This window comes from Lutjanus erythropterus, chromosome 5, assembly GCF_056507025.1.
Source record: "Lutjanus erythropterus isolate fLutEry1 chromosome 5, fLutEry1.hap2, whole genome shotgun sequence".
Classification (NCBI taxonomy): Eukaryota; Metazoa; Chordata; class Actinopteri; order Lutjaniformes; family Lutjanidae; genus Lutjanus; species Lutjanus erythropterus.
This window is the reverse complement of record NC_139321.1, coordinates 38,292,504-38,364,592: the sequence shown is the minus strand read 5'-3', so window position 1 is coordinate 38,364,592 and position 72,089 is coordinate 38,292,504. Positions and strand designations below refer to the sequence as shown.

Genomic DNA, 72,089 nt, shown 5'->3' with positions numbered 1-72,089 from the left:
ATTGACACCTGCAATGTGTGTTGAACATGTGGGCAAATAGTTGCTTATTCAAACATCCAAAAGACACAGAGCAACATTAGCATTCATCTGGAGCTGTGTCTCCTGCCTCCTGACAAAGCCCAATATTCAGCTGTCTTTTAGCTCTGTTTTTGTTCTCCACCATCTCCAGGTTTGTGTTTTTCTTGCAGAAACACTTTTGAAATGTTGGTGTGGGATGATTTTTTTTTGTCTGCTGGTTGGGTGAACCTAATTTAAATGCAGATTTCCATAAATAATATCTACAAATGCACAGCTGTTTTTTTTTAAATGAAGTAATTTATTTTTACCTAAATCTAACCAAACTGACTCCAGATAAGCTCATACACACACAGATCTGGCACACATTAATGCCCACATAAAAACACAAATAATAGTGGCTGTGCTCTCTGCCTGCCAGCGCCAGTTTTGTTGGCTGGTTTTGATCTGCCATTGGGCCAGTTTTGTCACACAGACCTGGCAACCGTGATCTGCCTCTTCAGCAGCTATGTAAATGATGATCACCAGCTAGGCGCTAGATTTGCCTGCCCGTTAGTGCTGCAGCACACCGTAGGTTTATCAGAGCTTGTTTGCTGAGAACAGCTGCCTGCTGTGGCTACAAAAGAGGTTGATGAGCTCGGCGAGGGTGAACCAAAACATTTGAGTTGCGAGCCATAAAAGCAAAATAATGAGTTGAGAGATGGGGGAACTACAGAGTTGGGTTATAACTGGCTCCTCTGTAGGGTTAGCACTACAAACAGCCCCTGTCATGTTAGGCTACACACAATCATTCCATTTTTGATATAAAAAATATTGATGACATGACTATGACTGAAGAGAAGAGATCCCGGCTGGACTCAATAAGTGACCACCTAAAGGCTTTTCACACTGCTTTTAGCCCCAGGTTAAGCGAGCAGTTAGTCCCAGGCTAAGGGAGCCATTAGCCTAGGCTAAAAGAGTGTTCACACTGGCACAATCCTGGCACGTTCCAAAGTGGGCTAACCCTAGACTTTAGCCTTGGGCTGGCTGGCCCTGCTCCAGAGTAGGGTTAGCCCTGAGTTTGCGGGGTTATCCCCTGAAAATTGACTAAACCTAGGGCTAAAAGCTGCCAGACCTGATCAACTTGGACTGGGCCTGCCTTGACTCAGGGTGTCTTGTGTTAAAAGGCTGAAACACCCAACAACGTCAAAGGTCGACAACTGATGATGTGTCATACTGGCAGCTTCATATAGTGGTCACCTCCAAGAAAAACCCCATTACAGTGCTGAATCTTCAGAGATTGAAAACCCCAGTCCTATCAGTGAATCTCGCCTGCCAACATTAGCATGCTGAGGCGAGAGCAAATTAATTGTTAATATGTCCTGCAATGAAGTGGAAATTTTGATCTGTTGGTGATGTAAAGTCAGGGAATGCTAAAGTAGCTTGGAATCATCCTCTGGGCCATATTTCATGTAAATATATTCAATAGTTGCCGAGCTATTTCACACTAAAGTGTTGGAGAGACGATGGACTGGCCAGCATTACCATCCCCAGAGAATTGCTGCTGGCGTGGCGAATCTCAGTGGTTGAGTTCAATTTCAACATTTGAAGCCAAGGAACAACAGTCTCTCTGGCAACCCAATGCTGGTAATTTTCCCTCAATGTGATTTCCTTTTATCTTATTGCATCATTGTAGTGTTAGACAAACAAAATTGGTATATTTCGTCCCAAAGCTGCCACCTAGAATCTGATCCCTCAATTTCCAACTCTGTGGTGCAGCACCTTATGAAATCTGATATCCAGGAAGGTCTTGAGACTGCTGATTAACATCTGCCACAAAAGTTGAATAAGGTCAAATCTGTTAGGCGCTCCTGACAAAACAAATTTAAATACTGGCAAAAGCAAGACGGAGCAAGCAGATCGCCAAATTGAAGCCAAGAGAGCAGAGTCTGTGCCAGTTTTTTCACGTGTTCATGTGGAGTTGAACAGCTCCCATTTGTGAAATCATGTGGCACCCTCGTCTTAGCCCGCCTTGTCATTTTTTTAATCTTTCTCCCCCTGCTCTGTGCGTCAGTTAAACTCGGAGAGAGCCTTTGTTTCGTCGTCACTGTTCTCCATCTGTCCCCGGGCCCCGTTACACCCAAGACTTTGATCGGTCGACAAACGGTGTGTGTGCAGCAGAAGCAGCAGCAGAGCGGGGTTTTTGTCCTCAGATGAACTCTGCAGCAGCCGTGGATGAGGGCTGCTCACTGCTGACGGAGGGAAGAAACGGAGGGAGCGAGAGCAAGAGGCAGGGGAGGGCAAATATCAGACAAAGAGAAAAAGGGCGACAGAGACGGCGGACATGACAAAGAAGAGTAAGAAATCTAAAGGAGACCGAGAGGAAAAATGAAAAGAAAACAAGAAAAAATCCTGCAGTAACAGAATAAACAGCATGAGTGAGTGATATGAAGTGACAGAATCTGCCACAAAGAAGCAGAGCAACAGGAAAGCAGCAAACGCACAAAGAGAAAGACAGGAAAATGGGTTAAATATGGAAGAAAGGGGTCAAAGGGAGGACGACAAAGCCAAGAAAACATGCTAAATGGCTGGGGGTATGGAAAAGGAAATGACAGAGATCAGGAAAAAGAGATAAATCAAAATACAGAGATAGAGGGTGAGGGGAAAAAGAGACAGAGGGTGAAAAACAAAGACAGTGAACAGGGGAAAAAAGAGAGTGACAGGGAGAAACACAAAGGAGCCTGAAAGCAAGCAAAATAAATGAAACACAGCCAAGACGAGAGACGGAGCCAGGTAGCGAGAGGGAGTGAGGGAGAAAGAACAAACCTTTGCCAGGACTGTGAAATTTCCTCAACTCCCGGCGATAATAGCTCTGCATAATAAGCCGATTTAGCAGCTCAGTACCAATAAAACACCCAGGTGGTGCTCACTTTTCTCAGCTTGATGGGCAAACGCTGTGTTTCAAGTGAATCTGCTTCTCATTGTTCTGTTTGGGCTCCAGTCATAATGCTCACCTATGGTAAAACCAGGGAGGAAGGGGCTGCAGGGGGTGTCACAGGGTGTCAGTGATCATTCCTGCTTTGATAGAGATTAACATTGTGGTGCTGTGTTTATTGACACCGACTGACACGAGATAATTGCCAGATTCAATTTTTCTTTCTAATTTAAATGTTTCTAATGAAATGCAAAAAAAAAATACCATTTATATATATGATATTTTGTTGGTATCATATTTGATACATTGGGCATTTATACAAATTTCCTGGTCACAATCATTTTGATTTTAGAAATAATAACAAGTATGTTTAATTGCTTTTGGAAAATTCCAGTTGGTATGGTTCTGTCTTTTCTAAACAGGAACCTATTTATTTCACCTTGCTGTCTGCAAAAACAGCTCAGTCAATGTAACATAAAATAACGATAGCCCAAAACAAACTCTTATTAGCAAGTGCTTAGTTGCTAATAATTGCTTCCAGAATCCAAGTGAAGTGAGTTGAGTGAGTTGTACGTATAAAAAACACCTAAATATTTAAATTGCCATTCTAAATTCATCTGAAGATGACATTTCAGTCTTAAATTGTTTTTTAACAGTGTGTTTGTGATTGTGGTGGGAATTATGCAGATTGCATCATGAAATTCAATAGAATAATGATTGAGGATTCATAGATAAATTATCTCATATATGTGCTGTATCATATTTAAGACACATTTTCAACATGATTTTCTTATAAAATAAACAATACAAAAATACAAAATGTTAAATAATTATGGGTTGTTTATACATAATAAATATTCATGTTGAAATATTTGTAACAATTTAAGTGTTATTCTTACTGGGGGGGTTATTACATAGACCATACAAGTAGTGTTGTCACGATGCCAAAATTTTGGCTGTGATACCAATACCAAATTTAGTATCATAATACCTGATATCAAAACAATACTTGAGACCGAATTCATACCTGTTCAGTACTCAATACCCAGCAGATCAGAAAGGATGTTAACCCTGAATATACGGTATGCTGTATGAAACCATGAGAACCACAGAGTGTCCAGAATACATTTACCGTGAAATCTCAACTATTTCATTTTAATTTCATACATATGAGGGTAAATTGCAAATCTTTTTTGTAATGTGTCACATGTTAGTAAGTGATGTATGATAGACCGACTCTGCACAATGCCAATGTATTATTCTACAAATATTTCCAAAATGAAAAAAACACAATTCTACCAACAGCCCTTTCCCACTTAAACATTACTCTGTAAAATAAACACACAGCATCAAAAAATGCAATAAATTATTGATAACAATCATTCTTTCACCAAAGAAATGTAGTTGTAATGTAGTACTTTTTGGAATGCTTGCTAGCTGACAGAAATGCAGCAGCAATGTTGCTTTTCAGTCACGCCACACTGGATTTCATTTCCATCACCACTTGTAATGAACTTGAGTAGGGTCAAAGAGAGCCCGACTGACCTTCAAGTGGGCTTACAGAATGCAGCCAACCCACCACTATCCCTCACAGACTACAAGACTCATAGGTCTGTGCAGGTGAGCAGAGAGAGGCATTTTTAAGAGTGTCTCTGTGTGCTGAGCTCTCAGTTCTTTTGTAGCTTCTAACTGAATCTCTGTAGTTTGAAGTATAGTTCTTCTGCTTCCATGTTTGTACTTTCAGGTATCTGCTTTATTAGACTGTTTCATGTTTGTTTTCAGCCATAGGAGTCGTGTTGAGTTACTGCTGATGAAAACCAGCATTTCCTAATTTGCTGCTTCAAAATAAAAGGTTTTGAATATTAAAATGAGACAGGCTTTTATTTTAATAAATTTATAGGAAATGAAGTGTTTGTTTGTCATTTCACAGCCACTTAAATCAAGCTAAGCTCATCTTCAGTTAAAAGACACACCCTCAAGTGGGCAGCCTTGTTGTAATGGAAATACAAACCCCCACTGTGCTGGGCTGACATCAAACATCACACTGAGTTAAACCAGGCCAGTAAGGAGGTACATGAATCTACAAGCTGCCCATTTCCACTTAAACGTTAATCTGTAAGATAAACACATAGCAACAATAAAGTGTAAGTTCTTTTGGTATAGTTGCAAGCAACACACAGAGGCAGCAACACAAAGACGCCATGGAAATCATGTCACTTTCCCTTGGATCTTGTTATTTGCCAGTGATATCATTTTTACAATACAATACAATGAAATATGCTAGTTAGATTAAGTTACATTTTTAACTTAGAGTAGATTGTTGGTCTAGTTTGTTCACTTTGGATGGAGATAAAAGGCCAGTGGATTGGGTGGCAGGACACTGCTGGTTCACTGCTGCTCAAACATAAATCCCCGGAGGCTCTCTTTGGTGGATCATTGATGTACTTGTTAAGCCTCGCACAAAGGCAACATAACTGCTGAACCACAGGTTCACCTTTCCCATTTTTCACAGTAACACAAAACTGAAGGAGAGCCTGGTTTTGCTGTGATTTGGTGATTATTTTTTTATTTATTTTTTTTTAAGAAATCAATGGCAGATCTTTCTTGGCACACCAGGTCTGAAAAGAGAAAACAGACCACCTAGTCCATGTAACTGTCCCAGCTTTGTTTCTTTGCTTTTTCAAGCTCTTCAACTTATCTGTCATTCATTTCAGCTTTTTCATTTCACTTCTCTGTCCTGTCCATCTCCTTCCCTCACTCATCAACACTTAGCCCAGCCAATGAAACAAAACTCGCAACAAAATCTGACATTCTGAAACAATTTGTTTGGTGCAGTAATGCTGATGTAATGCAGCCACAGGTGTTTATGGAGTATTTTACAACTGCTTCAAATTCATCTCAGCCAATCATAATCAAGAACCAGAACTATTGGTTTTTATAATTGATTGCATACTTCACAGGCCTCTCTACTTATTTTACTTTGACTGATGTTACATTTGAAGGTATCTGCCTACAAATATCTCAGAATTAAGATGAGATTTTTGTGTTAGGTTAATGAAATAACAAGCTAACTTGTTAGCTGTTAGCTAGTGCAGTATTTATAGGGAACAGATGTGTGTTTAACATGACTGAGCTGAGGTCTAATTTATTCATTTCTCCTTCAGCCCTCACTACCAGATTCAAGGACGGATGTGTGGGTGGAGGAAAACAGTCACTTCTGTATTTCTGTGACTCTTTGAGACTCCTGTTCTCTGAGCTATACATCTTGTGCAGTCAATCAAGTATAGAGGTGTTCATGAAAAAGCTGGGTCTTCATTCTTCTCTTAAAGATTGATCAAACATGGTTTGGTAGCTCGTTCCACCATCGGGGAGCCACAGACTGGAAGAGTCTAGTTAGCGACTTTGGGCTGTTGCGGTGGTTGAATCAGGCATCTTTCATTGGCAGAGCGCAGTGAGTGGGAGGGAGCGTAGACCTGAAGGCGGGAACAGTTTTAGTTGTTTTGTAGGCATGTGACAGGGTTATGAATTTGATGCCGACAGCAACTGGGAGCTTTTGGAGCGATCTGAACAGCAGGATGACATGTGCTGTTTTTGGCTGACTGAAAATCAGACATGCCGCTGCATTCTGGATCATCTATAGAGGTTTGAACGTGCACACAGGGAGGCCTGCCAGTGTGGAGCTGCAGTAGTCAATGTGTGATATTATGAGAGCCTGAAACAGGAGTTGTGCTGCATGCTCAGATGGGTAGGGCCTAATCTTCTTGATGCTGTGCAGGGAACAACAGCACAACTGAGCAATCCACCACATGGACCACGTTTTGGGTAGACCATGTTAGGTGTGAGCCAGGTTGGATACTGATTTCTTGTTGTAATGAGCGACTGGCTGGGATGACGAGGAGCTGAGTCTTGGAGAGGTCATCCATGTCGCAATATCAGCAAGAACGATCCAATCAACCAATTTGATCAAATCCCACATGTGACAAATATAAAACAAATATAACTTGGACATGTCTATCTCATTAGTGCAAGTAAAGACTGCTGCACGGTCCCAGCAGATGAGTCCAGAGCTGAATTTCTCTCCCAGTGCACACGATGCCTTCAAGGAAAAACATAACATTGCCAGACCCTTTCAGTTCCAAATTTCATTATGACTCACGCAGTCATAAATTCCTATAGGATTAAGACAAAACTTGGAAAATCAGCATTGAGTAACTTTGTACTTTTGCACTGGAATAACAATCAGAATACTATTGGACCTGGCACGCTTGGTTACTCACAATTTTCCCTCTGTCATTGCCACAAGCTGAATGTGACTTAATTTTTAGTTCTCTGTTTCACTTGAGAACTTTTCATCTTTATCTTCAAACTTTTTGTATTGTGGCTGTTGGCAGTGTTGCTGTTTATCCTGTAACTGAATCTCATGTTTATTGTTTTGTACAACCTAATAATCAGGACACAGCTTGCTCTCTGTGACTGTACAACAAGATATTTAAAGGGATAGTTTGGACTATTTGATGTGGGGTTGTGTGCGGTAGTTATCAATCATCAGTGTATTATATTCAGTAGATGGCAGTTGGCACGCCCCCAGTTTGGAGAAGCAGAAAGGAGCACCAGCAGAGAAGCTAAGCAATGAACTGCTGTGGGTGGGGTCAGCTATAAAAGATACCCAGTGGCCAGTTAAGGGGACTTTAAAAGACAACTATGGTCACTGGTGAAAGGACGTTAAGAATTGGTTCAAAGGTGAAAGTTTTTTCATTGACTTTTAGACCAAATTTCATCAGGATTTGCAAAGGTGACATCATCGGTTCTGCAACTTTTTCTGTCAAAAGAGTCATTTTTGGTTGAAAAAGAAGAAAAAATCTGTCTAGAGCTGCAGCTATTAAATTCTGTATTTCCCTCTGAGACATTTTTTTTTCCATTTGGCATCCAGAGCTAGTCTAGGAAGACTTAAGACTAGCCATGAGCAAAATTTAGAGGAAAAGGCACCAGCCATCGACATAGTGTACAACCCACATTTTAGTAGACCAAATAAAACAGTTTTTAATTTGGTGTATGGACTACATATTATTACAGCTAAAGAATGTAATAATCACTGTAGACCTGCAACAATGATAAATGAAAATTAAAATGTTAAAAAAGAACCATTATTTATTTGTTTCATTTTTGGTCAAAGCTGCAGTGAGCCACCAGAGAGGGGTAAAAGAGCAGCAGGTTGCTGGTTCCTGTCTTAGATGTTCAGACTGAATATTAACCACTTTTCAACTACAAATCAATGTTGAAATCATGGGTTACTGGCTATTTTAGCTATTTTAGCCACCTTGAAAAAAAAATCAAGATCTGTATTAGAGTACACGATATTTAGAATATTTTCATCACTTTTCTTTGCTGTCAGACAGTCTTTTCTGACGGGAAACTGCCATTAAACAAGCCAAATATCATTCAAACTAGGGATGTTGGTGGCAACTAATTTCCCTGTCGATTAACGCAAAATTAATTGTGACTAGTTGACTGGTCTAACAGTAAGAAAACACTTTAGCACAATTTATTAACTGATAATGTTAAACACTGTCTGAAAATATATTGAGTATTAAGAGCCATTTGAAGCCGTTAATGATAGTGCGTCATCTTTTCCGAGACTGAAAAGGATCACAGAATGTGGGGCTTAACAACATTGTTTACCCGGAGCTGATGTTAGCTGCCACACAGTGTGGCAGCAACAGGTGCTCTGCTTGCAGGTTTATGTCCATGTCTGTGCTGAATGTGGTCCCACACTTCTCCAGTCAAGTGGTTATATACCAGTTTATTCTGTCACTGCCTGCATTCAACTTCATTTCCATTTTCTAGATAAAAACACTGCACTGGTTTTATGAGCTGTCATTTGTCTGACTTTGCTGATAGAAACATCCGGGGTGGTGTGGGCCATCGGGGCAAGAGAGACTGCCGTCTGATGGGGACTAGGGTGGGTGGCTGCATAACAGCTTAGGGGCAACAGTTAACTGGCATTGTGCATGAATAAAATATTGATAAATAGTTTAACTAACTAGAATTTGTGGTGCGTACTAGCAAAGGTGGCAACGTTTAATGGTGTAATCAACCAACCAAACTCCAGAGCCAAAATCAGTCATTTTACTTCGCAGAACATGACAGTTACTGGTATAAAAGTAAAGTGGTGAAAATATTCTAAATATAGAGGATACTTAAACTGATATAGATTTTTTTAAGAGGCTAAAAGGCCATTGCTGGGCCTGTTCACAGCAGTTCATTGCCTTCCATACCTGGTGCTCCTCTGTGCTGCTCCAGACTGGAGGTGTGCTGACCAGCATCGACTGTAGCTAATACACCTACCATCAAAAGTATCTCATATAATCCAACATAAAATAATCTGAGAGTTTTCAGCTCCCAGCTGCTTCTTGCAGACTCCACTCTCCCACATATCATCACTGCTGGGTGCAAACCTTGTAACTCCTACAGGGTTGAATGAGAGGATTATATGCTCCATGGTTTGGGAGAATTCTCTGACCTCTTGGGCTTATAAAAGTTTTACAAAAACACTGGGTGGCTTCAAAACTGGATTGTGTTCAAGTTGTAAACAAAGCTGTTTTGCTGAGTTCCTCAAAAGCTGACATTTTGGAGATACGAGGTTCGAATTTGAACATGACCATGATGGAAAGAGAGCATGGAGCTATGAAATACTGAGCTCTCTGGTTTACAGGCAGCTGCTTTTGTCTGCACCAGAATATCTCGGCCTGTGGAGCTACAGCCTTTTTATTGTGCGGAGGTCTAGTCCATTTATTGTCCTTGGCTTCAGCCGTATAATGATTAATGATGCCTAGCATGACGCTGCACCAACCTCCCCACGCTCCAAAAACCAGCAATTCAGTGCTTTCTCTCTCCATGGACAGACATTTTGACTTTAGATTTTACTGTCAGGTGTTTCACTTATCATGTTCAGTGAAAGTGGAACACCTGTGTGCGTGTCGGGCCACTGTGTTGAGCTTCAAAGAAGAAAACAGGTTTTCCGCTGAGAGTTGATGAAAGCTTTTCATCCACGCTCCTTGATGAGAGACTGCGGGGATTATGTAAACAGGCAACAAAGAGGAATACAGTATGTTTAATCTCTCATTCTCCAGCTTTGTTGGCCATGAGTTTGCTTCATTGTTGTTGAATGGAGGCTGCTTTTCATAGCAGCCTGTTTTTAAGCATGGGCTTTTTCCAAAATTTTAATTCAACTTCTGCTGCACTGCAAAAGATAGGACAGAGGGTATAGGGTTTGAAAAAAGAAACAAAGACTCTTCCTTTTGTAAAATGTGTATTCATAAAAGTGCATTCAGTCCTTTTGATACATCTAAGAGCTGTTTATGAAAGCGGGTCTCTCAGGCCATCTTTTAAATGCTGGGTTCCTGAAGGGCTCACGAATCCCCCCACTCTCACCTGCTGTACTCCACTGACACAGATCCAGACTAAATCAAACGCCCTGTGTTACTCTTGCCAGTAAAGAGTATAAAATTCAGCAGGCTGGCTGTCACAACAGCATCTGAAACCAACTTTGTGATTATGGCTTGTTGGCATTGTGGGAGTCCCAAAGTTTATAGGAGTTCTAACCAAGATTTATGGTGCCCCACAGCACAAAGTGATCATAATGCATCTGCAGAGGCATGATGGGTTTTTCGATCAATACCAATGACTAAATGACTACTTCAGAAGGGTCAGAGATTTCTGGCTTTCAAACTTACTTTGGAGGTTGTTGGGCCAAAAATAAGTTACAAGTGCAACTGTGGTTCTCTGAATTATGGCTGATGTCGAGATTGTCATTGATTGTTTGGAGGAGGGAGGGATGGAAAACAGGCTTACACAACCTCTCATGGATGAGAATAGATCTTTCCTAAGTCCCGCCCATTTTTGCCCCATGCTCCAATAACACTTTCTTGTTTCCTGTATTTAGATATGTTATATGTGTTAGATGCATCTATGTTGAAAATAAAACCACATTTTAAGGGAAGGTTCACCCCAAAATCAAAAATCTACATTTCCCCCCTGTAGTTCTTCTTATCCACCTACATTTTTTTTGGTGTGAGTTGCAGAGTTTTGGAGATATCGGCCATAGAGATGTCTGCCTTCTCTCCAGTATAATGGGTCTAAATGGCACTCAGCTTGTGGTGCTCACAGTGCCAAAAAAATACATCTTAAAAATTCAAAACCAGTATCTCTTTCCAAAAATAATGACCCGGTAACTCAAGATAGAAGAAGCAGTTGTGTTGTGAGCAGTTTCATGTAGGAACTACTTTCTTTCTGCAGTAGAATCTACCAGAACTACATAAGAATCTACCCCAGGACTGCTCACAAGAAGGTGTGGATTATCAGGAGTAACTGGGCCACTGGTTTTGACTTTTTCAGATTGTGATTTTTTGGCTCTTTGAGCCACAAGCTGAGTGTCATTAACATTATACTGGAGAGAAGGCAGACATCTCTACGGATGGTATCTCCAAAAACTCTGCAACTGCAAAAATGTAGATGGATAAACAGCACTACAGGCCAGGGGGGAAATATATATTATATTATTTTGGAGTGAACTATCCCTTTAAGTTAGCTAATGTTAACAAAATTGTTAGCTAACTAGTTACATCTGATGTTAGCAGAAAGCTAGCTAGTTAGCTAGGTCATCTACATCAGTTGTTGGCTAGTTAGCTTGTGTTTTGCTAACATTAGCTAACTTAAAATGTGAGTTATTTCATCTGTGGCTTTTCCAGATCCCCCAGCATCATCTTTTAACTGTCCTTAGAATCTGGTTGTCTTTTGAACATAGATGAGCTGTCTTCCGAGCATTTACCTCGGAAGACAGTGCTGGGATTGACATCACACCCAAGTTGATAGTGCTTCAGTCAGAAATCCATGATAGATGCCTCCAGGAAAACCACTGTTGTGCTTGCTCTTATTACTCTGTCACAGTAATTTGTACAAACAAACAATGCAGCAACATGTCTGCAGATAGACGTTGGACAGAACTGACTGAACTGACTCAAGTCAAGGAGTTTCTGACTGGGACCTCAGAAATGAGTGCAAATGGAAAATGTACAGGAAACAGGAAAGGTTTAAGTTAACTAAGGTTCCACTGGCCCAACTGTTATAGGAGCACAGGACAGAAAGGGGCGGGACTTAGGAAGGGTCAACTGAGGCCCAAAGAGTTAGCATGTAAGATTAGAACCAACTAGCCATTGCAAGATATGTTTGGTTTTTTTCAAGTCCGTTTTAATGCAGTGTCCTCATTCTGTGCAAAAATATTCAGCTGAGACTAATGTGAGTTAGCCAAATCAAGCACATATTTTCCTAAAGCTGTGACTTTTTTAGTGTCTCACATGCAGGGTTGTTGCTGGGACAGAATGCGGGGAATCAACCAATATGCAGCTACTGGAACAAAAAGATACAGAGGTCACATTACCTTCAAACATTCATGTTTGCATCACAGGACAGCCATGAAACTTTCCCATGAAGGATCAGAACAAAAGACCAGTAATGACGCAATGTTGTTATTCCACCCCTTCGACTGTTACAGAAGCTACATTCATTAATTGTTGCAGTTCTTTCAAGTGTGACTTCTGTCTGTACACTGCAGGTCACAGAAGCCGTGCCAGAAAGCTGTTGATGGTGCACTTCCCTGATCACTGAAAGAGGTTAGTAACAAATCATTTGACCTGAAAAATCTGGTTAGTAGAGACCTTTCATTAGATCTGTGATAATTTAAGTTAGACAGCCATGTCTGTCTAAAGTTTGCTAACGTCTAACATTTAGCCAAAGGTCATGCTAGACCAAAGAAGGCTGTGGCAGTATAATCCCCAAGTGTATACTGAATTCAGCAAGGTCTTTTTTTTCCAGTTTATTTTTTTTTATTTCTGAGAGAATGAATGTGCCATTCTATCTTTCAAAAGTTAAATCATTCCACTTTAAGAGCAGCTGCTGGGTACAAAATGTGTAAATGTAAAGCTTTGCCAAAATCTTTCTTGGATATAGCCTATCAAAGTTAGAAACAGCATGTCATTAATAAATGGGGGAAAGGAATGACAAACCTGTGCTCGATCCTAATATCTAAATCATGTGAAAACAACATAACATTTAGTATATGTAGCTGTGAATGTATTTAAAACCTTGTTCAAGGTCCGTGGACCTCCAACTACAACATGAATTTCCATTCAAAACACTGAAATTGCAGCCATTTCCTCCTCTGAATTGTCGAGTAATTGCTTTTAGTTTGGGGGGAAAAAAAATCACTGTTTTCAGCTCACAGTTTGAACAACGCTACTACACTGGAAACTGCAGTCAATCTAATTTGAAACCCGGTACGTTGAAGGGCTCTGCATGGCTGCGCTTGTGTCATTATAAAAATGGATGGACAGATTTAAATACCCCTTTGTAAAACTTCTTCATGACTCTGACACTTGGCTGCCTCCTCACCAAATCACTGCTGGCATTGATCTGCAGGAGTTGACTATTTATGCTTGTACGGATGCCAGTTTCCCAGAACAGCAATTAACATTTAGAGAATAAAAATGGTCTGTCAGGATGTACTCTTAAACAGTCTCACTCACGCACTTACTCTAAATACAGTGGGAGTTGTAGATTGTCAGATTTGCAAATATAAATTATAGCACTTTATCCACAGTTGATATGTCATAAAAACACAAAAAAATGATCACTGCACTACATAGAATTGAGTGTATGTTGCAATTGATCCTTCACTAAGCCCCTCCTCCTCATCTTTCTTGTAGTCTTTGAAAAATGTAAAACACAAGGGCAAACATTTTTTTTATTTTCTTTTAACAGCATATCTGGCTAACAAATGCTAGCTTACTACCTGCAGTAACATCAAAAAAACATCAACAAAATGTGTTTGCCTAATTCACCTTTCACTTTCTAAACAAACACACAGGCTGTGGCTTTCTGTCTGAGTGATGAAGTCCTCACCAATGAGTGAGCCAGCTCTAACCTTTCTCTGCCTAGAGACAACAACAAAAAATTCTGATTGGATAACTCTATTGTGCTGTTTTCAGGCCAGTAACCCTTTCTTTTCTGAAGTAAGGTGCTGGAAAATGAGGTTAGAATTAGAATTAGAGGAGAGTAGCCTAATAATTAAATTAAATTAAATCAAATATATATTTAAATGTGAAGGCCTAGAAGGCCCTCAGGGTTCCCTTCTGTTTATTCCCAAGGTTTACATTGGGATTTGTTAGGTCAGCTTCTCATTTCTAGCTGACAACCGTGGATTTTGTTGGCTAGAATTGATTCTTACAAGTAGATTTCATGTGTTTAAAGCGTAGCAAGCCTATAGAAGCTAATGCCAATGCTTAAAGTCCTTGAGTCAGCTGAGAAGTCTTTTTAATGTTTGCAGCTGACACATTTTAAAATGAGAACACTATAAAGGGGTCTGTACGGCTACATATATAACGCTAATGTTAAAAGACTGAGGCTAAAGCTACATCTCAGCAAACACTGGTTGGACAATGAAATAGGACACACGCCTATATGTATTCATTAGATGGCAAACATACAAGCTGAGCAGCTGATTTCACCTCAGAAAGTGCTAATGAGAAAAATCTTTTGCATAAGTTGCGTTTTTCCAGAGAGAAAAGTTGCAAGCAGGACACTGGGTCAGCCACAACTGTCGCCATTTTGTGTTGTATTTCTGTTCATATTTTCGTATTTTCATTGGCCAACCAATGTTTGCTGGGATGTAGCTTTAGCTGCAGCCTTTTAGCTTTAAGGCTATCATATACACACTTAAGTAACTTTACATATTGCAGATCCTTTTACAGGGTTCTCATTTTAAAATGTGTCAAATGGAAACATTAAAAAGTAGGCTGGAGACGGACTTCTCAGCTGACTCAAGGAGTCTAAGCATTAGCATTAGCTTACATTAGCTAGATAGACTAACTAAATCTGCTAGCATGAGTCATTTTAGCCCACAAAATCCACCGTGGGCAGCTAGAAATTAGAAGCTGCTTTTTAGTTACTTTTCTGTGAAATCAAAGACCCAGAATTTCAAAAAGTTTGATGTTAAATCAGCCATCATTATCAGTGTCAGCTGCAAATGTGCCGTGTGAGAATGAAAAGCTTGACAGGCATAGCAACAGTAACTAAGGAGGACGCGGCTGAGCGATGGGTTAATTGCTGTGTATAATCAGGGAAAATTATCAACCGTGATCTCACCACAGAAATGAGATTTGAGGATCACATGCTTTCTCTCGGAAATGTTGTGCTCATTCATACCATAGACACATGACTGATGCTTGTAAATTTGCACCTTTTTGGTTGGTTTTGGGCCCACTACACTTCCATTTTCCATTTTTTTTTTCTCACCAAAAAGCTGTAATACACAGCCGTGTCAGGCAGGCTGATGTATCACTGTCTTGTGACAACATCTGTGCTCTGTGATGATGAGCTATACTGAAACGCAGCATATGTGATCACAGAGAGAGAGTTGGAAACAAGACTCCAGGCGCACAGCTCTGCCAAACTGTAAAGATATCTTTTCAATGTTTGCATTCTTGTTAAGTTCCTTCTTCCAAAGGCAGGCTGGGAAAAAATGTTCCACACAAGGACGCACAGCATTTCTTGATTTGATAATTACCTTGTGAGTGTGGAGCCAAATGTACGCAGGTTTCCAGTACAACCAAAGAACATGGCAGCTGATTTCACTTCAGAAAGTGCTAATCAGAAAAATCCTTTGCTAGAGTGTTTTCCTGGAATTGAAATCTTGCACGCATATGGCTCTTGATGGCACATAGATGAAGGCCATTGGGTTTAAAGTTGCGCCTGGAACGAGTCGGCCACAACTGTCGCCATGTTATGTATATTGCGTGGGAGCTTGTTAGCACTGTATCCAAAACAAGGGCATGGGTGGAGAAGAACCAGATGTGGCCATTGGCAGATGGTTCCCGAGGAGATCCTCCAAGCTTGGACAGTACATACTACATGACATCAGGACCAGATGGTTTACTCATTAACACCCACCCTCTCAAAACATACAGAGAAGACTGCGCTCAAAGTCCCGAAATCTTATGCCTATCCACTTTCGCTGCTCTGGCACTTTTTCTCATGAAATGTTTGGTGATGGAAATTAAGCCTAATTAGTCAGTGTAACAACTTTGTCACATCCTCAGTCTTTGGGCCAAAAGCTGAGATGCTGCTCACTCAGTTAGATGCATGTCAAATGCATCTTAAGTTAGTTTCTGTAATGCTACAGATCCGTTTTTGGATGGACACAAAATGTGATTCATAATGACAACCAAAGAATCCATTTAGAGTGTCTAATATAAGAAGTATGTATTTTTTTCATAAAATATGTATTAAAACTCAACAAATCCTCAAACCATTGAGTCATCTCTGTTTTTGATCTGTCTTGCAGCTCCTGTTTGTTTCAGTTGAACTGAGTGAACTGGAAGAGAGGGGTGGCGGCGGCGGCGGCGGCGGTGGTGGTACTTGGCACACTTGTCTGTTCCACTTCAGCTTGATCCATGTGTTGTGATGCCTGCAGTGTCCTGGTTTGGCCCTTCACCATTAAATGACCAACAGTGAGGTAGGTTTTAACAGCATAGCCTGTGGTTTTGCAGCCCCAAAACAGGGGGGAGAACAATTCAGTGGGTAAAAAAGGCCTCTGGATTCAAAGGGAACAAGAGTCAGCTAAGACAGGAATGAAGTGGGTTGGGTAGTAATTTATTAGAAGTTATTGGGATTAAGAAGTCATATTGCAAAAAATAAGTAACTGTAATCACACAGATTACATTTGAAAAATGCAATTTTTATTTGTTATGATAACAATAATTCTCTTTTAACTTTTAAAAAGCGTATCTGATATATGGGCTTTCTCCAGGGGTGGAACTACCATATATGCAGATAATGTAGCTGCATTAGGGCTCGAGACCAACCAGGGCCCATGCACACAAACCTCCAATTATGAACTATATATAGGCCCTACGCTTCATACAACATCATAATGTTTCTGTCACTGCCACTTTTTTAACACACTGTTACCTAATGTGGCATGAATGGTATTTATACTGTTTATTTAGTCAAGACACATAGTTCATGGTGCCACATACTTACTGTCACTCACCACATAAATAACACAATAAGACATACTTGTATAAGTTTTACATATACAAGCTCATAGTTCATTGACTCATACATCGATGTCACATTTCTAAATTAAGTTTAAGTAAGGGTTAATGGGCAATTTCACGTTCAAAAATATACAAAGTGTGCCTGTGTGCAATTCTGGGTTATTGTAGTTATGGACATGCACAATACTACTGTGAGGGAAAATCAACAGAAAGTTAGCTAATGAAATGTCAAGACAGCAAGTGACAAATGAGCAACATACAAACACCAAAGTAAGTTTGAGAAGCCAGAATTGAAAGAAGCAGCAGAGAAAGAAAAAGCTGCTTCTTTCAGAAAGTTTAAGAAAAACAAGCTAGCAGTTGTTCCCATGGATGTATTAAGGAGGGTGCACCAATGATGTTAGTAGAACATATTCATTATTTTATTTGACAAATAATCAACCGAACCACGTTTTTTTTTTTATTTGCTAATGCCAACAAACGTGAAGATTGCTGTCAATGTGAAGGTGTGCAGTAGTTTACTGTATGGTCATCTGTTTTAAGGTGCACTGTCACCTGCTAGTTTGCTGTACTTTCATCTGTTTTAAGGTGCGCTGTCACCTGATAGTTTACTGTAATTTCATCTGTTTTAAGGTGCGCTGTCACCTGCTAGTTTACTGTACTTTCATCTGTTTTAAGGTGCGCTGTTACCTGCTAGTTTACTGTACTTTCATCTGTTTTAAGGTAAACTGTCACCTGCTAGTTTACTGTACTTTCATCTGTTTTAAGGTGCGCTGTCACCTGATAAAGTTTACTGTACTTTCATCTGTTTTAAAGTGCGCTGTCACCTGATAAAGTTTACTGTACTTTCATCTGTTTTAAGGTGCACTGTCACCTGCTAGTTTACTGTACTTTCATCTGTTTTAAGGTGCACTGTCACCTGATAAAGTTTACTGTACTTTCATCTGTTTTAAGGTGCGCTGTCACCTGCTAGTTTACTGTACTTTCATCTGATTTAAGGTGCGCTGTCACCTGCTAGTTTACTGTACTTTCATCTGTTTTAAGGTGCGCTGTCACCTGCTAGTTTACTGTACTTTCATCTGTTTTAAGGTGCGCTGTCACCTGCTAGTTTACTGTACTTTCATCTGTTTTAAGGTGCGCTGTCACCTGATAAAGTTTGCTGTACTTTCTTCTGTTTTAAGGTGCGCTGTCACCTGATAAAGTTTACTGTAATTTCATCTGTTTTAAGGTGCACTGTCACCTGCTAGTTTACTGTATTTTCATCTGTTTTAAGGTGCGCTGTCACCTGATAAAGTTTACTGTACTTTCGTCTGTTTTAAGGTGCGCTATCACTTGCTAGTTTACTGTACTTTCATCTGTTTTAAGGTGTGCTGTCACCTGATAAAGTTTACTGTACTTTCATCTGTTTTAAGGTGCGCTGTCACCTGCTAGTTTACTGTACTTTCATCTGTTTTGAGGTGCGCTGTCACCTGCTAGTTTACTATACTTTTATCTGATTTAAGGTGCTCTGTCACCTGTTAGTTTACTGTATTTTCATCTGTTTTAAGGTAAGTCGTCACATGTTAGTTTACTGTACTTTCATCTGTTTTAAGGTGCGCTGCCACCTGATAAAGTTTACTGTACTTTCATCTGTTTTAAGGTGCGCTGTCACCTGCTAGTTTACTGTATTTTAATCTGTTTTAAGGTAAGTCATCACGTGTTAGTTTACTGTATGGTTATCTGTTTTAAGGTGCACTGCCACCTGTTATACTTTACTGTAATTTCATCTGTTTTAAGGTGCGCTGTCACCTGCTAGTTTACTGTACTTTCATCTGTTTTAAGGTAAGTCATCACGTGTTAGTTTACTGTACTTTCATCTGTTTTAAGGTGTGCTGCCACCTCTTATACTTTACTGTACTTTCTTCTGTTTTAAGGTGCGGTGTCACCTGATAAAGTTTACTGTACTTTCATCTGTTTTAAGGTAAGTCATCACGTGTTAGTTTACTGTATGGTCATCTGTTTTAAGGTGCACTGTCACTTGCTAGTTTACTGTACTTTCATCTGTTTTAAGGTGCGCTGTCACCTGCTAGTTTACTGTACTTTCATCTGTTTTAAGGTGCGCTGCCACCTGATAAAGTTTACTGTACTTTCATCTGTTTTAAGGTGCGCTGTCACCTGCTAGTTTACTGTACTTTCATCTGTTTTAAGGTGCACTGTCACCTGCTTGTTTACTGTACTTTCATCTGTTTTAAGGTGCGCTGTCACCTGCTAGTTTACTGTACTTTCATCTGTTTTAAGGTGCGCTGCCACCTGATAAAGTTTACTGTACTTTCATCTGTTTTAAGGTGCGCTGCCACCTGATAAAGTTTACTGTACTTTCATCTGTTTTAAGGTGCGCTGTCACCTGCTAGTTTACCGTATTTTAATCTGTTTTAAGGTAAGTCATCACGTGTTAGTTTACTGTATGGTCATCTGTTTTAAGGTGCGCTGCCACCTGTTATACTTTACTGTACTTTCATCTGTTTTAAGGTGCGCTGTCACCTGATAAAGTTTACTGTACTTTCATCTGTTTTAAGGTAAACTGTCACCTGCTAGTTTACTGTATTTTAATCTGTTTTAAGGTAAGTCATCACGTGTTAGTTTACTGTATGGTCATCTGTTTTAAGGTGCGCTGCCACCTGTTATACTTTACTGTACTTTCATCTGTTTTAAGGTGCGCTGTCACCTGATAAAGTTTATTGTACTTTCATCTGTTTTAAGGTAAACTGTAGCCTGATAAAGTTTACTGTACTTTCATCTGTTTTAACATAAACTGTCACCTGCTAGTTTACTGTATTCTCATCTGTTTTAAGGTGCGCTGTCACCTGATAAAGTTTACTGTACTTTCATCTGTTTTAAGGTGCGCTGTTACCTGCTAGTTTACTGTACTTTCATCTGTTTTAAGGTGCGCTGCCACCTGTTATACTTTACTGTACTTTCATCTGTTTTAAGGTAAACTGTCACCTGCTAGTTTACTGTATTTTCATGTTTTAAGGTGCACTGTCAGCTGCTAGTTTACTGTATTTTCATGTTTTAAGGTGCGCTGTCACCTGATAATCTGTTTTAAGGTAAGTCATCACGTGTTAGTTTACTGTATGGTCATCTGTTTTAAGGTGCGCTGCCACCTGTTATACTTTACTGTACTTTCATCTGTTTTAAGGTGCGCTGTCACCTGATAAAGTTTATTGTACTTTCATCTGTTTTAAGGTAAACTGTAGCCTGATAAAGTTTACTGTACTTTCATCTGTTTTAACATAAACTGTCACCTGCTAGTTTACTGTATTCTCATCTGTTTTAAGGTGCGCTGTCACCTGATAAAGTTTACTGTACTTTCATCTGTTTTAAGGTGCGCTGTTACCTGCTAGTTTACTGTACTTTCATCTGTTTTAAGGTGCGCTGCCACCTGTTATACTTTACTGTACTTTCATCTGTTTTAAGGTAAACTGTCACCTGCTAGTTTACTGTATTTTCATGTTTTAAGGTGCGCTGTCACCTGATAATCTGTTTTAAGGTAAGTCATCACGTGTTAGTTTACTGTATGGTCTTCTGTTTTAAGGTGCGCTGCCACCTGTTATATTTTACTGTATTTTCATCTGTTTTAAGGTAAGTAATCGCCTGTTAAAGTTTACTGTACTTTCATCTGTTTTAAGGTGCGCTGTCACCTGCTAGTTTACTGTATCTTCATCTGTTTTCAGGTAATGTAATGTAATGTAATGTTTTTCCTGCATGTAAAGATATGCTGTCACCAGATGTTTTTTATACATGAGAGTGTGCACTGACAGTAATGATGCTATAAGCTGTTACGCTGCTTCATCACCAGAGTTTGTCAGGGAGGCTAGTTTATCAGCAACTTGGCCTTGACATTATGACTCCTCCTCTATATCATGGTGGTGCATTATGCTCTTGTTCGTCATTTTAAAGTTACATGCTTCTTTCACTCACGTTACGTTATATTGTCTGATTGTGATGGGCGGGGTCTGGTTTGATAATCTTGCATTAGGGCCCAGTGCTGACTCTACTAAAGTTCTCTACTTTGTGATGGACCTGACAGGAGAAAAAAGTACCCTCGGAAAAGATGCTTTCTATTTGCATCGACAAGGTTTTGAGAAAAAAGACTATTTCTGGAACTCACCTTTTTATGGCTGTGTCCATTTCTCAAGACACAATGTTTTCAATGTTTTTTAAGTAAGATGAGTATGAGTAAGATGAGTTTCTGGTGCAGGGAATCATTGAAAAAAGTGAATTCCTACACATACTTATCACCTCTGCATTGATTTATTTGATAAAAGGGCCAATTATCATGCAATTATGGGCTGTATTTAAGCATCATGCAACTTTGATCCAAGTGTCTTGATAAGGTCCATGTGACCAAAGCGTAATTTTGAAGTAACCCAAAAGCAGGTAAAGTTGATTAGATTACATTTATTAGTAACACAATGGTTTATGTGACTAATTAGAAAAATTGCCATATTTTGTATTCAGTAACTGGCTGTGTGTAAGAGTAATCTGACCCAACCCTGAGAATGGTGAGAAATATTTGAGAAAACAGTCACTGCTGACTTTGTCCATTTCTGGTTAGTCTCCATTCCCCTCTCAAGCACATATCTTGCTTTTGGCTATTTAATCAGCTATCTTGAAAAAATGCCCCAAAAATGTCAATGAAGCATCAGTGTTGACACAAGCTTTTCTGCCCGAGACAAATCAGTGAGTCAGCCTTGAATTTCTGAATATTTGGCCCTTCAACTAAGAAGATGAAACAGTGAAAAACTGCCTTCAGTATAAATTAAAATACCAGACCTTCATTTAAATGCTCACCTGCCTGCCATAATGAGAAGGCGTTTGATTACTACAATTATTTCATTGCAACCCTCTGTTCTGTGCATTTCGTTCCAGCCCTATTTACATGTAAAGAAATTTGCAAAAAGATTTGTTTTTCAGCAGTAAAGCAAATATGTTTATTAAGCACTTTAATATACATCAGAAAATTCCACTTCATATAATACAGGAATTCTTTTTAAATGAAAGTTGAATGTACATGGGAAGCTATTTACAATCCAATCACTGACGGTCAAATCAAAGATGACAGACAAAACACAGTCAAGACAAACAAGATAACTGCTTAATAAGACTATACAGTATGTTTTCCAACACTGTTTCTAGACCCAATCCTGCCTTGAATCCTTCTATTGACCCTTCATGGCATACGTCTGAGCTACTGTAGTACTGAAGAGCTGAGAGCTTTCACTAGGGCTTATAAGTGTTTGTGCATGCGATAAGGTTTCTACTCCCCCCGATCCCGGTTCTTGGCAAAAAATAGCTCACTGTTGACAATATGAAAAGCCTGCAAAAATATAACACAGTCTGTAAACGCTAACACAGCTCCACACAGTTCATGAGAAACAGATGTTTCAGTTCCCTCAGCGTCACAGTCGAGCACCTCCTCCCCTCCGTCTCCCGCGGGGTTAAGTCCTGTTGGACTGATATTCAGCTTCTCACAGGGAGAAGGTGGGACAGAGTTATGTTGTTTTAACTTTGGCTTAAACTCTGCATTTCAAACAATATCATTCACAGCTATGAGTTGTCTTAATGGCTGAACCCTTTTGAGCCGTTTTGTGTCATGCCCCTGAAAAAACCAGCAGGAATTACTGGAAATGAACCACATGACAAGAAGGAAACAAAGCTTGGATTTTGTTTCTTGCAATGCAGTAGGTTATACATGTAACTCTGCAGACAAATGCATTTCTTTAAATCACTGCTTTCACTTGAAACCGCTGCATTTAGCACCAAACTTTTGCTGACGGTACACAATGGGTTATTTAAATATTTTTTTTATGCACACATAAAATAATAACACACAAGCAACTGAAAAATCCCATAGGGACAAAATGAACCTTTTTTTTTTTTTTTACATTTTCAATGACCCTCTCTCTTTCTTAGATATTTGTAATAATACACAAACGCACAAAGCCAACAAAATTGGGATTCCAAAATAACTGCAGGCAACTTCTGAACACAGCACCATGGTAGAGCGTAATGCAACACAAAATGCAGCAAAAGTGGCTTTTTTCCAAAAATAAATATGCTTGTATATACTCATGAAATAAATTGCCATAGCTATTAACATATTACACACAACATAGGTTTAGCACACTGATCAAGATTAACACAGATTATTTGGGGTCTCTAGAAAGGCAGACTATCAATGCGCTTAAATTCATACCATGGCATCAGTTACTGTTTAGTCCTGTGGTTTGTGACAATGTACTCAGTGGTACATTGCTGTCAGTGTGAAAAAGAAGACAGAACAAACATAATATAAAATAATAAAAAAAAAGCATTGGTATGTTTCTCTCAAACAGTTACTTTGATAAAACATGGATGGGATACAAAGTGAATAGAACAAATGCATGTCTGTCATTTTACTCTTTAAAAGTGCATACACTGTTTATTAAATAGCATTACATTAAATTAAAATGATAGTTTGCATGAATACATGAAGAAGGCTGTAACAGATGTAGGCACATCGATGTATCAGTTCACGTAAGCCTTAGGCAGCAATTGACAATCGTCCCTAGGTATTATTTTGAGGTCTCCCACTGATGAGAAAAATTCTAGTACTTTTTTTTTTATGCAGATGAAAACAGTTGCTTTGGCACATTCCCTCCAATGTCTGCATGACGAATGGCATTTCAAGACATCTGAAACGGTATAGGAATGACTTGGGTTAATGTTTTGTTTGGGAGGAATAAGTCTGCTTATCCAGATAGAGGCATTCTTCATGCAAGTCTGATTAAATCCAACTAATGGTGGTTGTGTTGAGTGCAATCCAGTATCAACTGAAAGTCAGTTATTAGCCTGTATATTATTCAATGTAGATGAACGGACAAGCCAGAGTCTTTCCTACATGTTGTCACCCTGACCTTTATTTCAACTTTGAGACAAATGCTTGATGTATTTCAACAAGAGCACATACTGGAGGATTATTTTGAAAAGTATCTCTTACCAGCTATAATGGAGTCTCCTTTTTGTAGTTAAACCCAGGGTCTGATCCTTCAATCTGCAGTTTCAGGGCTTGTTTAAGGCTTAGCTCGGTTTCCCCTATGGGATAGTTCTCTAGAACATCCTGGTGGCCTCTGCTCTGTACGGTCCGAGGAACTGATACCCTACTCAGAAAAACCTGATTACCCTGTAGATGATAGTTGGGGTTGGTCATGATGCCATTCCTCTTCTTCTCAGAACAGCTCTGCTGCTGGATAAAGAATTGATCTTGGCTTTGCCCCCTTTCCTGCCGAATTGAACCACCAATCATGATCTTGCAATGGGGATCCTTCACTGCAATGTTCGCAACTGATTTGTTGAGGGCAATCCTCTTGTCGAATTGTGTCATCTCATACTCCAGAACCTGACCTTGGTTTGAGCCGCTGTTCTTGACCTTTTTCTTGTCTCCCAGTGCTCCTTTACTATTTGATGTCCCATTTCCGGTTTTACTTCCCTTTGTTGACTTGAGACTGGGTTTTAACTGAGACCAGTCAAAGTCATTGGATGGAGATGATGGCTGCTGACCAATGGACTTGGTAGTAGAGGAGGGGGACACAATAGACTGTCTGCTCCGGCTGCGAGGCAGTGAGTGCTGTTGGATTTGTTCTGTGAATGTCAGTCCATGAAAACTGTCGATTGGCACAGTCTGTGCTGTGGCTGTAGATGATGTGGTTCTCAAGGAGGAGTTCTTTGAACTCTTCAGGGAATTATTTGATAGGGAGGATTTCTGTCTATCCACTGTGGAGTCAGGAGATTCTGACGGTGAACTGAAAGCGTGGACAGGTCCATTGGGTAGACCGCGTCCAGACGACTGCATATCCCCTGCCCCGGTGCTGCCAGAGCTACTTGATTTAATGGTGAGGGACTGCATTTTACCAGTAACAGCTAATGGGTTTTTTTCTTCCATGGTGTGTACTGGGGAGGGATTGCAGCCATTTAAAGTTGTGGCTCCATACTTTTCCAGAAGTTTTATGATCATTGAATGGCCACCTTTTGCTGCCACTCTCATTGCTGTGCGTCCAAACTGATCAGCGTGGTTAGGGTCAGCACCGTTTTCAAGAAGTATTTGCACAACATCAATGTGACCCTCTTGTGCAGCGATGCCTAGTGCTGTTGCCCCCTGGTTGCATGTATGATCCACAAGTGTGCCATTCTCTATCAAAAACTGTACGACTTTTGTGTGTCCTTGCCATGCAGCAGACTGGAGGGCAGATCGCTTCTCATTGTCACAGGCATTCACATCAGCATGATAGTTAATCAGCAGCCGCACCATTTCAACATGCCCTTGCCAGCAGGACACGTGGAGGGCCGTTCTGCCCTCGGTGTCACAAGCTTCCACATTTGCTCCATTTTCAAGGAAATACTCTGTCATGGCCAGCTGATTTTCAAGTGCCAATATGTAGAGAGTTGGGCGTCCATCTGCATCTTTGTAATCTATATCAGCACCGTGGCTCAGCAGCAGTTCAACAATGTCCCTGTGGCCTTCTAGAGCAGCCACCCTGAGAGCATTTCTCCCATCATATCCCCTCTCATCAATGCATGACTTGTTTTCCAGAAGAATGTGCACACAGTCATAATGTCCCTCTTGTGCAGCTAATATGAGCGGTATTCTCCCATCATTATCAACCTCTGTACAACGAGCACCTTGCTCAATAAGGGCATCGCACACTTGGCGGTGGCCCTCAAATGAAGCCATGTGAAGCGGGGTCCAGCCTGCGTCGTCCCTGTGATTCTCGTCCAGACCTCTGTCCAGCAGAGTTCTGACTACCTCCACATTACCCTGAGCGGATGCAATGCTCAGCACAGTTCTTCCCTCACTGTCGATGCTATCAACAGCAGCCCCCCAGAAAAGTAAAGTGTTGACAACAGAGGCATGGCCCATTGATGCAGCAGCAAGGAGAGGAGTGCGACCATTGTTGTCTGTGTGATCCACATCGGCCCCACCTTCCAAAAGCAGATCAACTACATCGACATGTCCTTCATAGCCAGCCACGAGGAGGGGAGTCATGCAGTCTTTATCACAGTGGTCAACCTCTGCTCCCCTGTCAATCAAAAGGCTCACAACAGAAGCATGGCCTTTGCTTGCAGGAACACAGAGAGCAGCGACTGAGAGGGCAGTCCTCCCATCCACATCTTCATGATTAACTTCGGCCCCATGGTCCAAGAGGTGCTCAACGATCTCTCTGTGTCCCATGTATGCTGCAGCAATGAGAGCTGTTCTTCCTTCATTGTCTGCCTTGTTGACCTCAGCTCCATGCTGAAGAAGGTTTAACACTATGTCTTCATGGCCTCCCCAAGCAGCAGCTCTCAAAGCAGTTCTGCCATCAGCATCAGCACAGTCCACTTTGGCACCAGCATAAAGCAGAGCAGATACAACCTCTGAATGCCCACCCCAAGCTGCTGAGCGCAGGGCTGTCCATCCATCATGATCTGTGTGGTTTATGTTGGCCTCACAACCAATTAGGCAGTTGACCACTTTGGTATGGCCCTGTCTTGCAGCAAGAGTAAGTGCGGTTTGCCCATGGTTGTCTTCTAGCTCCATGTTTGCTCCTCTGGATATGAGCAAGTTGACCACATCAAGGTTTCCACTATATGCAGCATTGGCCAGCAGAGTTCTCCCACTGGAGTCGCACTGATTCACAGACGCCCCGTTGTCAAGTAATGTCCGTATTGAGTCCTCTCTTTCGAGGGCTTGTTGTACAATACATGATGCGTGGTCATCCTCGTTGTTTACGTGAGCTCCAGCTTTGACCAGAAGTTGCAGGACCTCCTGTTCTCTTGGTATAGAGGTGGTCAGAGAGTCTTTAGCGGGAGTTCCATTCCAAACCATCCAAAGAGCCAGATTAAATGGCTCAATCTGCAGATTGGAATTGACGAGGTGCAGTGCAAATTCCTGCACTTCGAGTGGTTTGAGCTGTTTTGCCCGGCAAGTATAACTCATTGCCAACATCCTGTGTCCCTCTGCTGCATTGCATAAGTACTTCTGGGTGCAATGCTTAACATCCAGTAGCCACTCTGCAAAACTGTAGTGAAAAAGGATTTTAGTACTCCCAAGGCCATCAACCAACAACTTGGAGAGAATGTCCATCTTTTTCTGAAATTCTTCCATAGTCAGTGTCATGTTTTTGGTCCAGACTGCATGGTACAGTTCCTTGACTGTGAGTGGCCTACAAGTGGCCAGGATTACATTAAGGATGGGCTGGACTTTGGCAAACTGTTTCCTGACAAATAGTCTCTGGCAGAGCCACAAGTAGAGGCCATTCAGGGTGCCGGGGATGTCGCGGATCTCGCGAAGCATAATAAAGTTCTCCACCACGCCATCCAGCACACGCTCCAAGTAGAGGAAGCAGCCACTGCTTTTGATGTGGAGTTGGTTGAGCATCTCGGCTGTCTCCTTGGTCAGGTGCTGCCTCAGGGCCTCCTCCTGGTCCAGCCTGTGGAGGATGTACTGTTGCACATCCTTGACGATGTAGGCCTTGCGCAGATCATCGAGGCTGATTTTGCGGAATCCTGAAAGAAAAGAAATAGACATTAGATAAGTCTGATGACAAATGGATAATACGTAGAGATCTGGAGGATTAAAAGAGGCATATTAAAGAGAACTCAGTCCGTATAAAGGATATGAAAAGATGTAAAGGATAAATCTAACAGTAAATGGCAGTGGCAGTCTACAAATCATTGTTGTTGATGATGAGTAGTGTTACTTTCCCCACAGTACCCCTTGAGTCATTATCTGAAGTCTGACCTTGAGATCATACCCAGCATTTATCCACTGATCTTGTACCTTTGGATAATTAGGTTAAGCCAGCCTTTAATTTCCTAAGGCATAGGATAATTAACAGTAAAGCCATGTTGTTAAAGAAGAACCTTTCAGTGGAATTGAGAGCATAACCCCTCTGGCTGCTGGAAGCAGACATGAGCAGCAGGAGTTCACGATCAGTTTATCCCATAAAGAACTAAGGGAAACAAAATCATGGCAATTAGCGCGCTGCATTGTGTCTGGTGCAGAGGCAATTTCAGCTATCATTTAGAGTCTGCCTGTGTGAGGATACAAAACAGCAATAATTTCAGGTATATGCAAATATACCTGTGCTGTTGCTTATATATGTACTGCAACATCCATATCTATAAATACTCATCGAAAGAAAAACAAAGCATCAGTCTTAGAAGAAAGCCTTATTAGTGACTATGTCTAAAAACCCTGAGGAAAAAAAAGATTTTGTTTAACACTGAAGTTGGTTTGATTAGCCATTTAACCCATCCACTGACTGTAGTAGTCATTAGCGCTTAATCACTTTCAGCAAATCTGTGGTAGGGGCAGAATATGTACAAGAATCAAAATGGAGGAGCACAAGGGAGACATAATTTTCATGCCTGTAGCACATCAGTGGTCTGTGAAACATCTCTCCAGTGCCTCACTTATTATCGTACTACATGCTCCCAGCACAGACCTTTGGAAATCCTTCTGAAAAAAAGAAATTATCACAGTGGGCCTTAATGAAGGATCTTTAATGGGAATTCCTCTCTGAGACGTGGAAAAATGGCTCCATAATGGCTTCAGCTAACGGGCATTAAGTGAACTTTCCTCCATGTTAAAACAATCTGTTCATGGCCTGTGTAGCCATCAGCCCTCGGGCAAGGAGTACATTTTTGCATGCTTATATTTACACTTCCCATGGTTCTCGAGGTTACTGGGACAGGAAAAAAAATGTCACCAGAGGCTCTCTCTATGTTATTGACATACTGTATTTTACAATGACTAACAGGCCTCCAACTCTGGGAAAAGCAGCTGCATTCTTTTCCCTCAAACGGTATATGCCAGGCTGTACAAGGACTCATTAACATTGACCTTTTTAAAGTAAGGTAATTAAAGTTTTAATTTTAAGCATCTCATTAGTGACTGAACATTTTATGTTCTGACAGGAAACTATTCGTAAAAAGGTTTTGTTGTAAAGAATCAACATTTAGTATCAGTGTTTTTATCTTCAACAGTTAACAGTGATTGCTTTGATTATATAACACAACTTTTCCCTGTACATAATAATATGAATCAGATTCTGTCACCAAGCCTGAGGCAGTGCTCTGTTCATCTGACTGCTATTGTGTGGGTAGAAAAGGCTGTGAAATCGTACTCCACACAGGGCCGGTGCTCACCACACCTGGAAGCCAGATAACAAACCTGATGAGTTTAACAAGAGTTCCCAAGCAGTTACTGACAGTTTGGACAGCAGATCCTGGTAAACAGAAGGAGCGACGGGTTTTCTCTATCATCTGTCTTAAGATAAGCATGCCTCCACCAACTGTGCCTCACAATAATCTTTTACTTTGTCCTTGAGGTGCTTGTTGTTTCAAATTGTGGCAAAACTTAGAAAATTAAGGCATTCACACCTCAGACAACCTATAGCCCTGTTCAGACCTGGTATTAACATGTGTCCTGAGTGATACGATCACCAGAGGACAGCTATAAATACAGGTCTGAATATACTAAGGACGCATTTGAGATCAGATCGCTCAGATAACATTCAGGGTTGGTCTGGGCCACATTTGAACAATTTTTTAGCAGTGTGAACCCAAATGTTTCCTGGTCTATACAGAAAGACCGCCTACTTAACTGACATCCTGCAAGTACATCATTTCACCAAAAAATAGAGCTGCAAAGACTGATCAAATAATTGATTATTAATGCAGATAACCAATTAATTGGTTTAAGTTATTTTTTAAAAAAGTTCTCTGATTCCAGTTTCTTAAATGACAAAACAAGACAGCTTGAGTTTTGGGAAACGCTGATCAAGATTTTCCACCATTTTATTAATCAAACAATGCATCAATTAATCAAAAAAAAAACAAAACAAAAAAAGATCAATCGACTATGAAAGTAATTGTTAATTGTAACCCTACAAAAAAAGTGGAAATTTCTAGAGTTGTTGTGTGAGGAGAAACTTCACAATCTTTGAAACAAAGTTTCTGACAAATTCTTTTTTGTGAATTCTTGTAAATTTAGCAAGTGTTCTACATTAATTAATTCATCTCTGTGTGTAAAAACAAGGTTAAAAACATCAGCGCATTTGCAAACGTATGTATTTGTATGTAGAGCTGGGAAATAAAATGGCTATGGCGAATTCTTAATCTGTTGTGCCTTCTTGTAAATTCACCATTAAATGTGAAACATCATGTTTTTTTCTTTCATTGTAAAATACATCATGTTGCTGAGAAGAGAAGACAGGACAGAAACTCTGCGGTGAGCCCAGGACATAGACTTTTTAATGCCTTTCTTCATCATCTGTCTGAAAACCTCAGATTTCCACAGTCAGAAAGTAAAAGTGTGTGTCTTGCACATAGTTCAGTTACAAAATCCCAGCACACCATGGAGCGTCTCTCCTGCAGGGCTGCTGACAGTGCAGGTAAAACATGATGCTAATCTAGGCTGATAGAGGAGTTTAGTGCAGCGCTCAACTAAAAAAAAAAGAGGAACAAATAAACGGCCAAGTAGACAGTAATGGACATCCAACTGACAAAACGGCTCCAGTGTTTATTTGCATACAGAGCAAGTAAGTGGGATCCGTTCACAAGTGGTCACTCAGGATGCCTCTGGGGACACACTGTAATGCCAGGTGTGAACTCGTGTACTCAGAGCTGTCCAACGTATATTAATAACTGAACTGAACAGAGCCTATGTTTAAAATCATCCTTTGATACATGGCAGAAAATAAGAAACAGAAAAGAACTAACTTTGATTCCAATAAATCCCACTTCGAGGTCGGACTTTGTAATAGGCACAAATTACCTACCATAAAATATTTTATGACAGAGTTTCTAACCACGAACAAGTAAAGGGTACATTTCTGGGAGTTGTGACTTTACTATAAGATTGAATATATGGACAGTAACATTAAGCTCTACAATCTAAACTAGAGTAAAACAAGACAAAAAAAAAAAACTAAATGTCTCAATTAAAGAAAACTGCACATGGCTATTCTGAATATTCCTGTCTACAGATATAATTTAATGAATGATGAGGAGGCAACTGTGCAAGCAGTTTGAATTAATAAAGCTGTAAAGTATCCCTCCCCTGCATTATACCATATAATTGCCCTGTCATTACAAAAACCCAATGACCCTAACCCACTTTCAGTCTGTCATTGTTTTCAGTGTGTGCATTTTCCACCCCCCCTCCCCTTCACTCTCTCCTCTTCCCCAGTACAACCTCCCACTCCGGTCCGTCCGGGAGAAGTCACTGACATTACAAGAGACAGATACGTGGTGAGCATGCATAGCAGCTATAGGCAAGTAAAACTCAAGCACTTCTACTGTTGAGTAGTAAAACCATTCAAGATTTTATGTATATATTTAAAACCTTTTATCCAAAAACCTGACCTATTACTCGTTTTGACAGGATCATGGGAAGAACTGCAAAATAATCATGGATTCTTTCAAATTTATATCAAAGGATACTGGTACACTTGAAGGTGCCTAATGACCCTAGTGCACATTCCTGTTCTCAGTGTTCTTACTAGTCCTCTGGCTCAAACTTCAAGCATTAAAGATCGAATTTCAGCCCATCATGCAATCTGAGGATTTCTCACTCCTCCTCCCCTTATTTTCTCCAGCCTTTTGTTTCATGTCAGGTTCTTTATGTTCCTTTGTTTAGTTTGAAGGCCAATCTGGCTCGTAGACATGCTTCCTTCCCCTTTTATTGGTATTCTTGATCTCTGCTTTTCAGGCTAATGCACAATCACAAGTGCCTAAGATGACACACGCACCTCGTGTCAAATTTGCACATAACGATTTATGTTGAAAAGACAGACATCTGCTGCCTGGTGTGATCTCCTGTGTGTGACTCTCTGATGTTCTGACGTCACCGACTGGTCCTCCTCCTTCTACTGGACCCAATCCTTCTTTGGACATTCTGGGTTTGCTCCAGTTGGGACAGGAAACCCACTAGCTGAGAGGGGGGAAGAGGCCAATGAAGGGGAAAACCAAGGACAATGCAAAAAAGACTTCAGGGGACCGAAAAGAAAAACTATTTTTCACCCAGCCGGCAGTGACTTCAGCAAAGTGTGACATTTAATATTTTGTTTTGATGTAGATTTCTTCTATTCACAGAGGGGCTAAACAAAACATTGAGTGTGCATTACAGCCCAATTCTGGAGATGTTACTCTATCATGAATATTTTCTCAGGGGAACAAAAGAAAAATGCTTCTGTGCTGTAGTTTATGATAAACAGTTTCTCCTACATTCCACGGTCGCTGACACACCAATTATGAAGATACAGTGACTAGGAGAGCTGGAGGAGGGAGGAGGAGACAGAAATTTGACTGCAGCCACCATGAAATAAAGCACTTGCCTGAATAAAAAAAGCTTTTTACAAAAATCTTTTTCTCCAAGCAAGAAACAAAAGAATAGACGAAGCAAGAACACCAAAAAAACAAAGACCACTACTTTCAGTTGGAGGGAGATGAGCTACAATTTCCACTTGAGTCAACGGCAGACATCACTTCATAAGGCTTGGATGTCAACTGTGAAGTCATGGCATTATTACTGCCCTGCTCCCGCAGATAAAGCACTGAAATCAACCACAGGGGGAAAGTGGTCCAACCTGTATTTGATGACTGTGGTGTAACAGGAACTACTATTAAGTACTACACAAGAATGCAAGAACTTTCATTGGCTACAAATGTTCAAATGCCTTCCAAGAACCATTTTGTGTCTTTCCAAAACCTAACAGTCATGAAGACCTTGGTTTTGCCCCCTTAATAAGTGGGCTACACAAACTGTAGCAGAGCATTGTGTGTGTGAGAGAGGATGGTTCAGGGTCTGAACAAAAGCGAGTGCTAAACAAGCAACAAATGACACATTCATCAGGGTGAGGGATGCAGCTCCCGAGTACAGGCCTCTGAGCCAGCTGCTGCTCGTTACAGAACTGGATACCAGCCACAGGAGACAGAGCCCCGTGTACAAAAGAGGGACTGTTTGCCTTCTAGATTAATTTTTCAGATGACAAACGAGGCAGAGCGCGTGTATGTGTGCGCGCATGTTGAGAAAGAAGAGGTCCAAGCTCATCAAGCGGGATTTCTGAATGGCAGCGTCTCCGATTCGGCACGTTCTTTTGCTAGACACCATCTTAGGTCATCTGATCCATAAAGAAAACAGAAACCCAAGCCTCGCTGCCCCTCTCCTCAGGCTCTCCAGTAAACCCGCGCTCGACAAACGTCTGTTCGACAGCTGCAACGTTCCCGGCTCCAAAAAAACACGAGAGCGCCAACCTCCTAAACACAAGTATGTGGATGAGAGTCAGCTCCAACGGTCTGCAAACAACAGTCCTTTGAAAAGAGTGCTGCTATTTAATCTTTGAAAAATACTGCTGCGTTCCTCATTTGATTATATACACTCTCTAATTTCTACTCTAACAGACGAACAGAGATAACATTTTCTACTTTATCTAGGATAAATGTGGCTTATTCACCAGTGAGAAAAGACAAAGCCAGGCACTGAGAAGCTTTGACTCTAATGGGGCACTAATTCAACTGTGCAAAGATAACTGTTGCAGGGGAAAATCATTTCAGATTAGCAGCTACATTTTATGTGCACTGTATATTTCCTGTCATACTAAACGACCACCAGGCGAGACTCTGAAATGATTACACTTTAACAATTAATTCATGTTCCGCTAGAGGCAAAGTACATGAGCACACTCCTGCCCAAACACGCCTCTTGCTGAATTTCAAACGGGATGTGAAAGGGTTTTCCAGTCAAACCTGTTGTGGTGCGACTGAACGGTGCTGACAAGGTGAGAGGTGGAGCAAACAGGAACACAGTTTAACACAGTCAAGCCCTTTTCAAACACCTCTGTCTTCAGCTATCTGTTAAACTGACGGCATTTGCTCATTCAGACGTGATTTTTACATTGATGTTCCTCACGGCTCAGTTCAGACATGACAGGAGAGAGACAGAACAGACATGAGTTGAAACTGTGCTGATAGCTGGGAAGAGTGTTTTATGTTCTCTCACCAGATGCATCACTGATAGATTTTAATTATTTTATTTTGCCGTTGAGGCCTTAATTAATGACCACTGTGAGCACAAGGGACGCTCTCCCACGCCTCTAACAGTGAAACTGCTGATACGTTTCAACATCACTTTAATCATATAATGTTTCTGGTAGCAAGTTCTGCCTGGTTTATAGTATCTGAAAGCACACAAGCACTTAATGACAGGATGATTGGGACTCTTGTTCATTCATGCAGTTGGCATGAATGAACATTAGAAATACATGGAGAGGCTTTCAGTATGATTATTATTGTAAAAGGGTTGTTGTTAGTTTAGTTAGTCGCACCACAAGAGGAAAAATTGTTTTGATAGATTGATCTGATTTGATAAGATCACTCTCCTCAAGATACTGGTATTGATGATAACCATGATATTAAAAAAAATGAAATTCATCATGCTATATATCATGTTAATAATTAGGGCTGCACAATTAATCACAATTTTATTGAACTCACAATATGGCCAAGTGCAATATCCAAATCACAGAACCAAATCTCATTAAAGAAAAAAAAAGTATGAGAACAAATTTATAATGAAATACTGAAATGCTGCATAGATGCCCTGGCATAAAAATGTTGTTTCCAGATAAAAGAAAACATGTTTGTTTGGTACAGACCCCAACAAAGATCACATTGTCACATTTTAATAGCTGTTTTTCCTCAGTAAAAATTAAACTTGTAATGCAAAAATTCTCACTGATCATATCACATGTTGCAACTTAGGTCAAAATAATCGCAATATGACTTTTTTTTACCATATCATGCAGGCCTATTAATAATACACATAGGATAATATTGTTAAATAATTTACTTTTGTACAATTACACACTTATGGTTACAGATTCTCTCCACCTCCCCAAACCCATATTTTGAGTATAATTAATTTGCCAAAAAAGACGCATAACACTCAATAAACAAAGTTAAAGATGATTTGATTGATTTCTTTTCAAATTTTCTGTAAATACTTGATAATATTGTTATCATGAATTCTTTTGACCATGATAATCGTGGAGGGAAAATCAAACATTGTGACAAATCTGATTGTGTGCATAAGAGATCAATCAATCAAAAGAAAATTAATCACCAACTACTTTGATAATCAATTAATCGTTTCAGTTATTTTTCAGGCAAAAGTGTCACACATTTGCTGGTTCCAGCTTCTTGAATGGGAGGATTTGTCTTTATAATTTGTGATGGTGAATAAGTCTTTGGGTTTTGGACTGTTAAATGGACAAAAACAACAATTTGTCAACATCACTTTGAGCTCAGGGAAATTGTGATGAGCTTTTTCCTTATTTTTTAACATTTTATATAGTAAATGAAAAATGATTACTTGTCATAATAATCCACAGTAATCTAGAAATAAAAAAAAAAAGTTAGTTGCTGCCTTATTTACAATAATCTTAGAGGGTGACAGAAGATGTTCATGTAATCTCTCCCCGCATGTTTTACCTCTGCAGTGTTCAAGTTAATCCAACAGCATTCACTTCAGACTTGTGGTATCTTGAAACAGATACAGAAATGTTACCAAGTCAAGACCTTGTGAGATTGCTGTTGTGACTGTTTTTACGTAAATGTGACCAGGGTGTTGGTTCAGACGTGCGACTGATATGTTAAACTGCCGTCAGATTAACATACAGGGGGTGCAGGCCTGATCATGTTTTTACAGCGTGGCTCAGCTTTAGAGGAGCAACCTGATAAAGCTATCAAACCACCTGCACAAAGAATAATATGTCAGTCATATGAGCATCTATGCAGAAAACACCCGAACAAGATTTTTATTCCAACAGCTGAAGAAGAAACTTGCTTATAGACCTGATTTTGAATGACAGGAGCTCATTAAGACAGTGACAACGGACTGAGTCATAAGGCTGTGCACCTGGTCACAAGTGTATTCCTTCACTCACTGCATCCCATAATGGATATCTACTCTAAGAGAGTTGTCACTATACATCATGGAGCTTCTTGCAGCTGCACAGATGGCTGGAAATTTCATCCAAGTGAAAAAATTCCAAAAGAGAGCTGAAATAACAGAGTGTTACGCCAGAAATACACAGATCAAACAGCACAACAGTGCATAAATAGTATGAACTTCATTCAAACTGTCCATTTACCAATTTCTGTAATCTGGGGAAAGTATGACTTCTACAGACAATAATCCCTCTTTTTTATGCCACATGGTCATTTTTGCCCTAAACTTTACAGTTTTATATCTAAATAGGTCCCATGATCATATGTACCATGAAGCCCGAAAAAAATGCCTACTTATCAACGTAAAATAATCAATTTCTTACTGATGATAAAAGTTTTTAGTCTCTGTGGTATCAGTCAAGGTTGTTGAAAGTGATGTGCGATATGAGTGATATTTGTTGGGGTCTGTAGCAAACAAATGTTTTCTTACATCTTGAGATTGATGGGTCAGTACATCTATGCAGCATTGCAGTACTTCATTATAATGCTAATTGTGTCTCATATTTTTCTGTCATCAAATAGTTGTGAGGTTCTGTGGTTTGGAAATTGCACTTGGATATACTGAATTTTGATAATACTGTGATTAACTGTGCAGCCCTAGTTTAGAACAATACCATATCCATTAGTTATACAGGGTTCAACATTTTGGGCAAGTGGGTCAAAAAGCTACTTGCCCTTTTTTATTAGTAGTTATCAAAAATATATATATATATAAACTTAAGTTAACTGTCATGATTAAGGGCTGCAACATCTGTACAATGTCAGAAAATTGTGAAAAATGTTCATCTCAGTTTCTCAAAGTCCAAGCTAATGTCTTTTAAGTTCTTGTTTTGACAGTCCAAAACCCAAAAGATATGCAGTTTAATATGTTAATAAACAGGGTAAATCTTGAAAAAATGCTGAAAACAGCCATTTTGCACAAAAAAATTAAGAGTAGCTGGATTTACTAGTCCAACATTGCATTGTACTTGCCCTGGGTGAGCAGACAACACTCATTGTTGAGCCGTTATAATACAGAAAGCACCAAAGCTATTTAAAAAATATCTTGTCTTCATTTAGGGTCTTAGTTCCGTCTCGTCTCTATTATCCTGCCTGAAATTTGGCTTGCAGCACAGCAACTTAATTTTTTGCCATGGTATTTAAAGAACGATTGAGTAACTTTTTAAACTAGTAATAGACTGTACGTTTCTAATATCCTGACAACTTTAGTGGTAGTAAACTCTGGTCTAGCAGGCGACTGCTGGGAGTCCTCTGCCCCAAACAGGATCAAATTTCCTCAATCTCTGCCCGTGTTTTTTGTTCATCATTACACTGGCTGACCTCCCAGTGACCTCATTTAGCCCTACCAGCACATGTTTCCATTCACCTGCACAAGAAACGACTCAGTCTAGCATGTCAGTCGTGTTTTATTGGCCATCAAGTCAAACAAGCCATTATCTGCTATCAACATGCAGTGCCAGGAAGGTCTGGAACTATTTTAGAGAGATTTCTCAGGGAAATATCCAGACAACAGTTCCAGCATAAGGAAAGCTGTGGCAGCTTGCTGTGGAATCAGGGACTTGCAAAGTCATCCTTGGCATGCAGGTCAAGAGGCAGTGCGGTTTAAAAATCCCCCTTCTTTACTTTAGAGGCCTTTAGCCCTGCAGCAAAACCAGCCAAAGACATGCCAGGAATTCCACTGTATTTATTCCAACTAAAGTTAAATTAAGACTTAATTTAGATACCCTTCAATTACAGCAAAAACTGACAAGTCGTGCTCTGTACTAGAGTCTTGAGAAAATAAAAAATCTCACATCTATAAAAATTTGGCAGGGGCATGCCACATACCAAAGGGCATCACCTCAGGAGGAAAGAGGGCAGTCGGTTCGTCCGCCATGTTCAGAATCATGTTACTGCAGTGCAGCACTCAAGGTGTTATAGATACAGACATGGTAGACCTGTAATTTGCCCGGCTGTCAGACTGCATGGTGGTAAATTACAGTATTCAGCGAGGATTATGGTCTTCAGCTCATCCAAAGTGAGGCTCAACATGCAGCCTCACAGACGACAACTCATACATGAATATGGACATAAATCAGCTTGTCTGTGTAAGCCAATTTCAAGAAAGGGGGAGGTAAGCTAATTAAATATGTCATCCTTGCTCCTGTAACCCAGGCATCGAGGCACAGGGACAATCAATACCGAAAACTCTAAGAAGAGAGGACAGAGAGGGCTTTTATTATGTTTTGGCAGGGTGAGACATTTGTTGAATGTGCGTTTTGGTTTAGTCTTGTGCAATTTAGTCTCAGGCCAAAGCGTGCTGGAATTGGTTTTAAAGTTCTTTTTAGTATTAAATAAAGACATTTTCATTTTCAGCTCAAAGAGTGCCTCAGACCTCCTTCCCCTTTGAGGACAGAAAATCGTTCCTGGCATCTAATCTCTCATAAAACTTGCTATTTTATTTCATAGTTAAGGTTCAGATTCATCTGTTTCATTTGCACGACTACACATCCAATCGTCTAAAAGATGCCACAAAATGTCATTTATTGGGGAGTCGCTAAGCAGAGCCATCTTTGTCTGTCTTTGGGGAGCATTCCACGGCCCAGAAGAAATAAACCATCCTCTCTGCTTTACGACTGTGTTTGTGTTGTCAGTCGGCCAGGAGATCTCGCGGTCCCTCCAGTGAGGTCTTGCATTTGACCAAATAGAAAGTATACAAAAATAAAACGCAACCAGGGAGATTTTAAGAGTTTTGTTGACCTTTTTTCTTATAGAGGAGTGGCCGTGCCCTGTGTCAGATTCACGTGCAGGCCTCTGGACAAAGGGCTGCTCAGAGAGGTGGAGGAGGGCGCATACTTTAAACAGTGCTGCTCTTTTCATTTGTGATCATTGGTGGTAAATCAGTTCTGTCTCTCGGTGGGTTGGGGTAAAGAAAGCTCCATTCACGGCGGCGCAGAGTGGAGGTGGAAGATGTGGTTGAAGGCCTTGCCAGGGTGGGCTACCCTCTCTCCAAAGAGACGCAAATACAGGAAACAAAAACAGAGACCCACCCCAGAGTCACATACTTTGAAGGTAGCTGTGGAATTTGTAATGACTTATCTATACTGTGGGCAATGGAAGATGATTACTTTTGGGTAAAAAAACAAAAAAACAAAAAGTCAGAACATGAGCAAATGTGTCATTTTAGGAAGGAAATGAGTAAACCCCCTGTCAAAATGCCTCACAGGATGAGTGTCTTCTTAAAGTGGCCACATGCTCCTGTAACATTCCTCAGACTGAGCCAGGAATATAACCGTCTTAATTACAGCTGTGATTCATAACTAAGAGGGGCTTTTATGTGCGGTTTTCTGTGTGTGTATATGTGTGGCTATCTTCCAAGTTTTTTGCTGGCACAACCCGCAACGCCTGCCAAGTGCCCCCTGTGACCAACTGGAAGAACTAAGAGCAAAATTGGGAAAATGAAAATGAAAATAATTATGTATTTTATGATAGTGGAAATCAATCTAATTGAAGTTGCTGTAACACTGCAGAGCAGGAATGTGGTTGTTTAAGAGGAGCTATTATCTTTCAGGGCTCCAGTAGCACACTGATACTATATTATTAGAACTACTGGCACTGCAGTTGACAAATCCATGCCTTCTCCATCTTTCCTCATCCCTCGCTCATGTTGGCTTTTTCTGAAAATCCTAAGTACAGCTTGCACGAGGTTTTGTTTTGTGTTTCCTTTTAAACTGGGCTGTATCATTGTCATCTGCCTCCTGCATTCGCGGATTAGTCACGACATGCTTCCATACGGGAGGAGAGATTTGAGTGGCAATATCTCAGATCTCATTACACGTGAATTTTACCTCTATAAGGCTGCGTTCTGATATGATGGGAGATAAAGAATCTTTTATCTCCTGTTTTTATGGTAGTTATTTAGCTAACCATATAGTCTATCTGACAAATCTTGAGTTTTATGCAACAGAGATGACAGGAAATGAGAGAGAGAGATGAGGAATGGCAATCCCTGCCAGAGTGTTAGCTCTTTGACTGTTGATATTTTGAGGTTTGCTTCTTAAAGATCCAATGTAGAAGTTTTTTGGGGGATCTATAGGTAGATACGTTTTCATCAGTGTATAATCACCTGAAAATAAGGATTGTTGTGTTTTCATTACCTTCAAATGGGCTCAGGTCCTCTTCCACAGAGGCTGCCATATCACACCGCCATGTTTCTACAGTAGCCAGAGCAGACAAACCACACTGGCTCTCTGCTAGATGTCATTAAATCCTACACATTGGTCCTTTAAACATAAAAGGTATTTTACTGATCAATTAAAAGCAAATCTGTTCAGTGAGAGAATCTAAAGCATGGGTCTTCAACGGGGGTCTGCAAACCTTAGGGGTTGGGTGGGGGTGGGTTCTCAGATTTACTGAAAGGGGGCCTCCACATTATTGCTTGATAATTTTTTTTATTAAATAAAGTATGTCTGAAATACACATCAATGTGAGTCAAACACATTAGCAAACATAAATCTGCCTTTTCATAAAAAAACAAGACATTGAATTTACACATGACAAAAGACTACCCATGAATCCTTGTGCAATCATGTGAGCTAGCTAATGTACTTTATCACTGTGAGACACCTGTCCATAGTGGCTAAATAGTTAGCTCCATATTATTGAAACATAATGATCAATTAGCAGTATTATCCTAAGTTTACAAGTGTATGTTTTTTTTTCCAAGACTGTTCCGCCTTGTCCCGCCCTACTGTGCTGTGATTGGCTAGTGCTACTGAGCTATGATTGGCTAGTTCTTGTAGACTCAATGACATATCTGTGTAATTACCAGAGAGGCTTTCTAATGTTGTGCAAGGATCTATTTTAACCATAAACCATGATCTTTTCCTAAATCTACCCCAGCAGTTTTCTTGCCTAACCCTACCCAAACTGTGACTGGAAACTGAAAATACAAAGTCAAGTCTAAAGAAAAGTTAAGTGACATTTAGCTTTGGTCTTCTGGGTGTCCTATGTCCTGTTTTAGATCCATTCATCTACCACAACCTCTTGCTAAACTTCTCCCAACTGTACACTCATGCTCACAGCCAATCAGACCACAGTAGTAGTAGCTGATCACAGCACAGTAGGTTGGACTGGTGGAACAGTCCAACCTACCAGTAAAAGTGCAGAGGATGAGGCTAATGCAGCTAACATTAGGCATTCTACAACTGTTGCTAACTTAGCGGCTACAGGGAGTTGCAAATGTAAGAAAACCTGAAAATATGCAATACAATGTATGTAATAGTTGTCCCTGCCTTGTCTTTCTGTCATCTAAAGGGTTAGAGTCATGGCCTAAAAAAGGGTGAAGATGAGCGGATTCAATACTCAATTAAGAGTCAACAAAATGTTGTCAATCCCCAAATCCCTAAGCTAGATCTATATATTTGTAGCAGATCTGTGACAGTGATGCAGTCAGAGTATTATAGCTGTGACCTTACATGACTTAAAAGCTGGATGACACAATGTAGTTATATCTACATCTGTCAACAAGCATCAATTAAAGAGCAAAAATATCAAACTTACACACAGGTGTACTTACTGGAGGAAAAGAAATAAAGAGGTATCCTTTTGCTAGTATTAATATCAGAGTTGAGGTTTGCTAGTGTGTGGACTTCCTTATCAGTCATGAGCTACAATCTGTGCAGCAACCAATGTCTATTTTCTGTGCTTCAACAAGCTCCCACCCATCTCTTATTAAAGAATAATTCATGAATATCTGCTGAAACTCACATCACTTTCTAGAGGTACCCTCATGTGCTCCATGCAGTGCTCCCTGCTGTCCCTAAGAGAGCAGCTTCACATGCTTACTTCTTGAGAAACAGTGACTTTGACAAGCGTGCACCATAAACAATATTGGGCAGATGGTAGCCATTACAGTTCAGTGATGCCTCCACACGATAAAAAGATCACACACTAGGCTGGATCAAATGCTGTGAGGGGATCGGGACTAAAATTAGTCTTTAATTATTTTAATTAGGCCACAAGCAAAGTGAGTATTTTTTAAATCAATGCAAAAAACAGAATGATAGTTTCTAAAAAGCTTAAAACAAAAACATTTATATTTTATAATAGGTTGAAGAGGGATTATTTGCTATTGAAAGAGTTATAAACAAGCATTTCAGTGTTAGCAGAAAAAGTTCTCTGCAATTTTGAGAAATCATCATCTTTATCGGTTGTGTACGATTAAGAAAATGATGAGAGTCTGCGGTGTGAGCTTTTCAAAGAAAATAATACATGTCTGAGAGGCTGTTTCTATTTAAAAGACCAACCCCCTGTCTCCCACCTCCACCCCGCCCTCTCTTTCCCCTTTCCCTTGCTCTCTCCCTTCTGCCGGAGGCCTTGTTAAATTGGCACAGATTCTGCCCGACTCCCAACCAAAATCGCTGCCTAAGTGTTTCCACTCCGCTACCCCTATCATGGCCTTACAGTAGCAAAGCACACAGAGGGGGTATGAACAGCAGAGGCAAGCTTCTCTCCATAGGTCTGCTGTCACCGGGGACACAAAGAAGCAGCACTGACTTCAGTTTTCAGTGTGACTCTGCGCTTATTTATGTCTCAGACTGATTTTTTTTTCAGTCTATTTGAAAGATAATACACAAAGACCAAGGCTTAATCAAAACTGAGTGATCATATAATGTGATTCAGCCAGAGGGATACTCTGCAAAATTCTTGTACTCCTCCTCACACAAACAGAACAGTCTTTGTTTGTGAGGCTTTAGCCGAGCGGATGCGAGCGAGTCATTCTGCTGCAGAAGTCAGAATGCCTCTTTCTTCCTGCTCGGTCTCAGAGGTGTTGAAAACTTCCCAAAGCACATTCCTCCCTGAGACAGACACAAGGAATAACAGTTGAGCAAGGAAAGAGGAATTCAGAGTTTTGCTCCTGGGGAAAAAGCCATCTCTTCTAGGAAAAAAAACAGAAACACCCCAGCTGATGCAGATCGAATGTGTCAGACTGTAGTGAATTAAACACATATCAAAGACAACTGAAACTCTTCATTTTTTTCTCTTCAAAGGGATCCTAAATTCTTTCAGGAATCTTAAAAGCATCGGCGCTGCCTTCTTGTCCGGCAACTTCTCTGCAAAATGACCTTCTGGTTAAAGGTCGTTCCTAAAACTTTATCGACACTATATTCACACAACCACAAAGTTCCCATCACCGCAGACCAGAGTATACTGGGAAACCCACACAACCTCCACCCCAGACGAAATAGGCCATTCGTATAAAATAGGAGTTGGCTTTGCACAGAGCATGAAAGTGGAGTCTTTTGGCAGGTCACTGCCATCTCTGACTTGTAAACAATATGGAGGGTATTTTTAGGGGACACTTGGCCTGAATTTGATACTCTGAAGTCCTTTGGTCTATTTTAGATCCAGTGCTGCATGAATAAGAAGCATTCACACTGCTGTTTTCATAATAAGGCGCACAGGCTAATGGAGGACAAGGTAAGTGGGTGAATGTGTTTGTGTCTACATCCGTGGATGTGTGAGGAAAAAAAAGCCAGTCTAGCAGAAGAATTTCCAGTGTTGAACTAAAAGCGGAAGACTGAATCTAGACAAAACAAAGACGCCGCTAAAAGCAAAGGAGAAAGGCCAGGGCTTATTGTAGGTCTGTGGGTGCATCTCAATGCACAAACTCAATAGGATTCAACGAAACGCTGAAATAAGGAAAGCATTAAATCCAGAACAGTGTGTTCACATAAATACAGCGACACAGGCAATGCTAAAAAAAAAAAGGGAAAACAAAATCACATATGTCCTTCACTCCTCTCAGAAGGGGGCATCACATCTGATGTGTGAGTTTGGCTGTGTTCCACTGTTCAAAAGGAGTCTCGTTTTCTAAAACCGATTGCTGGGCAATTGGAATAAAAGCTTTACAAAAAGCTTGGCCATCATCAAAGAGGCAGTAAAAAGGGAACAAGATGAGAGCCAGTCCCAAAAAAAAAGAATGAAAAGAAAAAAAAGAAGATAACTGCTGTTTATCAGATTGTTCCAAGATGAAATTCCCTTCAAACCATATCAAAAACAAAAAGAACAGACAGCTCATCAGCCAGCAACATAAGAGGAGAAAAGGCAAATAGGCAATCACAGCACTCTGAGATACTCTGAAGGAAGTTACAGATAGAAATTTCCCATTAGCATTTACATCCATGGCGTTGATGGCTATATATTCCCCTGGTGACTCCACTGTCAACTTTATGGGCAACTGCAAATAAAATCAGACAATTTAAATCTGTGGTTCGAGACAGAGACAGCACACACAAACACACACACACACACACACACAGGCAGGATAAACCAGGAAATACGATTTAATGCAAATTGCTGCTGAAAGGAAATCAAATATAAAACTTCTTCTCCATCTGTGTTGTCTGTGGGCTCAAAGTTTTGGAAAATGCTGTGAGGATGCTTTATACTACACTGTGATACCAATCCAGAATCTGATCTACCACGGGCACCTACGTAGACGCTTTGATGTTAGAGGAAAGCGTGGGTGGCCATGTCTTTGTGATTATGAAGTGGGCAGCTTGCATCACAGTTGGTTTGTTGAATTAGATGCATGACGCCCACAACAGACTCAAAGTGAGTTCTGGTGTCCTGAAACCCGCCTCCCCATCCCCTCTCGCTGCCACTGTCAACACCGATCAGATCTAAACTACACTTACACCACTCTGACGCCTACACTTAAGATTTCACTTAATCCCCAACACTGCACCCAATCATTTACAACCTACTTTCAAACTACATAGTTGAGTTAAGGTTTTAACAACACATGACAATCATTCTAATGAGAGACAAGTGCTCTAATAATGGTAACGCTGAAGTGCATCATGAAATTATACCCAATCAATACAAAAATGACACGTTTTAAAAGAGAACTTGAGTCTGACAAATCCTGCTAGTGACCTTGTCGACCCATGTGGCTTTTTCTCGACTGTACTGAGGGAGTTTGAACTGACTGAACAACGCTGCCATCCTTATTTTGATAATGGAGATAGTGTTTGTGTGTTTAAGCGGAAGACAGAAATCCTTGCATTGAAAACCTTAATGATTTGATCATCTACAGTCCTGTCTGATGAGTTCACGTCTGATTGTTTTTGGAAATCATGGAAGTTGTGTCCTCCCAGCTAAAGATGAAAAAGACTATCTAGATTGTTACCACTGCTAGCTTCAAAAGCTGGCATCTGTGATGGTATGGCAGTGTCCATGGCTTCATTGGTAACTGTCACATCTGTGAAGGACCCATTAATGCTGAAAGGTACACACAGGTTTTGGAGCGAGGTATGCTGCCATCCAGACTTTTTCAGAGACGTCCCTGCTTATTTCAGCAAGACAATGCCAAGACAAATTGTGCACGTGTTCCAACAGTGTGGCTTTGTAGTTAAAGACTGACTAGACTAGACTGACCTGCCTGCAGTCCAGACCTGTCTCCTGTTGAAAATGTGCGGTGCAGTAATAAGTGCAAAACAACAGAGACCCCAGAAGAATTTCACTTTCAGAACTTCATCAATTACTGTACTCAGGTCCCGAGTGCTTAACCAAGTGTTGTCTAAAAAATGCACAATAAATAGGCTGCTAAATTGTCAGCTGATATTGGCATATCACAGCTACAATGGTGCATATTAGCCGATAAACAGTGACTATAACAATATCTGATTTGACAGATTATGTCACAGGATTTCATTTGAATTCTTGGGCAAAATGCTCTGTATTCTCGTGAAGTTTTTGGATGTGCTTTACTAGAACAACTAACTCAACATTTAAAGAGTCAGAACTGATCTTGGCTTTTGTTGTCATCGTCATCGTTTTGTCGTCACTGAGAGTGATGTCAGTTAGATTTGGTTCGGTCTGAGCTGTGGAATATTAAATCATCCATCTTTGCTCACTACATCGTCACCTTTCTTATCTTCTGATGTGCACAAACTACACATTACATGAACTACTTTCTAAAATGCAAAAATGTGAAAGTATTGGTTATCTTATCTGTATTGGTCTGTTTGCACTGGACGATGAAAACCACTGTGACATAACATGAGATAGACGCAATTGAGTGAGCTAGTAGCAGTTGGCTAACTTAATATGTCCTTACTTACGAGATATTCTAGCCTCAAAACATTGGGAAAAAACACAGCTAAGCAAGACAGCAACTTGTTATGTGTTACAGTATCAGTATTGGCAGATATCTATATTCAGGTATCAAACTGGATCCGAACTGAGGAAAGTGGATGGTATACGCTGGTACATTATTGGCATTCTTTTCCTTTAAACAGCATTTGTTGAGAGCCAGCCATCTTGTCTAAAACGTGTCTACGCTCCCTGCCACCTCACTTCTAACATACCTGGAGAACATCAGGGCATCCTTCAGAACACAAAGCCAGAGACTGAACTCACCACCCACTGAAAGCTAAATGCTGGTAGTGAATTTCTGCTGGTTTTGCCTGTAGCAACATTTCCATTTGAATTTGTGTATTCTAGTATCATCTTAAAATGTCCCTACTGTCCACAATACTCCCTGACAGAGAGACAAATCAGCACAATTAACAAGATTGTACCTGTGTCATACAGGTCCCTGATTGGCTGCTTACTGTGTTGCTCTACACAACACAGCAGCTTCTAAACTTCTAGAAACTTGCATCATTCCTACACGATGACACACAACATGAGTAACGCCGCTTAAAAGACAAAATAAAGGCCAAGGCAAGATTTCTGTCTCTACGCTGCATTGTCACTGTGTCTGATTTTAGGTGTGAAATAAGTGAAAATATGCATAATGACCAGTTAGTCCAGGATTTTAATGTAGTATTGCAAACAAAGATTCTGTCTACATCAATTCTGCTGCGAAAGAATAAAAACATGTAGCTTGTTCAACCTTGAACCTGACTTCATGCATCTATCTCCTGAGTGGGGAGTAGCATATAAACGATCGCTTAGACTGCTGGGATATTACGTAATGGTTTAAGAGGCTAGCCGAGGGCTCGAGAAGCTCCCACATTCAGTGGTTTTGGAAAGGTAGAGAGGGTACACACAGCAGTGCGAGTCTGCGGAGGAGACTTCCTCCTACACAGTCAGGCTCTTGATTAATGTTATGCCAGCTCATCACCACAGAGTAGGCTGCTGGACTGACAGGGAGATAATAGCAGCTGGTATGGTACAGTGTCATAGGACATCAAGGAAGCACTGCAGCTTTTACAGAGGTCTATGATGGTGACCCTAATCTCTTTGGGCATGCCAGGATGTTAAAAAGCCTTTTGCATCTATACTATTCTAACACCCGGGATAGGCTTTGTTTGTAGCCGTATTTTCAGGTGAAATCTATCACATTTGTACAGAAAAATAGCCGACAATGAGCAGAAACAAGCATGAAGCAGCTCTGACAGATGCAAATATTGTCTCATCAATCAAACTGTCTTGTTAGATCAGCTCAGTTCTTCGGCGATTACGGTATCGCCATTATTTTGACAATGATGTCACTTATGAAACCTTAAATCAGTGCAGTTCATTCAAAAGAAAAGCTGGACGGGTTACCTGTGAACAGTTTAGTTATGGCCTTGTTCTGTCGGCGTGCGGAGCAGATGAGAAGCAGCCAGGGAGGCAGGAACTCGTGATGACTGGCCAGGAGCTCAGCGATGGTCCTTGGGGAGCCCGGGGAGGACCTCTGCTCACCCTCGCCCAGCTGACAGCCTTCATCAATAGAGTCCACCAGCAGGAAGAGAGACTGCTGAGGAGGCTTAACACTCAGGAGAGGAAGGAGGACACATCTGCGGGTAGAAAGAAGAGAGAGGCAGAAATGTTACGTTTTCATCTTTTTGATAGTGTTTGAGTAATAAAGCACAGGAAAACACTTCTGAGGAACAGCATTTGTTTGAAGGCAGAATATAATCATATTGGTTGATTCCCATTTGGGTAGTAAAAGATGATTTTTTTCAGAGTAAAACTTTAATGGCGAGCACTAAACTGCTGTTAAAGTACAGTATAATTTCTCAACAACACTGGCAAACAGGGATTTGCTTCCTTGTAGGAAGCACACTCAATTATACTGTAAGATGTTATTTTTTCCACAAGCATATACTTTACATTATATACTCAGCTGCAATCTAAGTGCATTACAGATGTTACTTTTTGTCCACCCTGTTGTCTTTGTCCAGAAGACTTCCCTCTACCAACAATAAAGACAGGAGACACTAATGGCAAAACTGCATGTTAACAGTTTGTACTACAATAAACCATGGGGAATATGGATTGAAATTCACCTTTTATGCCCATTTGGACAATTTCTAGGAATAGTTTTATTTGGTTTTGTTGTGATGTCAGATTTGTCTACAAGCAGAACATAATTCATACTGAAAATTCTGCAATATATATTGACACTTATGATTATTTTCACTGTTGATTGTTATTTTCTTGACTGATCGGTTGTTTGTTTGGCCCATAAAATGTCAGAAAATAGTGAAAAATGTTGATCTAAAGCCCAATGTGACGTCCTCAAATGTCCTGTTTTGTCCACATCTCAAAGATATTCAGCTTACTCTCAGAGAGGAGGAAAGACACCACACAATGTTCATATTTGAGAAACTGAACTCCAGAGAATCTTGGCATTTTTTCTTTAAAAGAATCACCTCGATCGTAGTTCATATATCTGTGTTATATGCAGCCTTTCCTTAAGTAGTTCTTTCAGCCTTCAATTTTCTTGTTTTTAAAAACTGACTAAAATATACAGGCTTTTACGGTTTAGAAGATGTAAAAAGAAATGGAAATTAAGAATGTGTGTAAGATCATTTATAATTAGTGGTAAAGAATCAATCAATGTTATATTCAGCAATATGATTTTTAACGCTCACCATTCTCATGTCCAATGCACTGTCTATTGTCTTTTAATGAAAGCTAAAGTCTTCTTGAACTTTATTCATGCAAAGTTTTTATAACATATTATTATTTTCTACATGTAAACAAATATCATGAAAAGGTCTGGTTTACATGTAATTAGTTTATTCTTGTTATTATGTATCAAAATCAGCTGGAATTCAACCCCACACACCTTTTTAGATAATGTCTGAATGAGTGTTGATTCAGCGTCAGTCATAATTAAAAATTAGGATTCAGTGTAGGTTCAATACTTCTGTCTGACAACATTTCATTGTTGATTCAATCATTTTTTTTCTTTCTGAGATGCAACATGACACACAGTCACGGCAAACAAGAGTGTGATTTTCTTGAGGCGCATCATCCTCTGTTCTTCGGTCTCAATTGGTCGAGAGTGTAGGCGTTTAAATATGTCTCCATCCAGCCCAAATTGCATCCATTAAGAGGCCCACTGTGGATGATTTGAGCTCAGAGAAACATCCAGAGCAGATACAGTCATTTATAATTCAGTGGGCCTTTTTGTTCAACAAAAAACTTTGCCCAAGAGCTAAATGTTCAGCCTTGAGATTAAATCAAAGACGTGGAGAGAAATGTGTTCAGCAACTATCATGACAACTAAACATGCAAGACAAACTTCAGCAAATCCCCCTGCAACATAAATACCGATGTTTGAATATGAGCACCCATTAAAATCAGCCCTGTGGCATCGTGTGATAAAACAAACATGATGTATAGCATTCTGTAAACTAGCATCACTTTAACACTCTGCAGAACACAAAAACCTAACATTTTAATGGTACATTACCCTTTTGTCAACGCCAGATTTCAAGCCAGACATAGAATCTACTTGCTCCAGTGCTAATGTGTAACTTTAAACATAAAAGCTGACTGTAGCAGGATAGCCAACAATTGCATTTTTTGTTCCGTGGAGTTGTGTTTATTTTGGCAGGACTCTGTTCCACTGTGACTGCCACCAACAGTTTGAAGCCAACCATAAGACGTCCGTTTGGGAAAATGTCATTTCCCAAGACTCATAAAATTACTTCCAGCTCAACTGGCCGTGATAAAGGATCTAAGGGTTTCATATTAGTGACATTTTAATCTGGGTCTAGGTTAATTAAACATTTAAAAAGGGGGTTGAACAAATCAATTAATGGACATGAAAACTTGATTCGGGAGAAGAGAAGGCTTCAGGGTGCGTGAGGCTTTTTTCATGGGTAGCTGTCACGCAGATAAAAATCGATCACCTTGCACATGATGGGACTCTTCAACTACCACTACTCCTTAATGGAGCTGACATTGGTTGTAAGCTTTGTCATAAAACGCTAAAATACTGTTTTAATGAGACTTCCTCTGGATGCTCAACAGCCTGTCACTAAGCCTGTAGCTCCACAGCCATTCCCTTTTAAGCATCTAACATTTTAGCCCAAGTTCATTATCCTTAAACACATGGAAGCAGAGATGGCTCAGGTTAAGGTTTATTCTTTCAGTCTGAAGTACCACAACATATAGAAGAGGCCAGTTTACAATGATTTCTCAATAGAAACTTGAGATGGGTGCAGGTTATCATCACAATTTTCCTTTTTAACTAAATTTCCCAAAATGAAGTCGTGTGATCACATTGGTTTTAAATTAAAGTTAAGATGAAATGAAAAATACCCATTTAACCCTTTTAGATCCGTTCCTGGCCTTAGTGTGCACCTACTCATGTGGCAAAAATTCAGTTTCTTTGTTTTAAAAATCCATCATGTTTTCTTACTGTAAAACAAAATATGATGTTTGCTCACGTAAGCTTCAACCAATACTATCAGGACTCGGCATGTAACGATAAAACAAACTCAGGCTACAACAATACCCCCATAAAAAGGTCCACAATATGATATTTACCATGATATTAAAAAACAAAGGACATTGACAACTTAAAAAAGTCTTAAATCTAAATCTGATGTTTTTGTTCATATTAAAATTAGTTTTTCCTTGTAACGTAATGTGTTTTTGCTTTACTGCTTTAATAAAATGAAGCAAAAACAGTCAGCCATTACTCAAACGTGCAAAAACTGGCATGAATTTTCTTTGGCAATGAATGGTCAAACAACTACAAAACAATAAGCAGTCAGTAACCATACTTTTGTCAAATAAAATCAAATAATAACCATGTAATATCATGGTAGATATTGTCACAGTCTGGTTTGGTATTGAGACTTTTTTTTTTTATTTTGATAGTCGATGAAAGTTTTCAACTTTAAGTGGCACAAGTTTTTTTTCTGAACACTCACTGGCGTGAGTTTGAACGTTCAAACCTGATTCCTCCCAATGTTATGTCCTGCCTGCTTATCCTGTTTACTTAAAAAAACAACACAATATGGCAGCTAGAAACTCTCGTAATACTGTTTGATCTGTACTTTAATGCTGTTTATTGGTTGCAATACATTGGACCTGATTGCAACCATGTAAAAACAGTTCTAAGTCTTGCAAAATTACATTAGATTGGAAAGGTTTGTGCCACTCATATATAGAGATGGAGAACAACAGATCCTCAAAAGTGAAGTCAAAACATTTTGATCACTGGCTGCAATATAGATGATAAATCCCACCCCTCCATTTTAGTAGATAGGACAAGCTGAACTATTTTGACTAAACATCAAATAAATCTTTCCCAAAGATGGTTTCTGTCATTTTAGGTAGTTCTTATCACACTGATGTTTGTTCAAGTATTAATTTTTCTGATCAGTTTGATTTTATTTACTTATTTGATGCTATAAAATGGTCATGAACTCAAAAGCACGGCACCAGCCCCAATCGCAACTGTGCAGACTCCGGCTCCAAATGATGACACCAGAACAAGATGGCGGCACTGGTATCTCGGATATTCTGGCTTAATTTTTGGACAGTGGGAGGAAGTGGAGACGCATCATTCGTCTCTATTTATGTCAGTGGTTTGTGCTGCCGGTTTGTTTAAGACTCTTACATAAGTGCATGTTACAAGACCCGTTTCCAAATGTACAGTTCACTATGAGGTCTTCTGAAACCACACTTAACTGTCACTAATGCCTCCTAATTTATAGAATACCGCAGACAGGGCTGCAAATTATAATCTTAAATCAACTATTTGAAACATTTTTTCCAAAATGGTAACTGGGATAACATTAGAGCTGCAATGGAAGATTATTTTCAATTATTAAGCTGTCGGTTATGTTTTCTATTAACTGGTTATTTTTCGTGGTCTGAAAATGCTGAAAAAGTCTAATCAAAAGTTTCCATAGCCCAAGGCAATGAAACAGTCCACAATATTAACTTTGTATTGAGAGAAGCAACACATTATCATATTAAGAAGTTGATTCTTGATGTAGCCCCAGATGAAAACCTTCAAAATGCAGTTTCCTCCCACGTGGGCACTAGACAGTTAAACCTGTTTTGGCAAAGCTTCTACAAACTTTAGCTACTATTCAAAACTTTTTCCAAGCACTTTGAACCTTGAACAGAGAATAAATCAATGCCAACGGTCTCCAACCTTTCCTCTTTGTCGTGGTGTTGCTCAGCCTTTCAGAAACACAGTCAATCACTCCTTCTGATAGCTGCAGCCCACAGAGAACCTGCAGTGCCATCTGGGAGCCTTGCCAAAAGGAATGTCCATCCACAGGGGTGACTGCGTGCGAGTGTGTGTGAATGGTTGTGTCTGAGGCCATGTTGCCTACTGAGACAATCAAATCCACAGTGACAGCAAGTGGGCAAAACAAAGAGTCATTCTTCTCTCACAATTCAGTTACTTTTGGCCTGTCAAAGAGTCAAAAGGCGAGGGCTGCAGACAAAGAAAACTCCATGGGACGCTGGGGATGGAGAGAAAATAAGCTCAGGAAAAGCTGATTTAGTTTGCCAGACAAACCTGCAGCATACCTGAGCCAGAAAATTAAAAGTAAATCAGCCCACACACCATGGTCTTGGACATTTGTCTCAACTATTTTGGTTCTCGCTCAAGTCCTCAACATATGCCTAAGTTGATGCCAATTGCTATTTAAGACTAGAAAAAAGGGGAAGAAGGGGGATGTGAAATGCATCTAATGCACTCGCCATCTGTCGCGTTGTGTTTGCAACAGCAGCGGCCGCCGCTCCCACCACCATGTGCAAAGTGATGCTTTCAGTGTTACATTTAGTGAAGATGTCTGGGCCGACAGGGCAGCACTGGGCACCGAGCCAACGCCTTACAAATTTACACAGCTCATTTTATAGAGCGGGCGCAGAGCCTGCGATCCATGCCACATACCCAAACACCACCACACTCACACACATAAACACCGACCGAGATGCAGCAAAAGCTCAAGAAAACAGAAGGTGAAATATACTCTCCATGTCCGGCCCTGACACGGCTCTATTAATGGAACAAAGGCCAACTGGTGAGTCGAGCCCTTAGCTTCAGACATATCACCGTACAGAGCGATACTGACAAAGCTTTCCACCATGATCAGTAGAAAACCAGAGAGGCCTTTTCATTAGAAGAACCCCCGTCTCTTCATTTAGTATCGAGTCAATTTGGACCAAGCCTGCTCAGCGTCTTTGCAAAGTCATGAGAGCTTAGTGCCACGGAGCTGAACGACAACAGCTGACTCATACACCGGCTCATCCAAAGTGAAGGAGACAACTATCTTGCAGATTCTTCCCTCGCACTTTCAAATGCAATTCTTACATTATGCATAACGTTAGTGCAATCATCTTGTTCAAAGTAATCAGACTGATGAGGACAATAAGAGCGACTGGTGGTGAGAACAAATGTTCTGAACAGCCAGGCTCAGACACTTTAGCTGTTTTCTTCCTGTTATGTTGGCCATATGCTCCTGTTTCCTCCTCAATCTGTTATCATCTCCCTACAGTTTCATCTGATTGGACATAAACTCAAAATCTAAGGCTTCATTACGGTTTTTGCTCAATGGGCATGCATTGCATAAAGCTTGTTTTTAAAGCTTTCAACAAATCAAGGGTTTGTTGCAGAGTGGTTACAGTGGAGCAGAGCGGCAGTTATGTAAGCTGCGGACAGACGTATTTACATTAATTTGTGCTGAGAGCCTTTCATTAGACAGATAACCCTCTGAGGATGTCAACCTTGCAGCAGTGAATTACTTATTTTTCAAAAATACAGAAATGGCCATTATAATAATTTGTTCAAAACGACTGAGTGGAGAATTGGGCAACATTTTATAAAATCCTTTTTAAGCTCGAACATCTGCATCGTGTCTTGACACAAATGATCTTAAAACCATGCTGACATTTTTAAGTGCACAACATCTCCCCTGACATTAAGCTGCTCTGCCCACATGTCTCAGTGAGCCGTTGGTTGGGTTATTAGAGCCGGTAGCAGTTTGGAACTTGTGTTGCTCCAATTCTGATTAATGTCAAATTTAACATTTAATTTCTCTGTTTTTAGCCTCACTAGTGGTGATGCCTGACTCTAGAGGGGGCAGTATCTGCCTCTCGGTCTATCAGTCATTCAATTGGCCGAACGCGTTGATCAAATATATCAACAACTACTGGATGGATTGCGATGAAATTTTGTACAGACACCAATGGTCCCTGGTGGCTTAAACTCAATGACTTTGGTGATCTCTTTATTGTTAATCTAGCACCAACATCATGTCAAAATCTGTCCAGATTTATCTAGAACTGCAACAATGAATTGATTAGTTGTCAACTATTAAATAAATAGCTAACTGTTGTGATAATCGATTAATCAGTCTGACAGTTTTCTTTAAGTAGAAATTCACTTATTCTTCCTTTTTAAATGTGAAGATTTTCTGGTTTCGTTACTCCTCTGTGACAGTAAAGTAGTAAATATCTATGGGTTGTGGACAAAACAAGACATCTGAGGATGTCATATTGGGCTGTGGGCTCTTTTTGACCATTTTCTGACATTTTATGAACCATAAAACTAACCAATTCATAAAGGCTAATCATTAGATTAATTGGCAAATGAGATCATTGCTAGTTGCAGCCTAAAGACTAATGATATTCCCACCAGTTCCAGCTTTAGGTAGGTGATCTACCTGGAAAGCTCTAGTTTTAATTCATACTTACTAAATTAATTACAGCTTCTGTAATTCAATGTTGACAAAAACTAATGTACCGATAACAGATGGTATAAAGCAGTGGTTCCCAGACTTTTTTAGGCATGCCCCCCAAAAAAACACCCAACATTTTTTTTTCAATAATTAACAATAATTGGGGAAGCAAGTGATAAACAATTATTTAAGTAGAATTTTAGTGAAATAAATGTGAGCATGATAGCATCAGCAAACTGTATATTTTCCCACTGGCCATCCCTGGCCCTCTATAGTGGCTCTAAGCTCCCCATGGGGGGCTGCCCCCTAGTTTGGGAACCACTGCTTTAAGAATTCAAATGTGAAAGGATGTTTTATCAAGTCCCAGCCCTATAAACATGGGGAACTGTATTTGATTGAGACAGTGCATATTAACAACAGTTCTGAAAACATGCCAGAGTTAGCCAGAAAAGCAAATTTTCATCTGTAGTCAACACTGATCTTTATTAAGGCTGGGGTTTAAAGTATCAAAACCTTTTGAGTCCCAAACAAACAAAAACAAATACCAACATACCAGATCACATACCAAAAGTTCTCATAGAATGCTTTGTCAGGTTCTTAGCCATGTTTCCTTATTCTTTGTAAATATATTTCCTCATTGAAGACAATTTTACTCATTTATTAAGTTCTCGTATAGCTGCTTTTGCAGGAGATTTTAAAATTATACATTTGATAAATCTGGCTTTTTTGTTACTTAAGCAAAATATGATTCTTTTTTTCCATTGAGATTCTATTATAGATATCCAATAACAACCAGACATGCATAAATGACAGTGTCAAAATGCCCTTGTATTGTCCTTGTAATAAAATCAGATTTTCCAGAAAAACAAAAAAAGGTACCAAAAGTCAGGTTTCACACTGGTTCCAGTATCACTGAATAAAATGATCCCCAGCCCCACTCTGTAAAACCTCTAACACTCATGCATGACCTCAGTCAGTGATGTAAGATCAGGTGTTGTCCACAGACAGTAAACAGATGACCTCATATGATACAGTACTACATCAGCAAAAAACTCCAATCACTATTGAAAGGTCCTGTAAGTATCTAGAAAGTGCTTGTTTCTGCCTTTACTTAAACATGCAGGACAATGTGAGAATTTGATCCCGGCTTAATGGATCTGCACAATCAATTCTGTGCTGGATCCCAAGCAGACAAATGCCTCCAACTGTCTCAGAGACAATGTCCTGGAGACTGCTTGGTCAGGAGGAAGTGAGGAGGAGCGCGTGAGAGCCAAATCTGGGCGACTTACACAACAAAAACAACTGTGTCTTTTAAAATATGAGTCCAAAATGGTTCCCCATAAATAATCAACCTTTATAAATGTCCTTACAGTGACATACTTAAGTTGATATCTGATGAGGCAAAGTCTTATGATGTTTTGGATTTTAAACACTCTGTCATGGGACTGGGCACACACAGTGATCACATTGTTTTTGTGACGGTGAGTGGGTGTGTTGTCCATCTTGAAATCTAACCCATTCCCAACCCACCCTTTGATTACATCATGCCAGACTGTTGTTAACAAATGCACAGTTAAAGAGAGAATTATGCTTTTTAATAGGTTTTTCCAAGATATAAAGAGTCAAAATAGACCAAATTCTAATGAAAAACATTCTAATTCAGCCTCTTAATTCATCAGTCAAACTTCTTTGTGCCTACACTATAATGCAGCCTATTAATGATTTGCAAAAGTGTAAACATCCTGCACATTTCTTCTCTGGCCAGCACACATACCTCAGATAACTATTCCAAATCCCCAAGCTCTTCCCAACCCAGACGAGGTGTGCATTCCTGGCCAGCTATCCAATACTGTCAAAGGAATCTGAAATTTCATCCTTTTCAGCCCCCTCCCTCTTCTCCCCCGCCAACACTCCTGCCACAGTTTGCCTCCAAAACACTCTCTGCTGTCCTCACACATGGAGACACAACTGTCTGTCCACATGTGCAAAAGCCTCAATGTGTGAAGACACGATTCCAACGGATTTCAACACAGGCATGTAAACCTGCGAGGTGCCAGTCGAGGTAGGGTAGACAGGTAGACGGCTTAACCTCAATTCAACAGATCTGTAACAAAAGGCAGCAGTGTGAGCTGTCTGGCACAGATAAGATGAACATACTATTCCATCATCAGAAAGCAATCTTTGATATTTGACAGGAAGCCCAGAAAACATATTTTCATACTATGAGCAATGGCGTCCAACATACACAAATGATTCTGCCAAAGTTCTAACAGTTTGAATATTTCACCGGAGACATTTCTGCATTTCTGTTTTTATCCCTGTTTGTCTTAACAGGTTCACGTGGGTGGACTCGGTTGGAAGAGGGTGATGTCATACATTTACGCCCACCAATCAGGGTTTAGCAACATTTGAATCAAAGAAATATGATGACAGTTGTGGGATTGTTTGCTTATGTTGCCAAACCACTGCCAAATGTGATCACACCACTCCTACACAGTCTTTATGAAGCAGATTAGCTGGATTTGAAGGTATTAAACTCTTCATAACCAACACCTGAAGATGTTTTTCAGAACTTAAGCTCAAATTGTTGCTTATTTAGTAATGAATATTTAATGCTACAGAAAAATGGTTTTAGTTATCAGAGGTGGGAGTGAGTCACGTGCAAGTCACAAGCAAGTCAGCCTTCAAGTCTCAAACAAGTCCCAAGTTACTGTGGTGGGAATGTCATGTTGAGTCCCTCCTAGTCATGAAAAGTTTTATTTTCAGCATCAAGAAAAGATACTGCACCCTGCTTACAACTTATAAACTTGTAAATCTTATTGATATGTGACATTTTGTGGCAATCAATATCAAGCCTCCTAAACGAACAACAATGGAGAGTGGCCTTTGTTAGTCTGCTGCTTCCTACTGGGTGGCCAGGTCCTCGAATTTGCCACTCTCGTCTGACTCAAATCAAGTCATGTGACTCGAGCCCCCCACCTCTGATGGGTATATAGTTTTCAAGTACTTTACCTTGTTGCCTTGTAAGTAGAGCTGCAAAGATTAATTAGTTTTCAATCAACTAGTAAATGAATCACCAACTATTTTGTGAATCGATTAATCATTCTAAGTAATTTTTTCACCAAAAATATTTCTGGTTTCATTAATTCTCTATGACAACAAACTGAATATCTTGGGGATTGTGGACAAAACAAGACATTTGAGGGAGTCATTTTCTGGACCAATCAAATCATCAGTTAATACAATCAACATTGATCATTAATAAAAAATAATCATTAGTTCTAGCCTTATCTGTACGTAATTTCTGATTTATCATTAATATTTAGTGGTGTATTTGTTGCTTTATTGTGCTTTGTATCATTGTAAATCTAACTGAACCTGTACCCATGAATTCTCACTCCACAATGAATCATTTTGTAACTTCAAGGGCAGGAGACTCAGATCAATGCAATATATGTAATAGGAGGACACTGCTCCGTCCCTCTATCAGCTAAGGGGTCCACGGCCTGAAACATGTTGAGGACCCCTCTATAGACTAAATTGATTGCTCAGAGAGTTACTGAATCAGATTACAGCCGTCTCTGCCTTCATGAATGAGTCTAAACTTGCTTCAAATCTTTCTCTGTGAGCTGTTAAACAAGCTTGACCACCACCATATATGAGTTTTATTTATTGAGTGGGACGACAATAAAATGAATGAGTTATGTGTGTGCCCACACAAGCACGTAGGCACAGACACATACACACACACAAATAAAACCCACGCATAAACACACACACACTCCATCCGCCGGTGGTGTGGAGACAGAGGCTGGCCTCAGATTGCTGAGTCATCATTGCAGCCGCACCAGTGCTGCTGTTTCTCCTCATCTGCTCAACTGGAGTTGATGCGTCACACTGGGAGCCTTTTTTTTCTTCTCTAAAACGTGGCCCTAATCTGCAGAGTTTTCCACAGCCCTGCACCACATGAAAGGCACGGGGCCGCTTTCATTTAGCATCCCTTAACCCCAATAAGCAGGGCCGCCCAATGTGCAACAGTCAAAAAGTCAACACAAAAGGAAAAGAAACCCACAGAGCTCCGTCGTCGACTTCATAAAATGTGTCTTGGTTGGTTTTACTTGAAACTGAAATGTGCCACAAGTTGAGCTGTGTTTAACGTCATCAGACATAGAGAAGCAACAGACACATGATTTGAGGTCATTTAGGTAACAATCATTTAGGTAAGAACTTGTCAAGACATCTTCACATTTATTTATATTGCTGGTTCTGCACCTCACAATTTTCTACATTTATAAGAGCCAAAAACTGGAATTCTCTTGTCATAATGTACTAAAAAAAAGTTTGCCGTGAGCCGGTAATGCCATGCTGTCTTGTAAAATGACAACTTACAAGAGCCAAACAATATGCATGTTCACTGGAGGCCACCAGACTAGATCTAATCGCGCTTCTGCTTTGATTAATGTCACTTCTTTCAGGATCTGCACAGCTTTTTGGAACAAAGCACCAGGCAACGTTTTACAAAGAACATGCTTGAAGTAGCTGCCAGAAAATTTTCAACACATTTTTAACTTTCTTGTAGTAAAATATCAGAACTGCACCATCATTTTCTTCTGAGGGAATAAAAAAAAACACAGAGAATCTTCACAGATTTAAGCCATGGTCATTCATCATTTCTGAAGTGTGTGCCCTTTACACAGAAATAGAAACTTGTCCGGCTACAATTCAAGCCTAACTCAAGCTCAGTGGAAATCAGCCTGAAAACAGATCCACATAAGGTCACACCTAAACTAAAAGGCAGCTTTGCCCCATCAGCAAAAAAAAAAACCTGTTGCCTTTAGTCTGACCCACATGACTGGGTTAACTCCACCTATTTGAAGCCAACTCTTTTGTCCAGAAGTGAGAAAAAGAGGCATGCTGGACGGCAGGAGGCTGACTGATGGTTTAAAACTCACAAATTCATTCAAACAGGAGGACTCCAGTCAAAACATGGCAGTGGCCTTTGATAAGCTAAGACAGAGACTGATGAGACAGGAATGTTGCTTTGGCTCCGTCTACATAAAAAGCCCTTGATGGTGCACTACAAACCAAAAGTCAAACCCTTCTGATAGTGCTAATGGAAATGATTTTGACCCATGCAGGAGGTCGCTGTGCCCCGAGTATCAAGCCTATTGTCTGAGCAAGACACAAGGTTGTACTGGTAGTCTTGTGGCAAACTGAAAGGCGAAGCTGCCTTTTATGTGGAGGACTGTGGCTCATGACCTTTGCTGGCAGGCATCTGCCCCTGCTAATGCATCACACTGCTTTTACTAATATGCAAAATAAAAATCCATTCTAGTAAGTCCGGGCAATATGTCTGAAATCAATACAGCAAAATTAGCAGGAACAGTGTTCTCCAAAATGTTAATATTAAGACTGCAACTAACAATGATTAGCAATTAATCTCTATTTTTTCATTTAATCGGTTTACTTGTTTAAAAATGTCATGAAAAAAAAGTCTAAACAATGCAGTCATATTGTAATTATTTTGACAGATATTGCTTTTGCAATTTGAGTCACTAGAAAAAATAAAAATTATGTGATCTTATCTTGGATCTATAGCAAACAAACTAAGTTTGCTTAGATAATATGATTTATAGGCCAGGACGTCTCTGGAGCACAACAATGCTACATTTATAACTGTATATATGTAATGACACAGTTTACCTTTATCAAAAAAAAACTGCTGCTCCTTCAATTTGTACTTTGCACGTTTGATAATATTTTGATTAATTTGTTCAGCCCTGGTGAAAACTTACCATCACAGATTCCTAAAGATACATGGAGACATCTTCAAATCGTGTTTTATCCAGTAAACAATTCAAAATTCAACAATATTCACTTTAGTATAACAGAGGACCAAGAAATCAAAATATAAAATCACATTATGTTTCAGCTGCAAGAACAACCCCAAAAAACTGAAGCCTCATAATGAGCTACTTAATAATTATTAAGAGTATTTCTGCTTCTCCAACTACTATAACCAGTGAATATCTAACTACAAATATGTTCAATTTTCAGTGCCAGAGCTGCCGATGAGTATACAGGGGTCTTGTCCTTAGTAATATTTCTAGGAATTTGTGGGGTTCAGTGACATGAAGAGTTGTTTAAATCCTGCAATAACTCACTTATCACACATTTTTGGTTTGTCTGAGGCTCTTTAGACTAAAATAACTTTGATTGTGACTATTTTTGGACTGTAGTATGAATTTAAAAGTTGGTTTAGTGGTACTAGAATCATATACCTGTAAAGGTCTGGGGATCTGGTATCAAAGAAAGATTTAAAGAGAATATAGGTCAATAAAAAACATATATTTAACTGAACAGTTAAAATAAATAGTTTTGTATGGTAGCTGGTCAATAATTCCTCAGGTGGGCGGGGCTCTGCTGCAGGAATTTTCGACTCATGACCTCAGCATTTCTAAAATTCAAGCTACACCCTTGCTTGTACTTCACTTGTGTGTTTCCTCTTCATGCTGCTTCATATGTTTCCTCCACCACATTACAGATAGAAATCTTGTACGTTTTACTCCAACACATTTATCTGCCAGCTATAGTTGAGTTCACTTTACAGAGTCAGATTTTAGATACAAATTGTATGATTAGCTTTTTAAATAGCACACAATGCTATAGATTAAACTACACAATAGATCATTAAGTAGTTACAATCTGCTCCACCTCTACCTGTTGTACAAGACTGCAACGGAATACACCATTATTAAAAGGCAGGGCAAGGTGATATATTGCTATTTTTTATGTAATTTTAGGAACTCTGTCATGGTATAAATCCACCAAACCACCATATGCATAAAATCAAGGTTAAAAGGTTAACTTTTTATACAATCAGAACAGTGAAGATGAATAACCACAATGCTTTATAGCAGAAATTAACAAAATGAACCACAAATCTTTGCACGTATCACAACATAATGACAGTGATTTTGAGAATCGATCCCGCATCACAAAATATAATATCACGATAATCAAGTGTATCAATATTTTCTTACAACTCTAAAAATATTATATTATGTTTTTATGACTAATGAATAAATCATTATGATGTTTTAGTTCTTCAAGGTTGAGCCAGTTTTAGATCCTTTTTAACTACTGGGTTTGTAAGTATTTTGATTTTATGCTATTTCTGCTTTTACTTAAAGCCACTACAAGGATCATATTTTGCTGATTTTCGAGCACTCTGTGGACAAAAGTGGTAGCATGTCCACTGTAATAACCACAAAACATAATGTCAAAAATAAAATTAGCTAAATAAAAATCTCCTGCTTCTTTTTAACTGGCTAACATACTATACACTGTGACTTTGCAGCCTGGGGAAACGTTTACACACAGAGTTGTTTCATCTGAAAGAGAATCCAACCTGGTGGCATGCATTAAAATGACTAAACAGAGATAGTCTATATTCTCTCACATGATCTTGTTAACTTATGTAGGTCATATAGAGGCATCAGTTTTAAATTGGCTGTTTCATACCCAGTTAAGAACTCCTTGTCGTCGTTTTAAGTGAAGGATCTTAATACTTCTTCCACTACTACTCAATGCAGTTTTGTTTTGGCAGTTTTAATTTATATGTTTGCACATAAAACACAGACTTGAGATAATTTTAAAACAAACTACACAGAAATGTGATGAAGAATTACTGATAGAAAATGACAAAACTCAAATTTAAACTGCCCTGGTCATCAGTGGTTGCAGATGCTCAGATGGGATAAGGGGTGATCAGGTTGCACAGAGTGGACGTAAACCCGTGTCTGAACCGGTTTCAATGTATTAACACAAGACTGGTGATTACTATCAACAAACAGACCTGTTTGTCTTTGACTGGGCTAAAGAATTTGACAGGGCCTCTAGCATTCACTCACTGGCCAACATTTAAAATCACAGCTGGAGGAGGTTAGGGGGAAGGGAGGGACCCTGAGCTAAATGGAACTTGTATAACATTTATTGAGTGAAGTACAGGCCTGAATGTGTTCAATCAAAACAAGGTGTGCCCCCCTCTGTGATTTTTTTTATCTCTGATGTAAATTAGTGGTCATAATGTTGGACTAATCATAAAGTTTTACGCCCTTCCATTTCTCTCTGTGTTTTTATTTTGTTTTATGTCACTGCCAGATACAGCCAACAGTCTTGGCTTCCTGAAACCAGATAGCATCTAGAACAGCAGGGGAGCCGCTCAGATTATTTGTGTACAACGCTGCCTGGAACGCTTTTACACCTGAGATGGCGATAAGGCATTCAGCGAAGTGCTTATTTGGCTCACAAACAAAACAGGCAGCGATGATAAGCCTTGTGTCTTTGTTGTCTGCAAATTTAGGGCCTGAGGTTTCAACTGCTACACGATATTTGCTTCAAGAGGCGAGGCTGTGCAAATGAGACTGTCTGCAAAAAAAGAGAGACCCTCGACATCCAGCATGACACAGAGCAGAGCTGAAGTGAGAAGTCCTTCTCCTGCTGGGTTCAGTCTCTGTTTATGTCCCTACGATAACCTGCCTTTTATCTCAGAGGGTCAAACTGAAGTCAGAGTCATCGGTAGAGGCCGCATGATTACGAGCAGATGACAAGTGGAGCGCTCACTTCCTTGGGAACGTGCATGCTTAAAAAAAGAAAGCGTGGGTTGAGCTGTTGACTCTAGTGAGCGTTTAAAAAATGATTTACCTTGCTGAACGTTTGACCTACTTTTTCCCCCCCGTGTGTGATGTTGAGATGGTGAAATAAGCACCACCAGATGGCCAGACAAGAAGCGTGAGTGTGTGTGTTCAGTGCTGCATTCCAGCCTGAGTTGCATAGACTGCCTGACCTATACTGTGTAGACAGGTCGTGCAAGTAACCCACATACACACACGCTCATGCGCAGCTTCTTTTAAAGCCTCTGCCTACAATAACAGTCCATCTTGATCGCGTTACATGCCCGGGCAGGGCGCTGGAAGTCCACAAGCCTACTGTACTTCAGTTTCACGTGTGCACTTCATCTCTCTGCAGTGCAGTCAGTCAAGACAGTCAGTCAGTGAGTCAGTCGCAGTTCAAAGCTCCTTCTTCATGAGTCTCCGGCCACCTGAGCTCGGCTGCGGCTTAAAAATATCTGACCTTTCTTGAATCAGAAGCCAAGCGGGGACAGTCCCACCCAGCATGCCACACCAGGGGGGAAAACCAACAAAACCATGACATCAAATAAGTGGAGAGGCTGCTGAGGCGGAGCTATGCGGTGAGTGTGAGCAGTCAAAAAAAGGAGGGGGGGAGGGGTGCATCAGGGTCAGGAGGTGGAGAGGGAAGGGAGGGGGGAGGGGTTGGCTCTGCATTTTTACATTTCTAGGCAAGCCAGATTCCTAGATTTCAAACATTACCTGGAACCTCCCGAGAGGAGCTGTAGGATCAGATTTTAATGTCCTTATTTAAGATGTCATAAAACATAATCCTCTACAACAAGAATGTGTCACGGAAAGCAATAACTAGGCAGGTCTTTATTATACTGCAGGTGATTTCATACAGGGCTGAAACAATCTGTTGTTTTTTATTGGAGGTGCAATGAAGAATTTTAAAAAATTATTTGCCCACTTTTCTGAGAATCGTTTCAGTCATTTTTCAAGCAGAAAAGTCAAACATTTGCTGCTTCCAGCTTCTTAAATTTAAGGATTTGCTGCTTCTTTGTCGTTTATGACAGTTAATAAAGATTCTTAGGGTTTGTGGCTGTTGGTTGGGAAATTCAAGGAATTTCAAGATGTTGCTTTGGGCTTATTATGAGGATAATTTTTTACTTTTTTTTGACATTTTATAGACTAATTGATCACTTGGATAATCATTAAAATAACTATCAGCTGGGGTCCTAGTTTTAATTTTTCATCTGCAAAACGCTTGTTTTCCTGCCAACTAGATGTTCTAATAACAATAATTTCCAAACCAATTAATCTGTTATCTCCACAATCCAAAGATATTTAGTTGTTGACATCAACTAATTGTTGCAGATAAGTTAGGCCTGATAACATGGCTTGGAAATATTGTGATATGAAAATAGATATTGTCTTAGATTTTGAATATTGTTATATTGTGATATGGAATAAGTGTTATAGTGTTAATAAGGCTGCATTGCAGTAAAGTGATGTAGTTTATGAACTTACCAGACTGTTCTAGCTGTTTGATTATTTGCCTTTATTCACTTAGTCATTATATCCACACAACTGATGATTATCAAAAATCTCATTGTGGTAATATTTTGTGAAAACACCAGTAGTCATCCCTTAAATATTGTTACACTATCAATATCAAGGTATTTTTGGATTAATATTACTGAGGCATTAATGTGTATGTTGCATTTTCCTGCTTTAGATGTTAAAGTTTGAGCCAATTTAAACTATTTTGATGTTTGGTAGTAGGGCTGTCACAATACCAGAGTGTAAATCTTTGATAGCATACTAGTGTGAAAAAAATAATACTTGATAAATCTTTTTATATCACAGCAATAAGAAGTCCTAGGTTCACAAATAAGAGAATTTTCCCTTTCTCAAAAATTAACAACCTGCACACAGTGCTGGTTCAGAAAGAGTCAGTAAACACTGTTTTGCTGCAAGCCAGATTCCAGGCAGGAAGATACAGACGAAACTGAACTGAGGTCTTGATTAAGCACTTAGATCTCTTCTTTTTATAGCTTTGGCTCTTTCAATACTATCAGATGTTAGTGTTGTATTGTTTTTAATCATGTAGTACTGACAAAGTAAGTATCGATACTTTTGACGACCTTATGAGGTAGTTTAATCTACATCACACTCTATAAGATCATCATGTTTGCACTATTTGAGAATTGGCAGTATGTTATTTTAGAGAACATATGTATACTGAGATATATATCCAATATCGTGGCATAGCCTAAAAATAAAGAGATATTATTTACAGGCCACATTGTACAAATCTTGTTAATAATGATACGAAACTCAGAAGAACAGCAAATCAGTTTTTCTTGATAAATGCCTTAAACAATGGATTGCCAACATTGTCAATTAATTATCCATTGATGGATTACTCATCAGCAGTAACTTCATGGATTAGTTCCTCCTCTGTGTGAAGGTGTGATAATCAGTGAAATCATCTGGCATCAACACTGAGATTAAGAGCAAGAAAAAAAGGCAGAGGGGTGTGTATTTGTGTGTTCGTCCTTACCTCTTGAAAGCCTCTGTGGGGTTCCTCTCACACTCTCCAGGCTGCAAAGTGCTCTGCACAGCTGGGTCACGCACTTTCTCCTCGTATCCCGGCACCAGCCCGCTGCGGCAGATCTGAGCCACCAGACCTCGGATGAACCCGCCGACGCACAGCGTGTCCGAGTCGTCCGCCCGGCAGAAGTGGAAAGCCAGGCTCTGCTGGTGCAGGCCCCGGTGTGTTCCCTGGGCCGATGTGGGCCACAGCAGCTCCGTGCACACTGCTGTTTTCCCGCTCCCCGGCCCCCCCACCAGCAACACCCCCCAGGAGCTACCTGACTTTGTGGAACCTGATGTCAGGGTGCCGGGGTTGGACGCAACCCCGCCGGGTGCCAGCGGGGGCTGCTTACTCGGAGTGCTGGTCACTCCACTGAGGTTGTTGGTTTTCTCCTGGAGGCAATGCTGGATCTTATGGAAGACCCACTCCCGGCAATAAAAGCGCTTCCCCTGCAGCAAACTGGTTTGGGCCATTTTGATATAGTGCTGCTATTCCACCTATTCCTCCTCTTCATAGGGGTCTTTTCACACCGCCCCTCACATTTTCAACTCCAACAAAGGCTGGTAGTAAATTCGAACATCCATTTCATCGGCTGAAAATGTGCCTCTGAGAAAAAGAAGGTTGCAGTCCAGCAGCCGTCCTTGCTGTTGACGTTAAGAAGAGGCCAGCAACTTGAGTGAAAGTGGAGAAAGAAGCAGAGCTGCTGCTGGCAGGAAAAGCAGCTGAGCTATGGTGCGTTACAGAATATCTAGGTCAAAATAAAAAAAAAAGGGGGGGGGGGATCAAAATTGTGGCTCAAACCATAGATTTTCCACCAACTTTTTCCACAGCTTTCCCACTGGTTGAACTGAGTGCTCCTTGTTATTATGAGTGTGTTGCTTTAGCATGGCGCTGGGCATGGCAGGGCACCCGGCTCTTGAGTGCATCCACTGGCAAACTCGAGCCACCGCCGCTTGATACAATTAGCCATGGGAGTAGCTGATATATTTCCGCTGATGCATTTCAGATGCTACCGGGGGTGACCAAAGCGTGTTTCCATTACATTAACATGGAGCAGGCTGCCAGTGCAGAGTCAGTTTCTCCAATAACATACTAAGCCTGGCTCCTTCCCTGGAAAACAGAAAGAGAAATGAAGGCTAAATTAGGACACATTTCAATTGCAACTTCATGCTGATGCACAATTAACAATCTTACTCAAGGAGATGTTTGTTTGCAGTCTTAGAAAGTACAAAAGACCACCAATATGAGCTACGTATGATGCACACCGTTGTTATAAATATCCTTCATCCAGCAGAGAAGGGTTAACTCTATTCCTGCAGCTACAAAAGGTGGGTAGGTTGTTTTTTTCTGTGCTTTTATCCTCCACAACCCACATCACTGCCTGCCTGCCCTGCAACTAAATTCTTGGCAGAGGTTCGTCCAGTTTCTCTAGTCTATCCACTGATCCCCCCTTCCTTCCTATGTGGCTTTAAATCCCAAACAGTCCACATCCGTCCTGAACTGTGGAGTGGAGGGGGGGGGTTAGGTTAGGTCCAAATGAGAGGACCCCTCTTTTCCTGCACTTAACAGGGGTCGTTTACATGGGTGGAAATGGAGGGTAACCCCACCTTAAGAGAGGGTCTAACAGCTTTTTAAGGTAACAGAGATAGTCTGTGATTAGGAAATGGTGTTCAGTTGAATCAACTCTATTTTCTTTAATATACATTTATTACACTGTTACAACACTTAGTGTTACAGAAGATGCTTCAAAAAACATTGAACTACTGTTTCATAACTGCTTTTCCTCATGTATTGTTGTCCATGTTTAATTTATCTTACTCACTGTCATATGTATTTTTAGTGAGCTCCAGATAAACCCTCTGCACTATATATTATTTGTGATCGTTACCATTTTTGTGCATTTTTTTAAACTGCAAAATAAAATGAACTAAAATATAGTTTATTATGTTAATACAGAGTAAGATAAAGATTGTAAGCTATGGACAGCTGAATATCTTTATAGGTCCTTATCTATCATGATGATGGATTTTCATTAATTATCTTGTTATTTATCCTGTTTATTATTCACATTTTACCCCTACATGTAAAGCTGCAATGATTAATCAATTATGAATGGCTTCTTAAATTAATTACCAACTATTCTGGTAATTAATTAATCAGTTAGACGAATATTTTAAGAAAAAAAAGTCAAAAATTCTCTGATTTCAGCTTCTTAGGCATGAATACTTTCTGGTTTCTTTACTCCCCTATGACAGCAAAGTAAATATCTGACATTTGAGGACATCACCTTAGGCTTTGGGAAACACTTATCAACATTTTTCACCATTTTCTGACATTTTATAGACAAAAATAATAACTGACAGATTAATCGACATTGGAAGAAGGCCTAATTGTTAGTTGTAGCCCCACATTTCTTGCTGTTTTCAGATTTTATATTTGTTTGTATCCTATAATTCATGTTATTTCTCTTGATTTCTGTTGCTGCTGGTCCCTGAGAGTTACCCAACGTAATTTCATTGAATGCCTACAATGACAAAGTGTCTGAAGCTTCTCTTGATTTGATTTCTTTTCGGCTAACTGCAGTTTAACCACCTTTTTATTTAGCTCTCCATCACTGCCTACTACTGCTTCTATATACTGGAGCAAATGCAAATATTACCCAGCCTCTCTAGCCATGAATACACACACACACACACACACACACACACACACACACACACACACACACACACACACACAGTCTTGCTGGTTACTTTGTAACGCTGCCAAATAACAAGGTTTTACACGGGCTGCGATACATTTCCACCTCTCTGTTTCCTCTGAGGCGCCTCCAACACAAAGCTGAACAAATAAATATTGAATATATCATCGGTCAGGTGTGTTTTGTGGCGAAAGGCGACAAATAATGTGGGAGCAAACGACACGAATTCACTCCAGTGACTGAAAAGGCAGCACAAGTCTTTTGTATGGCCAGACTAACCTCACCCATTTCAGATGGGATACAATTTACACCTATGGGGGGGCTTTTAAAAACCCCCCGTCCAGCCTAGCTAACAGTTGCATGCTTTCAGGAGAACCCCCCCCCCACTAAAAAAAATAAATTAATAAAATGTAGCCTGTCGTGTTCTTGCAATCTGCTAAAACAGTTCCTTCAACTTCAATTCAGCCAATTCTGCAGCGTTTCACTGTTTTCCTACAGTTTCAAACGTCTCTCGCATCCCCACAAACGGTTTTCCCCCTTTCTCACCTCTTGGTGTTTTTTTGGAGGGGGGGTTGCTGCTGCTGTGTCCGTGGAGTCAACACCCTTTCAGTCCAAAGCTTCGCATGAACCGTTCGACCGTTTCCACCGGTGCAAATCCAAGCCCGAATTTGTGCATTTGAGCGACGTTCGCGTCTTTCTTTGAATCGGTCTTTTCTGTCGGTGTCGGCTCCTCCTGCTGCCCGACACACACACACAGCTCCACAGTGAGCCGACTGACTCTCCGCCTCCAAACACTCTACATTTCTCCCCACTGCATGCAGAGCACACACCAGCCAGCGTCGAAAGGCCTTATGGGACTTGGAGTTTTACCCTCTTGTCGCCATTACTAAAATATAATAAGGTGGTCTAATTAAAAAGTGTGAAGACAATTGGTTTTTGTTCTTTCAACATATAATCACAGTTTAGAGAAGGTTACTTTTAAAATATATCACAATACAGTTACCAATTACCTGTTAAAAAAAATATCGTAATCAGTGATGTAACAGTTACGTAGTAGGGACTGTTACGGCTATACGACTATAACAAAAGTTACAGTCTCTTCATGGTGCAAACAAATTCTTAAGTAGTCAAGTTAAATTAAATAATTAACTGATTTTTTTTTATTTAGAACAGAATATTATCAAGTATAAAATAAATTGAAATCAATCAATTAATTTTACATATAAGCAGAAACTATAGAGGATCACACCATCAAAATGATTACTAGAAACAGGTGATTATTATTACAAATTTTTTTTTTTTGATGAATTAATATGACTATGTAATTTGTACATTATTACATTAATTTAAAGTAATGAAATGGACAGACTACCTGTTTACTAAATTTAATCGACTGTAGGCCTACAGCTGTTTCAACTGCTTTTAAATTAATTTACTGTAAAATTCAAATAAATTATAATACAATACAGACCTGTATGTAAAATGTAGCTTTCTGTCAGCCTAGTTTTGCTGTATTTTTGGCCGTTTGTGATAAGCTTCAAGGAGACAACAGCCAGTTGGAAGCAGATGGTTTATTGCAAGAAAAAAAAATAGAATTACCATTGTCAGAGGGATGTATAGTTTTAAAATGTTTTTTCATATATTTTCATGTATGAAAAGACCCAGAATTAACACTGTAAGCATACAGCTTAATGAAAATAAGGGAAGTATGTCAACAGAGAACATAGAAATGATTCTGACCCAAGTTTTTGATTGTTATAAGTGATTGTTACTGTACACAATACATGTATACACCCAGGAAATAATTCTGTAGTACATATTTGAATTTGCGTCAAGTTGAATGTAAACAGCAGCAAAAAGAAGGTGATAATATTGTTGACATTTTCACATAAAAAAGTCCAAAATCTGGGAAACACTGTCCTTAATTGACCGCATTTGAGCACAAAGCATCATCAGTGTAAACGTCCCCCTTGTCCTGTCGGAGTCTTGCGTCCTGTTGACTTTGGAACGCGGTCCACATATGTAGGGCAACAGTTTGATCCAGGATGTTGTGGTCGAGCAGGTCTCTGTGAGATGTAGGCGCTGCAGTCTCTGATTTCCCATTGCCTGGGCAACCCATGAGTCCCATTTCATCTGCTCTATTTTCCTGGCCAGATATTAGCCTGGAGCAGCCTTATGTCCAAGCCGGGTTAGCATGGCTCCTGTCCCCACTCACCTCCACTCATCCTGGGGTGGTCTGTGGCACTGCACGCTCTGGCTGATCTGGCTGGGTGGTCAAAAGATGCTATATCTTATTTTTAATCATCATCATATTGTGTTGCAGTGGCTGGTGCAATATATGATGTTGGTTAATGTGACATTCAAAGTCCAAATAACCAGGAGGAAAACAAGTGCAATGACACTTTGAATCTTTTAGTTGTTCATTTCATTGTCTTGTTTAAAACATAGCGTAAAAATGTAGGTGAAAAATAATTTTATTTTCCAAAGACAAAATGGTTGCACAAACAATCCCTCTGCACTTTCAATGAAATTACAAAATCCTGCCGTGAAAAAAAAAAAAAAATCAAAATCAGTAAGAAAACAACTGCTACTGGATGTGTGAGAAGAACATTGTAACACACATGTTGTAACTGTCAGCATTAAAGTAATAATAAAAAAAAACCTTCTCCATCTGTGAGAAATGGGTTCCTGGGTTGAATGTTGGTGATGTTAGTTATTTGGTGCTCTGGAATATGTCTTTTGTGTTTCATCTTTAAAAACATGTTGTAAAAGTTACTGGTTCCCTGTTCTCGTTCTGCCCAGGGCCTTTCACTGTAGGAGATCATGTTTTTTTGCAACATCTGCCAAAGGCTGCTGATGAATGGGTTCAGACAGCTCGAGAAACTGATGATACAAGATTTGACAGCTGAGCAAGAACCTGCTCTTAATCAATGATTTCTTGTACTCAACAGAAAGTTCTCACTTAAACCACTTTTCTTTTACTCTTCATTTATCCTTTATTATGTTTACAACACTCTGAGAAATAAAGAACCATAAAGGGTTCTTTGGCTTGTCCCCATTAAGGAATCCTTTTTGGTTATTTGTAGAACATTTTAGAAGGTTCCACTTTGAAACCAGCATAA

The 72,089-nt window shown here is 40.0% G+C and overlaps 1 protein-coding gene across 1 annotated transcript; it reads right to left on the bottom strand.

Moving 5' to 3' along the window:
* Positions 1 to 21,981: 21,981 nt before the first annotated feature.
* ankrd50 (ankyrin repeat domain 50) lies at positions 21,982 to 69,756 on the bottom strand. Its single transcript, XM_084719788.1, has 4 exons — positions 69,514 to 69,756; positions 66,234 to 67,376; positions 47,653 to 47,885; positions 21,982 to 27,603 (listed from the first exon to the last, which is right to left on the bottom strand). Exons 2-4 carry the CDS (start codon positions 66,737 to 66,739, stop codon positions 24,062 to 24,064), a joined length of 4,281 nt encoding a protein of 1,426 aa, XP_084575914.1. The 5' UTR covers positions 66,740 to 67,376; positions 69,514 to 69,756; the 3' UTR covers positions 21,982 to 24,061.
* Between the last annotated feature and the right edge of the window lie 2,333 nt (positions 69,757 to 72,089).

Bases quoted from the DNA above. Each gene is read 5' to 3' on its own strand.
- ankrd50 (XM_084719788.1), bottom strand. From the start codon at position 66,739: ATGGCCCAAACCAGTTTGCTGCAGGGGAAGCGCTTTTATTGCCGGGAG. The intron at 47,886-66,233 runs GTAAGGACGAAC...TTCTACCCGCAG, and splicing joins CCCACAGAGGCTTTCAAGAG to ATGTGTCCTCCTTCCTCTCC. The intron at 27,604-47,652 runs GTAACCCGTCCA...CTTTTCTTTCAG, and splicing joins CATAACTAAACTGTTCACAG to GATTCCGCAAAATCAGCCTC.